Source organism: Cajanus cajan, chromosome 11 (genome assembly GCF_000230855.2).
Source record: "Cajanus cajan strain Asha chromosome 11, NIPB_CcT2T_4, whole genome shotgun sequence".
Lineage (NCBI taxonomy): Eukaryota > Viridiplantae > Streptophyta > Magnoliopsida > Fabales > Fabaceae > Cajanus > Cajanus cajan.
In genome coordinates, this window is record NC_138527.1 from 6,437,197 (window position 1) to 6,509,285 (window position 72,089).

At 34.6% G+C, this 72,089-nt stretch overlaps 4 protein-coding genes across 8 annotated transcripts; 1 reads left to right on the forward strand and 3 right to left on the reverse strand.

Moving 5' to 3' along the window:
• Positions 1–12,903: 12,903 nt before the first annotated feature.
• LOC109791693 (putative UDP-3-O-acyl-N-acetylglucosamine deacetylase 1, mitochondrial) lies at positions 12,904–42,161 on the reverse strand. Of its 4 annotated transcripts, none has more exons than XM_083066081.1 (7): positions 41,994–42,161; positions 41,574–41,882; positions 40,309–40,515; positions 39,044–39,145; positions 28,926–28,990; positions 18,437–18,560; positions 12,904–13,198 (listed from the first exon to the last, which is right to left on the reverse strand). In XM_083066081.1, the coding sequence occupies exons 1-6, from the start codon at positions 42,042–42,044 to the stop codon at positions 18,449–18,451; spliced, it is 846 nt and encodes a 281-aa protein (XP_082922207.1). In that variant the 5' UTR covers positions 42,045–42,161; the 3' UTR covers positions 12,904–13,198; positions 18,437–18,448. The 4 variants fall into 4 exon arrangements, with proteins under 4 accessions (XP_082922207.1, XP_020206606.1, XP_020206609.1 ...); XM_020351017.3 differs by lacking the exon at positions 18,437–18,560 and adding an exon at positions 13,447–13,591 and having other exon boundaries at positions 41,994–42,160; XM_020351018.3 differs by lacking the exon at positions 12,904–13,198 and adding an exon at positions 13,452–13,591.
• On the reverse strand, positions 18,567–28,918 carry LOC145952972 (uncharacterized). The gene is made up of 2 exons (XM_083066080.1): positions 21,069–28,918; positions 18,567–20,955 (listed from the first exon to the last, which is right to left on the reverse strand). The coding sequence occupies exon 1, from the start codon at positions 23,027–23,029 to the stop codon at positions 21,899–21,901; it is 1,131 nt and encodes a 376-aa protein (XP_082922206.1). The 5' UTR covers positions 23,030–28,918; the 3' UTR covers positions 18,567–20,955; positions 21,069–21,898.
• On the reverse strand, positions 29,005–39,037 carry LOC114915335 (uncharacterized). The gene is made up of 3 exons (XM_029269946.2): positions 32,815–39,037; positions 32,606–32,724; positions 29,005–32,518 (listed from the first exon to the last, which is right to left on the reverse strand). Exons 2-3 carry the CDS (start codon positions 32,708–32,710, stop codon positions 32,051–32,053), a joined length of 573 nt encoding a protein of 190 aa, XP_029125779.2. The 5' UTR covers positions 32,711–32,724; positions 32,815–39,037; the 3' UTR covers positions 29,005–32,050.
• An 11,333-nt stretch (positions 42,162–53,494) lies between the features above and the next one.
• LOC109791691 (methyltransferase) lies at positions 53,495–57,839 on the forward strand. 2 transcript variants are annotated; one of them, XM_083066839.1, is made up of 10 exons: positions 53,495–53,652; positions 54,204–54,420; positions 54,493–54,558; positions 54,670–55,005; positions 55,333–55,585; positions 55,752–55,809; positions 56,768–56,854; positions 56,994–57,122; positions 57,236–57,377; positions 57,449–57,714. In XM_083066839.1, the coding sequence occupies exons 2-10, from the start codon at positions 54,344–54,346 to the stop codon at positions 57,492–57,494; spliced, it is 1,194 nt and encodes a 397-aa protein (XP_082922965.1). In that variant the 5' UTR covers positions 53,495–53,652; positions 54,204–54,343; the 3' UTR covers positions 57,495–57,714. The 2 variants fall into 2 exon arrangements, with proteins under 2 accessions (XP_082922965.1, XP_020206604.1); XM_020351015.3 differs by having other exon boundaries at positions 53,496–53,652; positions 57,469–57,839.
• Positions 57,840–72,089: the final 14,250 nt, after the last annotated feature.

The window sequence follows — 72,089 nt, forward strand, 5'->3', positions numbered from 1 at the left end:
AATCGTGGTTGACCCAATGGTACGATACTTTGCCTCTATGGAGGATTTGGCCACAATTTTCTGCTTTTAACAAGACCAAGAGATAGCATTAGGTCCTAGGTAAATGATGTATGCAACAGTAGATTTCGTGTCAGCAAAATCTCCACCCTAGTCAGAGTCATAAAAGGCCTGTAGACGAAGATCAGAGGAATGTCGAAGATGGAGGCCATGATCCAAGGTAGATTTGAGGTAGCGAAGGAGTCGTTTGGCTGCCTGCATATGAATGGTAGTTGGAGCATGCATATACTGAGACAACTTGGTGACACAATAGGCAACATTAGGCCGTGTTAAGGATAGATACTGAAGAGACCCAATAAGTTGATGAAACTCATGCACATCACAAGATGGGGTGTCACCATAGTTTGAAAGATTTATCGAATTAAACATTGGTGTAGTAACTGGCTTGGCGTCATGCATGTTGTGTTTGTGCAGCAGATCACGAATGTAGTGATGCTAGGTGAGAAAAAGACCATCCAGTGTAGGGATCAATTCAATACCAAGAAAGTGACTTGGTGATCCAAGATCCTTAAGAGAAAATTGGTGGCTAAGTGATAACTTGAATGAATTGAGAAATGTGGGATCATTACCTGTGAGCAAGAGGTCATCAACATATATAAGAAAGTAAGCCAATACAGGCCCTCGACGTTACATAAACAAGGATGTGTTAGATTTTGAGTTGGTGAATCCAACACTGACCAGAAATTATTTTAGAGCAAGGAACCACGCCCGAGGGGCTTGTTTAAGGCCATATAATGCTTTGTGAAGCTTTCACACATGATCAGGAAACTAGGAATGAATGAAGCCAGGTGGTTGAGACATGTAAATATCCTCCTTAATAGTTCCATGAAGAAATGCATTGTTGACGTCCATTTGAGACAAGGGCCAATGTTTCGAGAGACCACACATAAAGCCAACTTGATTGTTTGGGGCTTGATGACAGGGCTAAATGTATCAGTGTAGTCAACACCAAGTCGCTAATGAAATCCTTTAGCCACTAAATGGGCTTTGTAACGAGCAATGGAACCATTTGTGTTGCACTTGAGACAATAAACCCATTTATTATCAATGATGTTAAAGTGTTGTTGCTTGGGCACTAGAGTCCATGTGCCATTTTCCATTAGTGCACTAAATTTGTCAGACATGGCGGCTTTCCATTCAGGGACTTTAAGAGCCTAAGTGAGGCAAGAAGGTTCAACAGGTTCTGGCATTGGATATTTGGTGGCTATATTAATTTGTTTGGGTTTAAAAATCCCATTTTTAAAACGTGTAATCATGGGATGGGTTAAATGGGGATGCAATTCATTTGCAAGAAAATGATTATTAGGGAAGGATTGTTGGTGACGATCATCCCACTGCATGAATATTTCAAAATCTATCAGTTTGTCAAATAATTCATCAAACATTAAAGGAATGTCTCTAGTAAGAATCGCAATTGTTAATTCACAAAACGATGACCCTGAACTGTTAAGGGCAATAATAACAAGATCGAGGTCATCAACAGGATGACCGATGAGAACCAATTCATTGGCTATGACATGGAGTGAACGCAGATACTCAATGACATTAGAGGTGCCTTTGGTAATAGATGAAAGGCACTCCTTCAAGGACATGATACGAGTGCGAGATCGATTTGCATAATGCTTATTGAGTTGTATCCAAGCATCAACAGAGGACCTTGTAGAGGTCATGAAAATTGAGCATCAAGACCACATGAGCCAAGGGGAGCAAGAAATACATAATGATCTTGACGTTTCCAATGAGTGTGAGCAGGATTGATAGTGGTGTCAATTTCTGTACTAACCATGAGAAGGGCAAACGACATCTCCAATAACATATCCAAAAAGATCATGGGCTTGGAGGAGATGAGTGATTTGGGTGTGCCATATGTGATGATTATTGGAGTTTAATTTGATGGGAAGGGTGGTTTTAGAAGAAATTCCCACAAGGGGATGGCGTTTGCGGAAGCCATCAAAAGAAATTTGGGATTAGAACAAGTTGTTAAGCTATTGGCAAATTTGATACCACGTACAAATATGCACACATATGCAGAATAATAGTTTTATGAATTGATTATCAATACTTGTGATACATATCATATATAATAGTGAGAAAGTTTTTTTTTAACAACCATATCAAAAAAGTATTGGAATATAAATTTGATGTTACAATAAAAAATAAGATTTGGTTAACAGAATAAATAATCAATAAGATTTGATTAGCTGATTAACTAATCACGCCAACAATAAGCAATGTCGCAACCCGAAAATTTTCGATCTCGCGACCTATGGTTTAGACATCCTTTTCAAAGTCTCATCAATTAAAGAATGTCCGGACACCAAACTAATCCTTAATCAATGGTTTTGAAAATAGGTTCTTGGGAGTTGACACCAATGTTTTACTCAAAACATTGGAAAAGGAAAAGGTTTTTTTAAGTCCAATAATGGCCTTGATAACCAGAATTGGGTTCGGTCGGTTACATGTAGGAAAGGTATTAAGCACCCCTATAACGCCCTTAATCAATACCCTATGACGAAGTTAACATTATAAATAATAATAATATAAATATTAAATCCCCTTTTATTGGTGACTATTTACATGCTTGAAATTTAAATTAAACAATTGACTCTAAAATATCTACATGATTGCTTTTATTATAACAATACTTATCAAACATAAGAAATAAAAGAGACAGAAGAAGATTGATTGAAATACCTCATAGCAAGCTTTGTTAGATCTTCCAATATGGAAATTCTAGGTGCTTTGTGGAAATCTTTCACACTACACAAATGCCTCACAAATCTCAAGAAATACAATAGGAGGGAGAGAGAGAGAGAAATTTTAAGTTCTAAGGAGTCTTGGAAGAAATTTTGAGGCCTTGAGAATTGTGCCCGATTCATCTATTTATAGGCATCAAAAAGTTTCTAGAACGGCCCGTTCCAAAATCGGAACGGCCCGTTCTGGATCTGACCGTTTTGTGTTAATTTTGTAACTGGAACGACATGTTCTGAAACTAGAATGGCCCATTCCAGAGATGAGATTAACACATGATTGACTAGGTTGGAACAACCGTTCCAAACAAGGGTTTTTAGGCCATTTTAATAACTTGGAACGGGTGGTTCCAATTACGGGAACGACCCGTTTCAATTAAGATTTTAGCCTTTTTTTAGGAGGTTGGAACGGCTCGTTCCAGTTTAGGAACGATCCGTTCCAAACTAGGGTTTTAGGCCCTTTTAGGAACTTGGAATGGCCCGTTCCAGTTTTGCAACAGCCCGTTCCAATTTTGCAACAGCCCATTCCTGGCTACTAAAACCAGCTTGTTTGGGCTTTTAGGCCTTCTGATGTCATGTCCTGTTATTTCCATGCTTGAGAGCTCCATTTCTTTGATGATAGACGTCCATTTCATTGCTTCAGTTGGTCTGGACGAAATTGAATGTCTACAGCTACCCCTCTTTACTTATCCTTTGGAATAGCTATGTGTTGCTTTTCCAAAGGCAAGTAAAGACATAGACATTTCGTCCGGATCTTCTCTTTGTCTCTTTGGTGCTGGCGCTTCTGCGTTGTTTCCCTTAGGTAGGTGTATTTGCTCGTATCCTCACCCTTTAGAGCAGTTGAGTGTTGGTTGCGTACTCTATTGGGTAACTAGGCTGACAAACTGTAGACCTGATCTTCAGTCTTCGAGTAGAAGCCCTATAGTTTTTCTTGTGATAATGAGGTGAAAATTCGGATCTTCACTTTTGTATTGACAATAGATACCTTCACATTATTTCCTTCGGGTAGACAATGTTCCCTATATCTTTGCCCCTTGGAGCAACTAAGTGTTGGGTTATATGTTCTGTTGGGTGTCAAGGATGGTAAACCGAAACATCTAGGCTTCAAGATCCATGTGAATGCCCCATGTCGCTTGTTGTGTCCGAATCTTCTCCTTTACTTCGACAGTGTAGATGCCTCCATACCATTTCCTTCGTGTAGATGGTGTTTTCCTGTATCCTTGTCCCTAAGAGCAGCTGAGTGTTGATTTATATGCTCTGTTGGGTGATAAGGATGGTAAACTTGTACCATCTAGGCTTTTGGCTTTGATGTCGATGCATCCTTCTGCTTCTGCTTGTTTCATGGTAGTGTGTTCCTTTATTTGTAGCTTGTTAAAGAGGAAGTATATTCTAAGCTTAGCCTCTCCAGGCTGGATTGATATTTAGGGCTTCAGTCGGCCTACTCTAAGGTCAGATAACCCTCTTTGTTGTTGTAGTATTTTCGTAGCTCAGCCTCTCTAGGCTGGACTGATATTTTAAGGCTTCAGCTGGCCCACTGCTAAGGTCAGGTAACCCTCTTTAAACTTGTACTAGTTTTGGGGATCTAGCAACCCTTTTACTCTAAGGTCAGGTAACCCTCTTTGTACTAGTTTTGGAGATCTAGCAACCCTTTCACTCTAAGGTCAGGTAACCCTCTTTATACTAGTTTTGGCTATCTAGCAACCCTTTCACTCTAAGGTCAGGTAACCGTCTTCAATCTTGTACTAGTTTTGGGGATCTAGCAACCCTTTTACTATAAGGTCAGGTAACCCTTTTTATACTAGTTTTGGGGATCTAGCAACCCTTTCACTCTAAGGTCAAGTAACCCTCTTCAATCTTGTACTAGTTTTAGGGATCTAGCAACCCTTTTACTCTAAGGTCGGGTAACCCTCTTTGTACTAGTTTTGGGGATCTAGCAACCCTTTGGGGATCTAGCAACCCTTTCACTCGAAGGTCAGGTAACCCTCTTTGTACTAGTTTTGGGGATCTAGCAACCCTTTCACTCTAAGGTCAAGTAACCCTCTTCAATCTTGTACTTGATGTCTTCTCATTGGCGTTGTGGGATGAGAGACTGCCCCTAGGTGGATGGGCAGGAGATGTTTGATGTGCCCCTGTGTTGGTGGGCAGAGAAGTGGATGGCTGATAGGGATTCCAGTGTTGCCCCTACCACGTGAGTATTGTGATGCCTCTTCAAGCGCCTTCTTGTGGTAGGTTTTTTTTTTTTTTAATTTCATTTCTTTGTCTAGCTTCGGATTTTTCGTATTTGAAGTTTTCCTTTTTCTGTTATTTTTCTAAATGCTTCGGCTTTTTCAACATTTATGAAACTCGCCTTTTTCTCATGTTGTTGCTTTTGCTCTTTATTGTCATCATTGGTGAAGGGATCTATTCCCATGATGTTATTCGCTGAATCTTTATTAATGAGTATTATTTTGGAAGCCACTCTTGGCTTTGGTGAGGAAATCATCCCTGGTCTTAGCAATCTCTTGGTTTATCCTTCATTTGGTGAAGAAGTAAGGCGTGATGGCCTTTTCATGCTTATAGGCTTGATTATTCTTCATCGTCCGGTTCTATCCCGTCTTGCTGTTGATGTGTCTTTCTTTTCTTGGTGGCTATATGAAGCCACTTGTATGGAATGTCCTTGTTGGGGCTAGGCTCTTTGACATGATCTTGGCTCTTAAGGCACTGTCTAGCTGTTGATCTTTTTTACGAGTGCTTCGACCTTTTGGTTCCTCCAACAAGTGATGGATAGACACACACAAAGAATGCAAGAATGCAAAAGAAAATACAAAGCAGGAATGGATTGGATTTTTTTTAAGTGCACTTATCCCCTTTTGTGCACACTTGTGCCATATGCATGTTATGCAATGATGCTTCTATGCTAATGCTTAAAATGCAAATTTATTCTACTTTCAAGAAATTAATCTATGCGCATTGATCAATGACATAGATTGTTAGCCTTTAGCCTTGTCGAATTCAGTGTTGCTTCTTGAACCTAAGGTTTGTGTAGTTCGGCCCTTTCGCTTGTACCGGATATGATATGTTAGCCCTTAGATCAGGTGTACCTAGACTTTGTTCTAGGACACCTTCATCTTTTCCTTGTGAGTATTCACTGTGCATATTCCGTGTATCACTCAAATTTGTCTTAATGCCATACAGGTCAAGAGGAAAGAGAGGAAGGTGATATATACATATATTTTTTTGTAAAAGTTTTGTTAGAAAGGACTTTTTTTTCAAAAATGGTTTATAGAAGAATGGCTAACCGAGGTAAGCTAATGGTTTAGGTTGATGAACAAGCACATTCAAAGTGAGGAAATCATTTTCCACGTTAGCTTATTATTTCCTTCAAAGTTAAGCGATAACTTGGGATTGCATATTTGATTAAATGATCTTCCCGAGTCGCCTTTCGGTTTTTTAGCTCAGGATTCTGCTTTGTCCTAACTTTTGCCTAGGCTACCCTTTTTGTTTGTGGGTCTCCTAGCGGACCTTGTCTTTTTTGATCCTCACTTTTGCCTAGGCTACCCTTTTTATTTGTGGGTCTCCTAGCGGACCTTGCCCTAATTTTTGTGTTGTCCTCTTAGTGGATTTCTTGTCAGGCTTTTTTCTTTGCAGCATTTGTGATCATCTTTCATTCCTTCATTAAAGGGGGATACCCCTTGCACTGATTTCATTTGGACTTTTATCCACAAGTCATGCCAAATGTGATTGATCTTTATGTGTTTTTTTATTGCGTATTAAGCTATTGTTTCTAATGCCGTCCTTATTTCAAATGTACTTGTTCATTTAAAGTTTATTGACGAGGCTTACAGTAGATAAAAGGGAGAAGAGAAATGATGTAGAAAAGTGTATGGCATTAAAATATAATTTTCAATTTAAACGTGCTCATTTAATGTAGCTCGAGGGCCCGGGCATGCCCCGAGTTCGTGATTCATACACAGAGAAGTAGAGGGAGGTTGCCCCTTAGAGAGGCCTAGGTTGTCTGACTGTGGGCTAGTCCTACACTTGCTTGGATGTGGCATTTCAAAAGATCTCGCGTAGAGGGAGGTCCTTTGGTTTCTTCTCTCATGAAGGTGTTGTCAACCCATATCTTGAGACTTTCCTAAGAAGTAGGAATGGGTAGAAGCAATGATTGAGCTTTCTAGGAGTCTACTTCTCAAGAGGAACATTCAAGTTGTCTCTCAATTTTCAGTTTGAACAAACATTATTTTTTGTTTTTTATTTTTATTTTTTGCCTAGAACGCCCTTTGCGGGTTTTCATTCTAGCATCTTTTTAACAAGCAATGCTTCTCTCTCGTTGACATGATCCTTTCGAGAAAGCTCTATTCACTTTGTCTTAGTGTTTGAGGGATTCGCCCTCCTCAGGTTCTCTTCATTAGCTTGCAACTCGCTAGAAGTGTGGATCCATCCATTCCTAGTCGTTTCTCCTATTCCGCTTGGATTTCACGGTTGCACGACACGACTTTATCCTCTTGAGGCAAGAGTTGGCGTCTCAATGATTGTGGAGTTCTTTACCTAAACTCTTTATGCATGACTTACTTTCCATTACGACTAACGCACATAGGTTAATTTTCCTTTTCATTCTCATTTATTCTTTTACTAGGAGGGATATGTTCTAAATGAATGTAATGCAAAATGTAGAGAAAGTTGAGAATAATAAATATCAGTCTCATTGATTTGTTTATCTGTGAATGCTCAAATAGATTTTGACAGTATTAAACGAGAATCTATATTAGATTCTAAGAAGACTTACTTTAACAAACATATCAAAGCAAGGGCCCAACCATAGTAATTTTTTTTTATTGATTTGGGCTTCTTTTTTTTAGAGTGCAGATACTGCGTATATTAGAGTATTCACTTTTCTTAACTTTCTATATGTACTGCAACCTAATCCTCCTTAGCTAATAAAATAAAATGAAAGAAATTAATGAGCTAATCTAGAATGCATGTCATTTTTTTTGCCTAATCTATATCATGTTTCTATTATCTAAAGGGTAATGATGCATAGAGATGAGATTTCTTTTATTCATTCTTTTTTTTTTAAAAAGGAAACTACCTATATGATGTTAATGGAATGATGACCTAAGAATGTACAAAAGAGTATAAAATTTTTATTTATTATTTTTTATTTCTTTATTATCTGTTTGCTTATTTTTAAAAATTCTAATGCATCTTATTAGAACAAAATAATACAAACAAATGCACATACACATGCTCAATCAATGTACACCCACGAACGATCATGTTCAAAATCTTTGGTCTGTGATCCCTGTCAAGAAAAGTGCGTTGTATATGACGATTCTAATCTAACTGGTCTTAAGGTCCCCAAGGTGCCCCCATTAAAGGGACCCAGTATCTCTGTCACCGTCACCTGGCAAACTCTAAGGTCTGACACAGTATTTCGGGCTAGAGTAACCAGTTATCACCTTGAGTGTGATTTTCAACAAGGCTCGCAGGCTCCAAGGCCAAACTTGCGCCGGTCGTACGTCAATCACTCCCTATGTTTAATACCCTCATGCCCCCAGGTGTAGGGAGAACTGTTGTGTGCAAAGATTTGAGTACAATTTTTATCCAATTATTCAAACAGGTGCAGAATTTAAATAGGAAAACAAATATTAAAGCCAAACAAATAAAACAAACATAGTAAAGGGGAAAAATATCTAAATTATTATTCTTATTTTATTAACTTCATCATTTATTTGGGCCTGACCCTCTTAAAACGTTCCCAGCAGAGTCGCCAATTGTCAGAACCCGAAAATTTTCAATCTCGCGACCTATGGTTTAGACATCCTTTTGAAAGTCATCAATTAAAGAATGTCCGGACACCAGACTAATCCTTAATCAATGGTTTTGAAAATAGGTTCTTAGGAGTCGTCACCAATGTTTTACTCAAAACATTAGAAAAAGAAAAGGTTTTTTTAAGTCCAATAATGACCTTGATAACCAGAATTGGGTTCGGGGGTCGGTTACATGTAGGAAAGGTATTAAGCACCCATACAACGCCCTTAATGGGTACCTTATGACGAAGTTAACATTATAAACAATAATAATATAAATATTAAATCCCCTTTTATTGGTGACTATTTACATGCTTGAAATTTAAATTAAATAATTGACTCTAAAATATCTACATGATTGCTTTTATTATAACAATACTTATCAAACATAAGAAATAAAAGAGACAGAAGAAGATTGATTGAAATACCTCGTAGCAAGCTTTGTTAGATCTTCCAATATGGAAATTCAAGGTACTTTGTGGCAACCTTTCACACTACACAAATGTCTCACAAATTTCAAGAAATACAATAGGAGGGAGAGAGAGGAATTTCGAACTCTAAGGAGTCTTGGACCTTGAGAACTGTGCCCGAGTCGTCTATTTATAGGCATCAAACAGTTGCCAGAACGGCCCGTTCCAAAATCGGAACGGGTCGTTCTGGATTTGACTATTCTGTGTTAATTTTGTAAATGGAACGACCTGTTTTGAAACTAGAACGACCCATTCCAAAGATGAGATTAACACATGATTGACTAGGCTAGAACGGTCGTTCCAAACAAGGGTTTTTAGGGCATTTTAATAACTTGGAACGGCCCGTTCCAGTTTAGGAACGACCTGTTCCAGTTTAGGAACGACCCATTCCAATAACGGGAACGACCCGTTTCAATTAAGGTTTTAGCCCTTTTTTAGGAGTTTGGAACGGCCCGTTCCAAACTAGGATTTTAGGCCCTTTTAGGAACTTGGAACAGCTCGTTCCAGTTTTGCAACAACCTGTTCCGGTTTTGCAACAGGCCGTTCCTGGCTACTAAAACCATCTTGTTTGGGCTTTTAGGCCTTCTAATGTCATGTCCTGTTATTTCCATGCTTGGGAGCTCCATTTCTTTGATGATAGACGTCCATTTCATTGCTTTAGTTGGTCCGGACGAAGTTGGGTGTCTACAAGCAATTCATTCTACATTTTTACAATTTTTGCTCCCATGAGAATTGCTTATAAGCACCTCCACTTTTTGACAACTCATACTACACTTTTTGACAACTCACACTACACTTTTTGAAGGCCTATAAAACATATTGGGATTGGTTGGTGGTGATGGTGGATACATAAAAAAGTGGGAATTCAAAGAATTGTCATTGGTAGAGTATGGTGGGGGAGGGTATATAAAAAAATGAGGATTTTGAGAATTTTCACTGATTGGTTGGGGTCCATGTAAAATTTTTGCCTTGAACAGAACACAGAAAAATTAGAGATGAAAAAGAGAAAAGGGAATAATGCATAGTATTATGTGAATAGTGCATCAATTTATAGGCCACCCAACGTTCACTTTTTAACACAAAGTTCACTTTCCAATATTCAAATTTTTTTCCAACGTTTGGATTCCCCTTCCCCTTTCATGCTAGCTTTCATCCCAAATGTTCAATTTTTTCCAACGTTCACTTTCCCCTTTTTTTTTTATTACCGCACCTTTTTCCATTTTTTATTCCAGCATTTACTTTCCATTTTTCTTCCTTTCCAGAATTTGTGATATAAAGGTAGATTTGCCTTATATTATTATTTTATTATAAACAATTCAACTTGTATGCAATGTCAACATCCTTTTTCAATTTTATTGGTGTGGCAATTCATTAGCTTTTTCTAGAGAAGCTCATCCACACATCATGACCAAGGCTTTCTCCAAGGTCTCCGTGCAACTGTGGCGCTGGTCAACGCTTGCGATGGGGTTCGTCACCACCACCGACCACAGGGACGTCGCACTGCTTTGTCCTGAACCGCACCCCTTTGCACAGTTCAAAGGCTATTTGAGACGTGGCTGTCTAAGGCGTGGCTACCTGAGGTGTGTTGTTGAAGCTTCCAGCTTAGAGGATGAACCATGGAGAACTTTCCATTTGGCATTTTAGAGCTCCAAGCATCATTCCTTCTTGAAGCAACAAATATAAAATTTCCAACTTTCCTTGCCACGTCAAATCACTCTAATGGCAAATTGTTGGAAGCATCATTCCTTATCTTTAAGATACATCTTAAACAACCTTAGTTGAAAGTGCTCTAATATTATTATGTAACTTTTTATGTTTTTAATAGTCAAGATAATGTAAAAGTTTAAAACTAGTTTCCCTCGCGCAAAATAAATAAATAATATTATTTACATATATCTTAATAATCTTACTCAAATTTTTAAAGTGACATTACTTTTTTAAATACACATATGTGAATGAATATCATAGTATCTAAGAGGTGTCAAAGTGAATCTAATTCACATGGGTTGACTCACTACGGGTTGGTACATTAAACAAAAGATTCTAATTTGGCTCACTTTCTGATGAGCCAGAAAAATTCCAATCCAACTAAACCCACCACAGATTGGTGGAGTTAAGTGGGCTAACTCACCAATTCTTTTTAAAATAAAAAAATAGAAATAAAAATAATTACATGTTTTTATTTTTAATAAATAAAATAAAGAGTAATAATTTTTTATATTGAAAAATCAAGTATATCGTTGATTCAAATGCAAATACATAAGAAAATATTAATCAAAATTTCAAATAAAAATTACATAAAACACGCACACATATATATATACAATGACTGATCCATAAAATTTAGATAGTGAGGGCAATACTTATTCATATATTTGTAATATTAAAAATTTTACATATAAATTTTAAATATATAAATATATATCATAATTATTTTTTAAAATTTTTTATATCTACGATTATGATTAAGGATGAAAATAAATTAGGTCAAACTAGGTTATATTATAATTTAATAGGTTTGAATCTAACTTTTTTTTAAAAAAATATATATGTCCTAAATATGACTTATTTATCTGTCATAGACATTTTTTTTAAAAATATTTGGTTAGAACTACTATCCTAAAAACCTATTTGTAATAATTTAACACTAATAAAAATATAAAAAAAATAAATGTTAAATTGTATAAAAATCAAGTTTAATTTATTTATGATATAAACATGTTTTTAATATCTAATATAATTTTTTAGATGATAATTTATTTTAGAACATATTTTATAATAAAAATTTTAAATAAAACATAAATCATCCAATTTTTTCTATTTTGTAATCAACATATACAATCATACAATCTTTGCTATTTTGATTTTTTTAATCAATGTATACAATAAATAGAAAGCACAAAAGGTAAACATGCATACGCAAATTTTATTCTATCATTAATTTTTTTAATATATTACATTATATATGTGAGTATTAATATATATATATATATATATAATTAAAACTTTTTAAAAAAATTAATTCGTTATTAGAATATAAATTTTATTTTTAAAATATATTATTTTTTATATAAAAAAATGTGTGTAAAATGATAGTGGGTGCAAGTACCTCCACTATTGTGCCTCCACTATCCTCAATGTACATTTGTCCCTATATATATATATATTGGTTATCATGTTTTTTATTAGAAGATTAAACGAATCAATCTGACTTACTTAAATTTAAATCCTTTTGACTTATAAGTTAAGTTTGTCGAGTTAAAATTTAATTAAGATTGAATAATTTTTTTTCCTAACCCAATCTTATTCAAACCTATGATGAATCAAATTGATCCACCATATTTAACTAATTTTAATTAAGTCCTAAATCTTAAATCCTAAACACCTTTAAATCTGCTCTAATATTGTAATTCCACTCACGCAAAAAAAGAATATTGCTGATAAAGTAATAATCTTACTCAATTTTTTTTATAAATACCCCCTAATAACCTTATTCAGTTTTTTAAAGAGGCATTTCTTTTTTAAATACAAGTACGAGGACAAATATTGTAGCATTCTATCCACCGTCTCCCCCCATCAAGATAAAAATAATAAAACAGAATTTATTCATGCACAATGCTTTATCATGCGACTGGTTATTCGCGGCCTTTTCTCTAAACGCGTGGATGGATTCATCAACACTGCATTTATTGATCCAATTATATTTTTATAAAGCCATAGATTAGCGTTAAAGACATTTGAATTATAATCCCTATTATCAGTGAAATAATTGAATTAAATCATAATTATATCTAATGGTATCGAAGCATCTTTGAGCATGATTATGGCTATATTCGGTTTCCCGTGTAAATTTTGAAATGATTGGAAATTGAATGGCTTTCTCATACAAAGTTGTTTGCTTGGATGGTTTCATTACAAAGTTGACGACAGAAATAATGAGACAGAATAATGATACAAAACATTTACGCATTTCGGCATTTCTTTGTCTACCTTGGTTGCACCAACTACTTCAAGTCTTCAACGAAGTCACCCACAACTCCAAAAGCATTTTATCAATCAGTGGCAACATGTTAGCTTTTCAAATCATTCCCATCAGCCGGCGCGCCAAATCAGCATGCAATGCATGGCCACCCTGCATCATGCACACATCTGTCGTATTATAAATCATGCTCATCATCGCAGATCTCGAGCATAATTCAAATATGGAAATAGGATTGTAGAACATGCATAGCATGTTTTGCTTCATGTTCAACGAAAAGCCACTTACAATTATGTCAAAAGGTCGCACAAAATACAACATCAGCAATTGTGTCACAATGAAAATCAAATTGACAAATGAGAATGTTTAATATAGGGAAGAACAGAATCAAAGGTACTTGCCTTGTATGCTACGATATGTGCCACTGGGAGTCCTTGATTCCCAAACTGAGCAAACAGCGAGAGATCACCAATAAGGTCTAAGATCTTGTGGCGACATGGTTCATCACTGAAATGCAAAGGTGGATTCAACCAACCTTTACTGGCACTGCGGAAAAATAAAGTACTAATGAATATCGTAGAAGCACAATTGGCAACATGTGCATCATCAGTGCATAACTTCCTCGTGTATTTATCTACACAGTTTTCACCTTTGTACTTCACATAATTTTGCCTGGACAGCATATTAATCGATGTTTCATGCGTACTCCAGCCTAATCTACAGATACAATGAGATTAATTTCATCTTAAAGTAATGATACAGTGCTAGAGCAAGCGTTGACCTCGGAGGTCCTGGCCGTCCCGAAACGAGCTTCGACCCCTCCTAGGGTCGATACAACGAAGTCTTGCAGGTATCACCGCAATCGAGGGCATTCAACAGAAGAATGTGCGGCCTTGAAGGATAAGATTGAAGATCTGATCAAACAAGGACATTTGCAAGGTTTCGTCGATCGCTCGAACTCATCCCGAAACACCCACCGGTCGCGACGGGACGATCGGGCTGAACAAAGAATAGAAAGTCGTTCGTATCGAGAACGCAGTCGGTCTAGAGAAAGGCGAGAAGAGCCTTCAACGCAGCCTCGCCGGGTCATCAACACCATTGCCGGCGGCTTCGCTGGCGGCGGTTCGTCTTCGTTGGCCCAGCGTAGACACTTACGGGCCGTTCGACATGTGCATGCCGTCGAAACTGTTCGTCACCGCCTACCCACCATAACTTTCACCGAGGCCGACTTCAAAGGTATCGACCCATACCAGGATGATCCTATGGTAATTAGCGTTGAAATTCACAATTCCATTGTGCGCAAGACATTGGTAGATCAGGGGAGCTCCGCCGATATCCTTTATTGGAACACGTTCAAACAATTGGGTATCCCAGAAGCCGAATTGATTCCCTACGATGAACCTTTGGTAGGATTTTCAGGGGAAAGAGTCAAAACAAAGGGTTATATCAAGTTGTCAACCCGGTTTGGGTTTGAAGGAACCGAATACAGAGACGTTTCGGTCAAATATGTGGTGGTTCATGCCAACACGTCCTATAACATTTTGCTCGGTCGACCGTCCTTAAATCGGCTCGGTGCAATCGTCTCCACTCCGCACCTGGCTATGAAGTTCCCAGCCGACTCAGGACGGGTAATCACGGTTCACGCTAATCAAAAAACCGCGCGAGAGTGCTACTTTACTAGTTTGCGATTACCGGAAATGAAGCCCGAAGCAACAAAACCAGCAGGGGTACATTCGGTATCACAGCAGTCGGCCTTAGACCTCGACCCCCGGATTGATCAAGATGAGAGGGTCAAGCCTATTGAAGACAAGCAACCCATCCAGGTGGGGGTGTCCGGAGCTCAAGTCACCTACCTCGGGACCAATTTATCCGAACAAGAGCGCCTGGCCCTTAAGCAAGTGGTCCTTGAAAACAGTGACTTATTTTCCTGGTACCCGTCTGATATGCCCGGCATTGACCCCAACTTTCTTTGCCACAAGCTATCAGTGAGCAAGCAGACAAGGCCGATCGCTCAACGGCGCCGGAAGGCCGGAGAGGAAAGGAAGGCGGCGATCGAAGCTGAGGTGGGAAAGCTATTAGATGCTCGGTTCATCCGAGAAGTACATTATACAACATGGTTGGCCAATGTAGTCATGGTCAAGAAACCGAACGGGAAGTGGCGCATGTGCACCGACTACACCAACTTGAACAAGGCATGCCCTAAGGACGCATATCCCTTGCCCAACATTGACCGACTTGTTGATGGGGCATCCGACCACAGATTTTTATCCTTCCTTGATGCATACTCAGGATATAATCAGATCCGTATGCACCCTCAAGACGAAGAGAAGACAGCGTTCATTACTGAAACGGCAAACTACTGCTACCGAGTAATGTCATTCGGCTTAAAAAACGCCGGAGCCACATATCAGCAATTAATGAATAAAATTTTTCATGATCAAATTGGCCGAAGCATGGAGGTGTACGTTGATGACATGGTGGTGAAGTCAAGTACAGTGTCGGCACATGCACAAGATTTGATCGAGGTGTTTCAGGCGTTTCGGCACCACCAAATGAGACTCAACCCCGAGAAGTGTGTGTTCGGAGTCTCGGGCAGTAAATTTTTAGGATTCATGCTATCCAGCCGAGGCATTAAGGCAAATCCCGACAAGTGTCAGGCCATCCTAGACATGAAAAGTCCAAGTACTCTGAAGGAGGTTCAAAAGTTAGCAGGCCGACTCACCTCCCTCTCTCGGTTCCTTCCTTGCCTGGCCGAGATAGCTAGACCTATCCTTCTTTTACTGAAGAAAGCTGAACGGTTCAAATGGACCCCGGAGTGTGAGGCATCGTTCTAACAGTTCAAGGAACGCCTGGGCGCACCTCCAATCCTTTCCAAACCAGTCGCCGACCTCGACATGATTGTGTATTTATCCGTTTCTAGTACATCAATCAGTGTCGTCCTGATTCAGGAAAAACAAGACGAACAACAGCTGGTGTACTTCATCAGTCGGACATTGCAGGATGCCGAACGACGCTACCAGTTGATAGAAAAAGTAGCCTTAGGGCTCATCTACACCGCCCGCCGGCTCAGGCAGTACTTCCAAAGCCACAAGATAATTGTCCGAACCGATTGTCCAATTGCCAAAGTCCTGAGGAAACCTGAGATTGTCGGCCGGATGATGGCATGGTTAGTTGAGCTCTCAGAGTTTGACGTAACTTTTGAGCCGAAAGGCCCCATCAAGTCACAACATTTAGCCGACTTCATCAACGAGCTCAGTCCTCCGGGCCGTTTCAAAGACGAGTCGTGGACCATGCATGTTGATGGGTCCTCTAACGCTCAAGGAAATGGGGCAGGTATAATTCTGGCTAGTCCCTCGGGCATCACTGTAGAGCAATCTCTGCGTTTCGGCTTCCGAGCCTCTAATAATCAAGCGGAGTATGAAGCCTTGCTAGCGGGAATGCGGTTGGCAACCGAGATGGGTGTGAAAAAAGTCATATGTTGGACTGACTCGAAGATTGTGACCGAATAGGTCAATGACAACTTCCAGGTCAAGGATCCCAACTTGTTGCAATACTACCACCTCTTCCAAAAGCACAGGGACGATTTCATTGAGGTTCAGGTGTGGCACGTCCCACGATGCAACAATGAATGAGCTGATCAGTTAGCCCGGCTCGCCAGCAGCCGGAAGCCCGGACAGTTGCGCACAACCATTCACCTAGAGATTCCCTCCCCGAATGTGACGGCCGAGTGCATGTCAACCGAAGTCGAAGCGCCGACCTGGATGACCGCCATTCGAAACTTTATTGTTCGAGACGAATTACCAACCGATCCGATGGAAGCCAAGAAATTACGAACTCAAGCGGCTCGGTACTCCATGGTAGCCGAAGTGCTCTATCGGCGGGGATTCTCCACCCCACTGCTCAAGTGCATTGACAACCTACAAGCCGATTATGTGATGCGGGAAATTCACGAAGGCATTTGCGGATCTCACTCGGGGGGGCGAACCCTGGCGGCTAAAGTCTTGCGAGCCGGTTATTATTGGCCAACTCTGAAGGGAGACTGCGCCGAGTTCGTCAAAAAGTGCGTTCAATGTCAAGACTTTTGGGCATAATTCACTTCACGTGGGTGTCTGATGGGACGGCACGTGTTGGTCCACGTGACCGATAGGGTCCTCCCGGTACATTAATCATTATTGAAATAAGACTCAGGAGAAAAATAGGTTATCATTGTTAGAAAAATTATATTACCACTTATAGCAGTATGACTGTGTGTATGTATTTGGTTGGGCTTGTACGAGTTAAAGATTTTTAAACATCATGTTTAAAATATTTATCAATTTCATCCTGCACAAAAAATCATCGATCTCATCTCATACTGTATTCATCTTTGCCACCAATGCAAACCTCTCCTCATAATCTATCCCATAAGTCTAGGTGTACCCCTTTGCTACCAATCATGCTTTGTGATGGGTTATGTTATGGTATTTGCTTGAGCGGATATTTTATGATAGTTATTTTTTATAAGGTTATTACACAAACATACTCCACAATAATGAAATATTGTCCGCTTAGGGCCTTAGCCCTCACGGTTTTGTTTTTGGTCATCACCCAAAAAGGCCTCTCAATCATTGAAGTATGTTTGTGCTATATAAGTTGTTATTTTTTATCTTATTTTATCGATGTGGGACTTGTTTATATACCGACAATCCTCCTCTCAAACAAGAGACCTAACCTTTCATGCAGTGGAATCTATCTTTATATAGCACATTATATGTTATGAGTTATGAGGGGGGTTATTGGTTGTCACCGAATCCAACCTGCGGCTCTGATACCACTGATGGGGGTTATTATATGGTATTTGCTTGAGAAGATATTTTATGAGGGTTATTTTATAGGGTTATTACACAAACATACTTCATAATGATGAGATATTGTCCGCTTTGGGCCTAAGCCCTCACGATTTTGCTTTTGGTCATCACCCAAAAGGCCTCTCAATTATTGAAGTATGTTTGTACTATATAAGTTGTTATTTCTTATCGTATTTTATCGATATAGGACTTGTTTGTATTCCAACACTTTGTATATGCCTACTATTCCATAACCTTTGGGATTTACCGTGAATATCCATCTACACCTGACAACTTTCCTATCTTTGGGTTTGTCTACAATCTCCCATGTTAAGTTCTTTTTCAATGCCTTTATTTTTTCTTTTATGGCTAGAATCCAGTGCTCTTCTCTCATAGCCTCCTGGGTTGAAGTTGGGTTATCTATTGAATCAATGGCAATAATGAAACTTAGATGTTGAAAAGACAAATGGTCAATATATACATATTGTGAAATAATATATTTAACATGATTTTTTTCCTTTTTCTCAAAGCAATAGGAATATCATCAACACTTTCTCCAAATTACCTTCAGGATCAATCACCTCCGAGTCAAACGATTCCTCTTGCTATGAAACCAAGGTGGGTTTTTTCTTCCTTTGATATATGCCAAAGAATTTATCTTCCTCCTTTTCTTCTTCATTTTAGACATCCTATAGAGACAAGGTAATAACTCTAAGTAAGACTCATCTTCGGGACTATGGACAGACAAAGAAGGACTCATTTTCATGGAAGGTAACATCAATGGAAATAAAGAATTTACGACTTTGTGGATCATAACATTTGTACACCTTTTTATTTGACTAGTAACCAACAAAGACACATTTGATAGCCCTCGAATTTAATTTACCTTGATGAGGACAATGTGAAAGGACAAAAGCAACACAACCAAAAACATGACACGATAAACTTGACATCAAAGGGGAAGAAAGAACCAAACACTAATAATTCAATAGGGCTTACACCATTAAGGACTCGAGTAGGTAACCTGTTTATAAGATAGGTGGAAGTAAAGACAATTTCTCCCTAAGAAGTGTTGGGAATAAACATTTGGAAGAGTAAAGCTTTAGCAACTTCGAGGAGATGATGATTTTTCCTTTCTGCAACCCCATTTTGTTAAGGGGTATTAACATGGATAATTTCATGTACAATACCATTATCAGTAATAAATTCAGACAAATCACGATTCACATATTCAGTACCATTATTAGATCTTATTTTTATTATGGACTTACCAAACTGATTTTTAACAGGATGGAAGAAATTGACAAATAGTTGACCAACCTCGGATTTACTTTTCATGATATATATCCATGTTATTTGTGTATAATCATCAATAAAAGTCACAAACCATTTATCACCAGCAATAGATTCTACAATGGGTCCCCACACATCATAGAGTATTAAATCAAAAAGGAAAGAACTCCTATTACCACAAATTGGAAAAGAAGAATGATGGTGTTTAGACAACTGACAAACATCATAATTAAATGAATCAATAGAAACTTTTGCAAACAAATGCAGAAACAAAGATTTAATAAGACCAAATGGAAGATGTCCAAGTCTCTTATGTTGAAGCCATATTTGAGAGGTGACCCAAGTTTCAGTCTTCACATGGTGGCTTGAGGTTGACTCCATGTTCTTGTCACCATTCCTTTTTTACTTTATGAAATACAACACACCTTGTTCTTTACTCCTTCCGTTTTTTATTCATAGTCGTTTAAGGTTTTGTACGGAACTTAAGAAAATGATTGATATTTTAGTTTTCAAAAATATTTATTACTTACTTTCCTATTCTACCCTCTATTTTTTTATAATATTTCGTTGGAAACATATTGCCCTTTTAAATGTAACATTAACTTTACATAGGTAGTTAGAGTAAAAATAGGTAGACATTAAAAATAAATAGGCACATTGTTCAGTAAACATACATTAATTATCAAAGGTAAAAATGAGAAAAAAAATTAATAAATCATTGATTTTAGTATAATGACAATGAAAAAAAAACGACAAATTCTGATAAAACAACTATGAATAAAAAACGAAGGGAATAGCAATTAAAATTGCTTTCCCCGTGGCCAGGTCTCAAAAGGAACAATGAGAATGAAAAAATGTTACTTAACAATTCAAGTATGTAGTGAGCTTTTGTATTAAAACAAGACTATTAGCCAATTTCAAGCAAGGTTATATGGCGGATGGCGGCAAGGACCTTTAAGTGCCATATTTCCATGGCGATCTATGGCGGACAAAATTTTTTTTAAAAATAAAATAATATATATATATATATATATATATAATGATGCAAAAACAGAAAAATAACAAACACATATTAAAACCAACAACATAACAATCTAAAATTCATGACATTCATAATCTATTGATAGTCATCATAAAAAAAACATAAATTCCTAACCAACAAAAGGATTAAATAGTCATCATAACAAAGAAACAATGTTACAAAATAGCAAAACACAATGACAATTCCTAAAACTATTTTGTTTAATCCTCTTCATCCTCATCGATGTCTGCATAATTAATTTCCACATGATGATGTTGCTCATTTAAAAATCCATCAGCTTCTTCTCCATCACGATGTATGAAATTAGCATTTGGCACTAATTCTGCCTCCTCACTGCTTGTGCTAGAATCTTCTGATGCCTCAACTTCTTCAACCCTTTTCCCCTTGTTCTTTGAAGCTAATCCTTTGGCTCTTTTAGAAGGATTAGTAGATGTTCCTACTTGCCCCTCTCCACTTGCTCCTCTCCTTTTGTGACGCCTAGTGTATTGTCTAGGCTCATGAAGTCCCAAAGCTTGATAAACTTGTCTTCAAGTAAGGTCATCATCTTCTTCATGAACCCTCTCATCTTCACCTTCTTCCCCATCCATCTCTCCAATTAGCCACTCATTGCAATTATCAATCCCATTGAGACTAATGGGATCGATTTCATCCTTAAGGTTATACCTTTGATGGAGTGTTTGATTATACTTGACAAATACCAAGTCATGTAGTCTTTTATGCTCGAGTCTATTCCTTCTCTTAGTAAGAACCTAAAACAATTAAATAAAAACTTATTACTTAAGGAATAATAAGCTAGACATTGATTGTTGACTTTAAATAGGAATTAAGAAATTAATTATTTGCTCAAAGACGCTCCAATTACATTCACAACCCGAAGCACTACATGTAAAGCTAAGGATCCTTATTGCAAGTTGTTGCAAATATGGAGTATCTGAACCATACATCCGCCACCATTGAGCTATAAATGCAAACAAAATATGTTAAACAAAGACACTTGAGCAAATGACTTAAAGAATAAAAATTCAGAAGTAGCAACGTTTTGTCTCTTACCCGGTGCAACTTCACCCCTCATTGCTATAGCAGTTGTGGACCCAAACATACCACTCGCAACTTTATATTGAGCCAACTCCTTATGAACAATCTTCTCCATCTCCAAATCTCCCAGCAATTTATTGATACAATCATACAAACCCCTAATAATCTCACCATTAAACTCCATTTGCAGTTTGGCATAAAAGAACTATGGGTTCAAAAAGTGACTAACAGCATGTAACAGGCGATGAAGCTGAATATCCCATCTTTTATCAATGATTGCAAACACATCCTTGTATTTGCTTTCATTTTTAAAATATTTCATAATGGTTTCCTTTGCCTTGTCCATTGCCTCATATATGTAGCCCATGGCTGGTTTTTCAAACTATCCACAAGTCTAAGCACTTTTACAAGAGGAGCCATCACTTTCAGAATGAAAACTACATTCTTCCAGAAACCAGGCATCAAGACAATTTTAGTGGCTTCCTTTCCCTTGGCCTCCTTTACGATCTTGTTTTCATTCCACTCTTCTGACAAAAACATCTTTCGAAGATTAGTTTTTTCTTGATGAATCCTCTCCAAGGAAAGACAAGATGTTGCAAATCGAGTGATTGCATGCCTCACTAACTCCCTCCCACTAGTAAAGAACCTCAACATGCTCTAAGTGCTTGAATGGCTATAAATGAAGCCAACAAGAGAGATAGCTCGCTGAATGGTCCTCTTTATATTGGGCAGCTTACCAATGTCCTCTAACATCAAATCTATACAATGTGCAGCACAAGGAGTCCAACAAAAAAAATTTCTTTTCTCCTCTAGCAACCTACAAGCAAGAACATAATTACTTCTGTTGTCCGTTATAACTTGGACAACCTTTTCCTCTCCAATCTCCTCCACAATAGAATCCAGCAACTCAAATATCTTTTCATCGGTCTTTACATAGTCAGATGCATCAACTGACCTTAAGAACATTGTCCCAGAAGAAGAGTTCACCAAAAAGTTGATTATGCTTCTTGTTTTCCTATTAGTCCAAGCATCTGACATTAAGGAACACCTAAAACTTGCCCATTGATCCTTTAGTGGCTTCATTAATTCATTAGTGTACTCCACCTCTTTTTGAAAGAATGGTACTCTAATGTCATTATAGGAAGGAGCTTTCAAATGCTTCCCAAAATGCCCAATTTCACGAAGCATATCTTTAAAACTTTCCAACTTTATCAAGTTGAAAGATATGCCAGCTTGGTACCAAAAGCATGCTATATATTGGTACACCCTTTCTGTATCTTTTTTTTTATCACAAAGCTCTCTTATGCCCGCTTGCACCACCTTGTCTTTCCTATTTTTTGCAGCTGTAGACTGAGATTGATTGTAAAGGTCCATAGGTCCCTTCCTAATATCCTTCAATCTAAAATCACCAATTGGAGGTAGTCGAGAATCAGAACCTCCAAATTCCATAAATCCTTCTTCACATTGTGCTATAATCTCTTGCATTGCCTTCTTAAATGTTTCATTTTGCCTCTGCTTCTTACCATCCATAGTTGCCCTTATCTCAACCTTGACAGCTTCAGGAGCCATCAAACAAGTTGTAACATTGCCTGCCTTTCCAATCAAATGTTTCACCCTTGTGATACCTCCTGTCATAACCTTCCGGCAATAGTTACAGAGAATCTCATTTGTATCATTCTCTCTCACTGGTGTACAATGCTTCCAAGCAACCTCACTCCTCTTAGAACTAATGGAACTAGAAGATGACACTGGTTGTGGCCGGGAGTTTGGTTCTGCCTCCCCTGACATTGTCGTATGCGGTAGCAGAACTCAAAGGAGGAGGCGTGCGAAGGGAGAATCTGTCACGGGCGGAGGAAGAACCAGGAGGAAGAAAGTCACACCAAAGGTGATAGTGGCGCGCGCGGAGCTTAGGGTGGCGCGACAATGGTGCATGCGGAGGTGGAGATGAAAGTCACACCGTAGGTGACGGTGGCAGCCACGTCGGGCGTCGAAGGCGACGGTGGCAGTGGGTTTTGTCAGAGCAGTCGCGTGTTGCACAGAGGAGAGGCCAACATGCATTAGGGTTTTTGCAACCCTATTTTACAAAGTAAAGGTGTTGGGTCGCCCAAACTGGAAAAAAAAATGGCCCAAAACAACGTCATGTCCACCATGCACGCCTTGGACCGCCATGCCTAAACCGCTGTAACGGCCGCCATTCTCAAAATAGTGGATCCCCGCCATACACAGCCCAAATGACCATAATGGATTGCGGCCGCCACCGCCATAACGACCATTTAACAACACTGATTTTGAGACATGTAAGACATTATGTAAGAAAATAGAGAACTCAAGTTGAATGCTGCCACAACCAATAATGGGCGCATTATCTCCATTAGCAACCATAATGAATTGTTTTGCATTTGTTTTGGAATATGATACAATGAGTGAAGGAAAGAGGATCATGTGATCTATTGCTCCAGAATCAAGAATCCAAACTTCTTGGGAAACGAAGCCAGAAGTATTGAAAGTACACTTATTGTTCATGGATAGTGTACATGAGTCAAAAAGCTTACTCATAGATTCAACCATCATTCTTAGACGATCAATTTCTTCTTTACATGTTGTAATATCTCGTTTCAATTGAAAGGAAGGGAAATTTTCACCACCCATGACTGAACTAAAAAATAAATAAACAAGAGAGACAAAGAACTTAGGTCTACATTAAAAATAAAGAATCTAGACAACACCACCCCTTGGAATGGATTGGGATTTCGCTAACAAGTGGGTCTCGCTAGATATGGGCGTGTGTCCTACACGTATTGGAAAATGAGGTAAATTGTAGTGCAATGTTGTCAGGGGAGGCAGAATCAAACTCCCGGCCACAAACAATGTCATCTTCCAGTTCCATTAATTCTAAGAGGAGTGACGTTGCTTGAAAGCATTGTACACCAGTGAGAGAGAATGATACAAATGAGATTCTTTGTAACTATTGCCAGAAGGTTATGATAGGAGGTATCACAAGGGTGAAACATTTGATTGGAAAGGCAGGCAATGTTACAACTTGTTTGATGGCTCCTGAAGCTGTCAAGGTTGAGATAAGGGCAACTATGGATGGTAAGAAGCAGAGGCAAAATGAAACATTTAAGAAGGCAATGCAAGAGATTATAGCACAATGTGAAGAAGGATTTATGGAATTTGGAGGTTCTGATTCTCGACTACCTCCAATTGGTGATTTTAGATTGAAGGATATTAGGAAGGGACCTATGGACCTTTACAATCAATCTCAGTCTACAGATGCAAAAAATAGGAAAGACAAGGTGGTGCAAGCAGGCATAAGAGAGCTTTGTGATAAAAAAGCTACAAAAAGGGTGTACCAATATATAGCACGCTTTTGGTACCAAGCTGGCATATCTTTCAGCTTGATAAAGTTGGAAAGTTTTAAAGATATGCTTCGTGAAATTGGGCATTTTAGGAAGCATTTGAAAGCTCCTTCCTATCATGACATTAAAGTACCACTCCTTCAAAAAGAGATGGAGTACACTAATGAATTAATGAAGCCACTAAAGGATCAATGGGCAAGTTTTAGGTGTTCTTTAATGTCAGATGCTTGGACTAATAGGAAACAAATAAGCATAATCAACTTTTTGGTGAGCTCCTCTTCTAGGACAACGTTCTTAAGGTCGGTTGATGCATCTGACTATGTAAAGACCGATGAAAAGATATTTGAGTTGCTGGATTCTATTGTGGAGGAAATTGGAGAGGAAAAGGTTGTCCAAGTTATAACGGACAATGAAAGTAATTATGTTCTTGCAGGTAAGTTGCCAGAGGAGAAAAGAAAAAAAATTTACTGGACTCCTTGTGCTGCACATTGTATAGATTTGATGTTAAAGGACATTAGTAAGCTTTCCAATATAAAGAAGACCATTCAGCAAGCTATCTCTCTTTTTGGCTTCATTTATAGTCATTCAAGCACTTTGAGCATGTTGAGGTTCTTTACTGGTGGGAGGGAGTTAGTGAGGCATGCAATCACTCGATTTGCAACATCTTATCTTTCCTTGGAGAGGATTCATCAAGAAAAAACTAATCTTCGAAAGATGTTTGTGTCAGAAGAGTGGAATGAAAACAAGATAGCTAAGGAGGCCAAGGGAAAGGAAGCCACTAAAACTGTCTTGATGCTTAGTTTCTGGAAGAATGTAGTTTTCATTATGAAAGTGATGGCGGCTCCTCTTGTAAAAGTGCTTAGACTTGTGGATAGTTTGAAAAACCAGCCATGGGCTACATATATGAGGCAATGGACAAGGCAAAGGAAACCATTATGAAATATTTTAAAAATGAAAGCAAATACAAGGATGTGTTTGCAATCATTGATAAAAGATGAGATATTCAGCTTCATCGCCTGTTACATGTTGGTCACTTTTTGAACCCAGAGTTCTTTTATGCCAACCCACAGATGGAATTTAATTGTGAGATTATTAGGGGTTTATATGATTGTATCAATAAATTGCTAGGAGATTTGGAGATGGAGAAGATTGTTCATAAGGAGTTGGCTCAATATAAAGTTGTGAGTGGTATGTTTGGGTCCACAACGGCTATAACAATGAGGGGTGAAGTTGCACCGGGTAAGAGACAAAACATTGCAACTTCTAAACGTTTATTCTTTAAGTCATTTGCTCAAGTGTGTGTGTGTTAAACATATTTTGTTTACATTTGTAGCTCAATGGTGGCAGATGTATGGTTCAGATACTCCATATTTGCAACAACATGCAATAAGGATCCTTAGCTTGACATGTAGTGCTTCGAGTTGTGAACGTAATTGGAGCGTCTTTGAGCAAGTAATTAATTTCTTAATTCCTATTTAATGTCAACAATCAATGTCTAGCTTATTATTCCTTAAGTAGTAAGTTTTTATTTAATTGTTTTAGGTTCTTACTAAGAGAAGGAATAGACTCGAGCATAAAAGACTACATGACTTGGTATTTGTCAAGTATAATCAAACACTCCATCAAAGGTATAACCTTAAGGATGAAATTGATCCCATTAGTCTCAATGGGATTGATGATTGCAATGAGTGGCTAATTGGAGAGATGGATGGGGAAGAAGGTGAAGATGAGAGGGTTCATGAAGAAGATGATGACCTTACTTGGAGACAAGTTTATCAAGCTTCGAGACTTCATGAGCCTAGACAATACACTAGGCGTCACAAAAGGAGAGGAGCAAGTGGAGAGGGGCAAGTAGGAACATCTACTAATCCATCTAAAAGAGCCAAAGGATTAGCTTCAAAGAACAAGGGGAAAAGTGTTGAAGAAGTTGAGGCATCAGAAGATTTTAGCACTAGCAATGAGGAGGAGGAATTAGTGCCAAATGCTAATTTCATACATTCTGATGGAGAAGAAGCTGAAAGATTTTTAAATGAGCAACATCATCATGTGAAAATTATTTATGCAGACATTGATGAGGATGAAGAGGATTAAACAAAATAGTTTTAGGAATTGTCATTGTCCTTTGCTATTTTGTAACATTGTTTCTTTGTTTTGATGGCTATTTAATCCTTTTATTGGTTAGGAATTTATGTTTTTTTATGATGACTATCACTAGATTATGAATGCCATGAATTTTAGATTGTTATATTGTTGGTTTTAATATATGTGTTTGTTATTTTTCTGTTTTGGCATCATATTATATATATATATATATATATATATATTATTTTATTTTATTTTTGTCCGCCATAGACCGCCATGGCAATATGGCACTTAAAGGTCCTTGCTACCATCTGTCGTATAACCTTATTGATAACCTTGTTGTAGTGGCAATTGACAGCGTGTGGGGAGGTTTCCAGTTACAAGACTTACATGTAGAGATCGCCAATGATGGACATTCCTTTTTGGCTCATTGTTGACTCCAACAGTGGTGGTTGGGGTGGAGAGGGTGGCAACAACTCTGATTTTAAAGCAATAGAAACAGAGCTCCCAAGATTGGGAGCTTTGATACCAAGTTGAAAGAGAGGATTCTATTTTGTTTTCTTACTAATTACACTCTTCTCTTACCCTATTATAGAGATACATTTATCCTTACAATAGGTAAATATGAAAATAAACAAAAATAAAGGAAATAAGGAGAGATTATAAAATAATATCAAATCTCCTAAGATACTCCTATTTACAACAAAGAGCAACATGAACTCTGGCAAGATATATTGACATCAAACCTTTGTGATGCAATCAGAGTCATCAAGTCATGGCAAGCACCAAAGAGATGTTGGGTGTGATGTTGGGGTGAAAGGTAAACTTGATGACACTACATAATTGCACATCAATCTTTAACCACTTTGCACAATTAGCAGCTACCATGGAATTTATAATAATGGTAAGGTGGTCTTTGTATCCCTAGCCACTAACCCATAGCGAGATGTCAAAAGCCCATGTAGAGTAGTTTGAACCATCCATTTTCCAATTGATAGTGGAAAGTTCAAAAAAATAGCAACTTGTGGCTTAGGAAGATTTGGATTAGAGGATGACATGGTCATAAGAAAGCAAAATACCCGTGGTGACAAAGGGAAATTGGGAAAAGTGCCATATATCAAAACTGTCCAAATCGTGTCAAGAGTCTCGGGTTAGGTTCCCCAAGGAATGGCAACCGAAATGACAAATGTTATTTGGTTGGACAACTTGGCACGTGTGAAGGTGCATCTAAACTTTGATCGCGACATTGTCAGTAGAATCGTGTAGATCGACAGTAGGCAAGTCTAGCAATGGTGTTGGGTGTTGAAAAAGTCACTAGGATGTCATAGTCGTTAACTATAGAAAAAGACGTTGAAAAAATTGTGTAGACACACGAGTATCGACAAGGAATGTAGTGCACCTAAAAAAAAACTTCATCTAAGATAGTGAAAGATTGACTCTGGATATAATGTTAAAAGAGAGAAAAATAGAGACATGAAAGATTGAACTCATGTTCTCTTAACTGCACAATGGAGGTTTAAATAAATTGGAAGAATACAATTAATATGTATGATTAGGGTATAGTTTGTAACATATTTCCCCATTTAGTGCTATACAATAAATGGTATATTTTATTTTGATTTTCAACAAGGCTAAAACAATGTATTTTCTAAGGGAATATCAAATGACATTGATAAAAAAATTCAAATCTTTAGAAAGACCATTTAGTTGTAGGTCTTTTATTATTTTGTATGGTTTCACTTAGAGCTTAGGTTACTATACCTCTAAATATTGGGCTATCCTCCATCTTATCAACTCTTCAAACAACAACTTCTATTGGCCTTCTTCTGACATGTCCAAATCATCTTGGATGTGATTCTACTATCTTTTCCTCAATAGACATCACTTCTAATACATTAACTATTGGCTTTATCTCTTTTTTTTTTAAAGACCACTCATCAAAGCATCATTCTCATCTTTATTGTTAAAATATATGAAAATATCCAATCATGTGTTAGAATACCTTAGATTATCCTCTAAAGATTAGTTTCCCTATTTCCTCATCATCTCTTAGGATTGGTTACCATATTTCCTTATCTTCTCATGATTTATTTTATGTAAAAGATTTCGAGCATGAAAGTTCTAACATGTCATTTTCAAAACTCTTTTGTTCTAGTACCATAGGCTATCAAATTTCTTCACTAGCTATCATATACCTAAGCATCAATCACAGTTATAATACATTATTGAAGCAAAGTATATACCTACACACAATGGCATTTTCTAGAGAACCTCCTTTGATAAGTCCAGCATTGCGCATTTGCTCAACCTGCAAGAAATTTTTAAGAAGTTGTTAGTTGCATACTATCCAACATATAACTATGCTCATAAAAGAAGAGAACTATTCACATGTGAAAAGTGATCCTAATAGAAACCTGGTATCTTATTAAAAAGAAATAAGAAATTACCCCATTAAAGATAGAAACACAACAAAATTTTGAGAGTCTGCACCTCCCAATGTCCAAAACCCCCAGTTCACTCAAAAGTATTGGCAACGTGCTTAATAGAAACCTGGTATCTTATTAAAAAGAAATAAGAAATTACCCCATTAAAGATAGAAACACAACAAAATTTTGAGAGTCTGCACCTCCCAATGTCCAAAACCCCCAGTTCACTCAAAAGTATTGGCAACGTGCTTTATTTCTTCAAGCAACAAACTTAACTAACTACTAATTGGTATCTATTAATACTCACCAACAATTTTTGTGCCATCCTCAAGGTTAAGGATACCACCCTCTAAACTAGTACAGTGTGTCCCCAAAATGAATGCAATTCCTCCTAGGTCAAACACAAACCACTACAGTAGGGTATTGATGCTTCTTAAATTGTTAGATTACATTGTTCTATGTGAACTGAACTATCGTGATTGTTGTTGACGCTTATCATAGTCATCCAATTCATTTTGTTGGGCTCAACTTGCTAATACCTGAAAATTTAGTTTTTCTTTCATGGAGTATGTTGGTGTCATTTTGATGTAGTTGACCCCATTTGAGCACATAAAGCATGGTTGTCCAATATCTAGTTAAACTTTGTGAATGTATTGTAAAGAGCAGTTATTAAACTAACTCTGGGTTGTTAACTCTAGTTTACTAAACTAACTAAAGTTTAGTTAGTTAGTGAGTACTCAACTTGTATTATATACACACAATACAAATTCAGTTACAGAATCTGTTACTTTCTTCCCTCTTTTCGCTTCTCTCTCTTCTCTTACATGGTATCAAGAGCTTGACGATCAACAATGGCTGAAGCGTCTTCACTGCAACCTTCGTTTGCACTAATTACGTTTGCGCACACGATTTCGTCGAAGTTAGATGAGACAAACTTCCTCATATAGCGTCAACAAGTCGAACCAGTCATCAAAGCTCATCGACTCCAACACTTTGTTGTTTGTCCAAAAATTCCACTCAGATTCTTGAACGAAACAGATCGAGATGCAGGAAAACTCAATCCAGAATACATTGCCTGGGAGCAGCAAGATCAAATGCTCATGTCGTGGCTTCAATCTTCAAGTTTGGGACAAGATTCATGATTATTTTCATAAACAAACTCGAGCAAGAGCTCGACAGTTACGAACCGAACTCTGATCAACTTCTCTTGAAGAAAAACCTATGGAAGAATTTCTTCTTCGCATCAAAGCTCTTGTTGATGCGCTAGCGTCTGTTGGAGAATCAGTTTCCTTACAAGAACATGTTGATGTAATTCTTGAAGGTCTCTCACAAGACTACAACTCTGTGATTTCTGTCGTTGAAAGTAAATTTGAAACTCCTTCAATTGAAGAAGTTGAAGCCCTTTTGCTGGCACACGAGATGCGACTTCAAAAATACAAGAAGAAACTTCTATCAGAATCAGCGTCAATAAATTTAACACAGGCTCCAATAACAAACCCTAACTCTGGTTTGCAACTGAAAACTGAGTCTACAAATCAACCTAATCAGTTTTCACAAGATGTTGATATGGAAATGAATGCTGGAAGAAACACCTATCGTGGCCACGGAGGTCGACGTGGACGTGGTCGCGGTGGAAGATTTTCATGTGTTTAGTGTCAAGTTTGTCATAAAATTGGTCACATTGCTGCATATTGTTATCATCGATTTGATCAAAACTATCAACCTTTGATGGCTTATAATTTTCAAGGAAGCTACTCGCAGAATCCTAGTTTTCAGAACTCTGGTTTTTCATTCAACAATAATACCAGTGGATTTCAAAATCAATTTAATCAGCAACAACATAACTCTATGGTTCCCAGTTTCAACAATCAAGTGAATCGAAACATGAAGCCTGCTACTTCTCAATAGCCTAGTGTTATGGTGACCAACACAAGCTCAACTAGCAATCCTACAAATTGGTTTCCTGATTCCAGTGCTTCGTTTCATGTAACAGGAGAACAATAGAATATTCAACAAATGAGTCCTTTTGAAGGACCAGATCAGATATTCATTGGAAATGGTCAAGGTTTTCCTATTCATTCTTCTGGTTCATTCTATTTTACCTCTCAAAATAATCCTAAAATGTCTCTAGCTCTACATAATCTTTTACATGTCCCTCATATTACAAAAAATCTTATCAGTGTTAGTAAGTTTGCTAAAGATAATTCTGTATATTTTGAATTTCATCCCACTTATTGCTTGGTTAAATCTCAGGTCACCAATGAAGTGTTAGTGCAAGGAAATGTGGGATATGATATGATGGTTTATACTGCTTTCCTAATCTTCAGCTTCAAGCTGCTCCAAGCAACTCCTCAGCATTCATAGTCTAATAATTCCAATACTGTAATTTCTGATGTTGATGTATTGAATAATGTCAAGTCTAGCTCACATACCTTATGGCATGCTAGATTAGGTCATCCAAACTTTCATGTTCAAAAGCTTGTTTCTCAACAATGTAATATTCCTGTTGTGAATAAAATTGATGGTTTCTTTTGTAATGCTTGTTGTATGGGCAAAGCACATCGTTTGCCTTCCAATTTTTCTGATTCTATATATAAAAATCCTTTAGAGTTAGTGTACAATGACTTGTGGGGACCAGCCCCCATACAATCCTCGAATAATTACAAATCATAGTAGTCAATCCCGGATAGCGGAGCGGAGCGGTCGACCCTAAAAACGGGATAGGGGAATGACGCGGAGAGGGATAACCGCTATTTTAATATTAATTTATATATATTAAATAATTAATAATATATATATATAAAAGCTAAAAAAACTCTAACTTCATACATTAAACATTTTTAATAATTAAAAGTTCATAGTACTCAAACAATACATAATATAAAATGTCTTAAAAACAAAGTGCTAAAGTTCTAAGTAATTAAAAAATTAAACATTATAGTTTAATCTTCTTCCTCATCAAGATTAAAGTCTTCCTCTCCCTCAAATTCATTACCCTCACTAGCATTAGAATTATATTTTTCTTCTTCCTCTACTTCATCATCATCCTCATCTTCTAGAACTTCCATCACTTTTTTTCCTTTATCTTTCTTGGATGTAGATGCAATTGTTGATGTCTTGTTCACTTGTGTTTGTCTCCTAGTGTATTTCAAAGGTTCACCAGCACCACTTGCCTGGGCAACATCTCTCCAAGTCAAAACATCATCATCAAACACTAAGTCATCTTCAAAATCATCCTCATCATTCTCTTCTCCCAACATCCATTCATTGTTATCATCAACTTCATTTAAAGCAATTGAATCAATTGCATCTTGACACTCAAAGCGTTCTTGAAGAGTTTGATTATATTTAATAAAAACCAAGTCTTGAAGCTTTTGGTGCTCAAGCTTACTTCTCTTCCTTGAGTGAATCTATAATAATTTAAGAACATGACGGTTAGTTAATTTTCCATTTTCAATAGTAAACTCAAATTTAAATCCATTAATTCATTAACTTACATGCTCAAAGGTACTCCAATTACGCTCGCAACCAGATGAGCTACAAGTCAAGCTTAGTACCTTAGTGGCAATAATTTGCAAATGTGGTGTATGTCCTCCATACATCTTTCACCACTCAGCTATAAATGCAAATATTATTATATAAATAAATTATCAAATAACTATAAAATTTGTAAGTGAAGTTAAGGCTTAAGAAAAGTCTCACTTACCAGGAGCCATTTTAACCCTTGCTCTAACTGTTGCAGGAATGCCAAATCTTCGTCCTGCCCTTTTATATATTGCCAACTGATGGTGAACATTGTCTACAATGTCATTATTTTCACTAAGCCTATCAATACATTTGAAAAGGCCATCCACCACTTCATAGCATCCATTCTTGTTGAATTTTTATAATAGAATTCAGGATTTAGATAATATCCTGCTGCATGCAACGGATGATGGAGTTGACAATCCCATCTTCTATCAACAATTGCAAATATATCCTTGTATTTTTCTTCATTATGATTAAAAGAAATTTGAATTGCCTCTTTAGCCCTCTCCATTGCTTCATAAATGTAACCCATTGCCGGTTTTTTTTTCATTATCTACCAACCTCAACACACGTACAATAGGTCATATAGCCTTTAAAGCATAAACAACATCACTCCAAAATGTAGGCATAAGAACAATATCCGTTGCTTTCTTCCCCTTAGCTTCTTTGGCTCCTTTTGATTGCAACCATTCGTCAGAAGTAAACATCCTTCTAAGATTTGCCTTTAACTTATGCAATCGTTGCAAAGTAAGGAAGGTGGTAGCAAATCTTGTAACTCCATGCCTCACCAATTCGACCTTATTTGTATACTTCCTCATGGTGTTTAGGGTCAATGTATGATTATAAATGTAACCCACAAGCTTGATGGCTCTTTGTATTACCCTTTTAACTTTAGGGGTCTTTCCAATATCTTCTAGCATCAAATCAAGACAATGAGCAGCACATGGAATCCAAAATAAATGTGGTCTCACAGTTTGTAAAATTTTGCCTAAAAACACAATAACAAAATAATTAAAATTAGAAGGTATAACTTATAATCCTATGAGTATAAAATTAGAATATAAATTGATTCTTACCCGCCATAACAAGAATATAATTTGATTCTTACCCGCCATAACATAATTGCTTCCATTATCTGTTACTACTTGAACAACATTTTTCTCTCCAATTTCCTCAACAAAACTATTCAAAAGTTCAAACACCTTCTCACCAGTCTTGGTATATTCAGAAGCATCCACACTTTTCACAAACATTGTTCCCATTGAACTATTTACCAAAAAGTTAATCAAAGTTCTATTTTTTCTATCTGTCCAACTATCAGACATAATTGAGCACCCATATTTTACTCTCTCCTCTTCATGGCCCTTCAATAAGCCTTTGGTGTATTCCAACTCTTTTTTAAGGAGTGGCACTCTTAATTCATGGTAGCTTGGTGGCTTTAAATGGGGACCATAGGCGCCAATAGCTTCAACCATCAATTTGAAGCTCTTTGATCTAGCAACATTGAATGCAATTCCATTCCAATAAAAAAAACGAGCAATGTACTGAATTACCTTGGCTCTTGCTTCCTTAGTACAAGCATCATTTAAACTTGTTTGCCACAACCCCTTATTCAATTTGATACTTTCTTCTGCCTTTCTAGTAAAGTGCAAATCAAGGGGACCTTTGACATTTATACCCCTCCTCTTGGTAACAGAAGTGGCTTCACTTGATATGGATGAAGGTCTCTTAATTCTAGAGATGGCTTGGATGTCATCCTCCTCTTCATTTTCATCTACACACTCCATATATACTTTTGAGGCAATTTTTTTACTCTCATAGGCAGCCTTCATTTCCAATTTTAGATCCTCAGGAATTTTTCTACAAGCACCTACATCGCCTTTTATTCCAAGTTGATGTTTTTTTGCTCTAGTAATCCCTCCGATAGAAGTTTTTAGACAAAAATCACACGTGACACTCTTCCTATTAATTTTGTCTTTTAAGCTGTTCCACTTCCAAAAGACATCAATATTGTCACCAATGGGCTTAAACATTTCTGGTCTGGGAGTGGGACCAGAATTGGGATTAGTTTCAGTTCCTGTAGCGGTTGGTTGGCTCATGATTACACTGATTATCAAAGACAAAAACAGCCTAATAAAAGGATAATAGAATCAAAAATTTAAAAAAAAAAAAAAAAAAAAAAAAAGCTGCTGAATTAGAAATAGAGAAATAGCTGAATTAATCAGAAATTTAAAAAAAATCTGTTGAATTAAATTTAATCAGAAATTAAAAAAAAAACTACTTAAATAAATTTAATCAAAAATTAAAAACGAATTTTGCTGAATTAAATTTAATCAAAAATTAAAAAAAAAAATCTGCTGAATTAAATTTATTTAAAAATTAAAAAAAATCTGCTAAATTAAATTTAATTAGAAATTAAAAAAAATTGCTGAATTAAATTTAATCAGAAATTAAAAATAAAATCTGCTGAATTAAATTTAATTAGAAATTAAAAAAATTGCTGAATTAAATTTAATCAGAAATTAAAAATAAAATCTGCTAAATTAAATTTATTCAGAAATTAAAAAAAATTCTGCTTAATTAAATCTAATGAGAAATAAAAAAAAAATCTGTTGAAATATAAAATAGGAACATAGAAGAGAAAGAAGACAGACGGGGCACATCGGAGCGTCAGAGTCGAAGTTGGAGGCGCGTCGGAGTTGGACGAGCGTTGGAGTTGGACGAGCGTCGGAGTTGGACGAGCGTCGGAGCTGGACGAATGCGTCGGAACTGGAGGACCGTCAGAACCGTAGTGCGTCGGAGCTGAACGACTGCCTCAACAGAGAAGAAACGATAGTCGTCCGAGAGAGAGAGAGAGGAGAGGGAGTGCGAGACATGAGAAGGAAGACTTCCGCGAGAGGGAGGGGAAAAATTAGGGCAAATAAAGCCCAACGAAAAGACAAACTTACCCTTAATGAAGGGTAGGTCAAAAAGGTGCCGCGATTCTCACGTTTCTGGCCGCTCCATTTCGCCACCGATACGGCCGCTCCGGCCACGACAACATCCAAATGGCGGGGTCGGGCCGCTCCGCTCCAGAGCGCCGCGATAGCGGCCGCTCCACCCGCTATTGACTACTATGTTACAAATATTACTTAAGCTTTGTTGATGCTTATTCACGTTTTACATGGATCTATCTACTGCAAAATAAATCTGATACACTAACTGTGTTTAAACAATTCAAAATGATGGTTGAGTTACAATGTAATACTTCTCTTAAAAGTCTTCAAACTGATTGGGGTGGTGAATTCAGACCTTTGTCTAAATACTTAAAAGACTTGGGTGTTAATCATAGAGTCATATGTCCTCACACTCATCATCAAAATGGAGTAATTGAGAGAAAGCATAGACATATAATAGAACTTGGCTTAACTCTTCTTAGTCATGCGTCTCTTCCTTTGAAATTTTGGGATTCAGCATTTTGTACAGCTGTTTATCTTATTAGTAGATTACCAACTGCTTCACTCAAATATGTTGTTCCATATACTGTTTTATTTAAACAGTCTCTAGACTACACTTGTCTTAAAACCTTTGGATGTGCATGTTTTCCTCTTCTAAGACCATACAGTAAACACAAGTTAGATTTCAGATCTCATGAGTGTGTATTTTTAGGGTACTCTACTTCTCATAAAGGATATAAATGTCTTTCTCCTACAGGCAAAATCTTTATCTCCAAAGATGTTGTCTTCAATGAGTATCGGTTTCCTTATCATGAGTTGTTTCCTTCATCCATAACTCAATCATCACACACATTATCTAGCTCTCAAACTGAGGTATCCACTTCCATTCCAATCATTCAACCTCTATCTCCACAACTCACTGTACACAATTCTACTTGCTCCACTGATCCTATTTGTTCTACACCTAGCTCTTTGTCTACCAACTCAACTTCATCTCTGTCCACCACTAATACACAGTCTCCTTCTCCTGTCCAGTCACAGAATGTTCACCCTATGCAAACTAGATCTAAATCTGGCATTCATAAATCCAAATTGTATCCCTCTGTTCTTCTTGCTCAGTTTGAACCAAAGAATGTTAAGCAAGCCTTAAAGGATCATAAATGGCTTGAGCCATGAAACAGGAATATTCTGCTCTTCTTAAAAAAAAATACGTGGACTCTTGTACAGTTACCTCCTAACAGAAATGCCATTTGCTGCAAGTGGGTTTTCAAAATTAAAGAAAATTTTGATGGGTCTGTAAACAGATATAAAGCCAGATTAGTAGCCAAGGGTTTTCTTCAGCAACCAGGTTTTGATTTTAATGAGACTTTTTCACCAGTCATCAAACCTGTTACTATCAGATTGATCCTCACTCTAGCTATCTCAAATCATTGGGACATTCATCAATTAGATGTAAACAATGCTTTTTTAAATGGCTCACTAAATGAAACTGTTTATATGCAACAACCCCCTAGATTTGAAGTTCATGATTCTACTCTTGTTTGCAAACTATACAAGGCACTATATGGTCTAAAACAGGCTCCACGTCAATGGTTTGAGCGACTACAATATACTTTACTACAGTTTGGATTTAAGGCCAGCAAGTGTGATCCTTCTTTGTTTACCTATCACATGCAATCTAATATTGTCTATCTTCTTGTATATGTTGATGACATTATAATTACAGGGAATTCATTTCAGTTTACTCAGCAACTTATAAATCAGCTTAATTCTATTTTTTCTCTCAAACAACTTGGCAAGCTAGACTACTTCTTGGGAATAGAAGTCAGACACTTACAGAATGGATCTGTTCTCCTCACACAAAGTAAATACATCAGAGATCTGCTTCAAAGAACTAATATGCTTGAAGCGGTGAAGCCAATGCTATTTCATCTCCTATGGTGTCATCTTGCAAGTTATCTAAACATGGTTCAGACACTCTAGCCGATTCTACATTCTACAGATCAGTTGTTGGAGCACTTCAATATGCAACCATAACCAGACCTGAACTTAGTTTTGTTGTCAACAAAGTTTGTCAATTTATGGCTCATCCTCTTGAAAGCCATTGGAATGCAGTCAAGAGAATTTTAAGGTATCTTAAGGGTACAATGTTTTATGGTCTACATCTTCAACAAGCTCGTGTTCATCAACCCCTTTCCCTTTATGCATAATTGTGATGCTAATTGGGCAGCTGACCCTAATGATAGAAGATCAACATCTAGTGCAACTATTTTTCTTGGTCCAGATCTAATTTCATGGTGGTCCAAGAAACAACCTGTCGTGGCTAGATCAAGTACAGAGGCTGAGTACAGAACTTTGCTCAAGCTACTTCTGAAGTTCTATGGATTCAAACTCTACTTCATGAATTAAGGGTTCCTTTTTCCACTCCTACAATTTACTGTGATAACCAAAGCACAGTTTCACTTGCTCACAATCATGTTCTACATTCAAGAACAAAGCATATGGAAATTAATCTTTTCTTTGTTAGAGAAAAAGTTCTTGCCAAACAACTCACTGTTCAACACATCCCTGCTCAAGATCAATGGGCTGATGCTCTCACCAAGCCTCTCTCTTCTACCAGATTTTTATTTTTGAGAGATAAACTTAAAGTTGTTGAGCTTCCTTTTGCTTCTTATTGGGAAAAACCTGAGTCCCACATCGACTAGAGATTAGGCAATTGAATAGTATATAAGTGGAAAGCAACCTTCACCTTACAAACCGGTTTTGTAGGGTTGAGTTAGGCTTAATCCACTATTCTAACATGGTATCAGAGCCATTTAGATCCACTTTAAAAATGGGTCACCCACCATTGATGCATGCCTCATAGGTATGAGGGGGTGTATTGGGAAAAACCCAAGTCCCGCTTATCCTAGATCATTAAAAAAGGGTCACTCACCATTTATCCACGTACCAAGCCCAATAGTGCTAGACGTGAGGGGGTGTATTGGGAAAAACCCGAGTCCCACATCGACTAGAGATTAGGCAATTGAATAGTATATAAGTGGAAAGCAACCCTCACCTTACAAGCCGGTTTTGTAGGGTTGAGTTAGGCTTAATCCACTATTCTAACACTTCTCAACCAACTTAAGTTTGTGGGCGGTGGGGGGTGTGAATGTATTGTAAAGAGCAGTTATTAAACTGACTCTGGGTTGCTAACTCTAGTTTACTAAACTGACTAAAGTTTAGTTAGTTAGTGAGTACTCAGCTTGTATTATATATATAGTGTTCTACATACTGTTAAAATACAATACACATAATACAAATTCAGTTACAGAATCTGTTACTTTCTTCCCTCTTTTCGCTTCTCTCTCTTCTCTTACAAACTTACCACCAAATATTCAAGTTCCTCATACAAGTGGCATCTTACATCTGAATTGATTTTCCACTAGATGAAATCAACTAGAATACGAATGGAGGAACATTAGAACTTACCTCCTCATAAATGCAGAAGGTTCTTGACAAAGCTATATGCATGGAATATACCAAATTATCCAAGGGGGGTGTAGAAAACCACTGACAGCCAATAACAGGTGCCTGCAAAAGGAAAGTGTATTTGTTCATTATGCAATGCCCAACCTATAAAGGGAAATCTTAGCAGATGTGACCTAATTGTACCAAAATCACTTTGATGTAAATTAAAATATTTGTACCCTAGTATTCTTTGGAAAAATTACAAATATCAACAGTGTAAAAGACAAAGGCATCAAGATATTTGCACTTTCTTTAATTTTTTGTTGATAATTTCCCTACATTATTATTAGATAATTGTAAATAATTAGAACAGTTCATTGTGCTTTTGCACTAGGAAAAAACTAAAGGACTATTCTGATAAAATACCATGCTTTTCAGAAAAATCACAAAAATGCCACTGGTGAGACAATTGTCAAATACCCTTACCGTGGAAGAAAACTACAGAAATGCCAAGTGGGAAAAAGTTCTACAGCAGTTTGACTTGTGACTGGTATCACCAAAAAGCAAAAGAAAAGATGAAGATTTTCTCTACTAAAAATAGACAGACTCACATAATTAGTCTATTTCTCAAGAAGAATAAATGTGTAATCCCTTTGAAAGAGAGGTAAATTAGATTCTTTCATCTTTAAAAAAGTAGGAAGTCATGATGATCTAGAGAGTAAAACAGAAAAGCAAGCAAAGCATTTCATTTTCAAATGCCTACTTCAACCAAATGCATCAACCACCAACTGAGTTCTTTAATCTGTACAACTAAATGGTATATAATCTTGACTTTTTATACAAATCTATAGATAATGAGAAACTGATTAACAGGGGCATTGGTTAAATCCATGAAACACATAAGGGCAAAATCAAAATAATATTAGGTGTCTCGTAAGCATGGCATATTATAAAAATTCAGAAAGCACATAGGACCAATATTTGGATAAACTTATTGAAAAGTATTTATAGGAGGTAAAAATGAGGTAAAATGAACCATAAAGCTAAAATCAACGCATGAACCTCTACCTTTGGAAATGTTAGATGAGAAAGCTTGTTAAAAATTGAGATTGATACATTGATTTTAACTTGTACAAAAATATTATTCATTTTACCTCCTTTTCTTCTCCTACGAGGGCTTTTTAAAATGTTTATCCAAACTAACTCAGAAATTTCTAAATGACATGCCAAGAAAAAATGTCGATGATTGATATTCTCAATCCAATGTATCATCAACCTATCTTTACCTGTGGAAAGTTGATGCCATAAGTTATTCGAACCACTTCTGAAGGAAATGCAGCGAGAAAAGAATCATTTCTATAAGCATACACTGGTTCATTCACATGTGGTGCCATTTTCTCAACGTTTTTGCCCTCAGGATCAGTTGCCACCTTTAAACCAACTTCTTCCACTGCTGCCACCCATTCCCTTGCTGACCCATCAAATATAGGAATCTGTATGAGAAATGAAAGAAACAAATAATATTTTTCTAATACAAAACTATTTATTACAAAAGCTGAAAGGGGGAGGGGGGAAAGAAAAATAATTCATCAAAGTTTTCCACAAAATACTATATCTTTATTTTGACGAAGCAGAGCAAAGGAGAATATGCAAGACACCTAAAATGAATTACTGTACTATTCTTATACAGGGGATTCGTCTCACAACCAGTATCTGCAAACTGGGACAGTTAGCAAGCTTACGACTAAATAAAATTCTTGACCAAATATTTTTCTGATCAGCTGGTTAATATTGTGATAGCTTATTTTGTTTGCCAACTATTCGTACAGTATACAATTGTTGATATAAGTCTATCAAAACTAGATTAAGAAGTTCTAGTCAAATCAAAATATTCCTCCCTTGTTTGATTAGATAGAAATGAACTGGAAAAAATAGATAAAAATAATAAATTTTCACTATTTGTTTGAGAGGAGAAATAGAAAGAAAGGAAATTACTTCAGTAAGACTCACCATAAAAACACTTTTTTCCTCAATTTGAAAAGAAATGAGAAGGAAATGATTTTTCTTTTTTCATTTTTTTGTCTTAATTTTGAATTTTTCAAAAGATAATAAAAATTATGTTAAGATAAATACTAGATTAAAAAATTAGATTTTTAATTAACATAAAAATATTTTTCATATAATTTATTTATTTATTCTCGCTCTTCTTTCCACTCATCCAAACAAACGCAACAAGCTGAGACAATTTTTTCTAATTCTTTCCTTCCTATTTCTATCTATCCAAACAACTCATCCTTCTCATTCTATTTCTCCTAGATAAAGCACATATGATCAAAATTTCACAGTTCACTTGTTCGTTGGTAGTCATGTTTTTGCATTGCCCATTTTACGAACAGTAGATAGACATACCATCAATCAACACCTTCAAATTAAAATCCTCTAAAGCGATATCAGAATTAAAGTACCAACCAAATTCCATTACTAAAAGCGAATTCAAAACTCTACACATATTTCCACCAACAGAAAGGAATCAATCCGCATTTAACGTTACCTCGACATCGTGTTCTTGAGCATCAAAATCCTCAATCTCAATCCTGCAATTATCAACACCCGCAGCCTCCAAGGCCGAAAGCAAGTGCTCCACGGTTCGAACTCGGAACCCGTCTTTGCAGAGAGTGGTGCAGAGAGGCGAGACCTGCGCGAACTCAACGGAGGCGGGAATGGAGTTGGAGCGAAAATCGAAGTACCTGCCTCGGGAAGCGCGTTCGGGGCACAGCCTCACCGTCGAAACCTTCCCCGAGTGCAGAGCCTTGCCGCGCCGCTCAACGGAACCAGCTAGGGTTTTTTGAAGCGTCCCGGTCTGCACAAACGCGTTAATGAGCTTAGTGTAACCGAACGTTTGAAGGAGTTGGGTTTGTGGATTGTTGAATTGTTTTGGGAACTAAAGAAGAATAAGAGAGAGAGTACGAACGGGTTTCCATGAGACCAGTTTGGATGATCTGAGAGCGTTGGAAGCAGACATTGTTAGTGTCAGTTAACAGTCAACAGAGGTTGAAGCAGGGTGTGGCAAAAATTTTGTTGCTCTGGATGTTGCATCAGACATTTCCTTTTCGTCTCCCGGTAAGAACAATGATTTAAAAATCGGACCTCTGTGAGTCATTAATTCTACTAATATGGTTCGATTTTTATTATAAAAAATAAAAAAATAAAAAAATAAAAATAAAATAAAAAGTAAAGTATTTCATACTTATAAATTTTAGTAATAAATTATATGTCTTAAAGAAACTCTAAAAAATTATACAATATTTTTAATATAATTTGACAATGTTGTGTTTGGATACAGAATTTTATTTTAAGAAATTTTAAATTTTTTAATTAAAAATTCTTTATTTTTTTACAAAGATATTAAATTTCTTCATTTTTTAAACATTATGTTTGGATAAAGTAATTAAATTTTTCATTTTAAAATTTTTCTTTCCAATAAATAACCAAATTCATTATTTATGAAATTCTATATTTGAAAAAATAATAAAAAATATAATTTAAAATTATTGATATACTATAAAATTTATGTAAGTCATAAATTATTATATCATATCTTTTTTATTTGGTTCGGTGATCATTCAAGCTTCTATCATTTATAGGTGTAAATGTTCGATCCCTTCTTGTTCAAAGTTACTTTCATTCTTATTGAAAGAGAAAGAAGAGTCAAAGAGATGATGCAACCATAGATTTCAAGAATCACCAATTTTTCTTCCAAAACACCTTTAATACACAACACTCAAACAAAAAGCTTTTCCTTCTTGAATTCAATTAATTTCACCCATCAAACAATGAATCCAAACAAAAATAATTTGATGGAAATATAATCCCCAAAGATCCCTTTGGAAGAGGTAAGACCAAGAAGGGTGAAGGTTGATCCAAGGAGGCTCACACTTGAAGACCATTGGGCCTTTAACTAGGTCCATGGTTAGGAGGCTAGAGGAGGCTTCTACAGAAGAGGTGCTTATTAGACCTATGCTCAATATGAGTATTGAGTATGATTCCTCTTTTTAGTCTCAGTCTCTATTGTACATATATTGTATAGTTTGATTTCTTATACCTTGTATATAGTAGATACTTGTATAGGTATATTTTACCTTTGTATTTGTGAGACACTTTCTTTCTTTTATTTTAGGTTACCCTTTAGGAATTTAGGGTATGTTACTTGGAGACTTTTGCTCCATTTGACCTTGTATTAAAGGTCATTCATTTTGTATTTTTCAGTAGGAAAAGTGGGGTGACAAATAGCAAGGTGTGTAGGTGCAAGTAGTAATTGGGCCAGAACTGGGCCTAGGCCAAATTTTACATATTGGGCTTGTTTTGTTCCATATTTTTCAAGGAATTGATTTAGCTAGGTCTCACCATCATATGGTGAACCTAACTAAACCAACTCCAAGTTTTTGGATTGGATTAAATATGGAAAAAGAAAAGTGGGCCACCTAGCTTGGATTCCTTGGCCGAATTGCTTAGCTTCTCTTGCACACTTGGGAAGCTTGTGCTACAAGCTTCTAACTTAGCTTACTTCCCAAGCTTCTAAGTTAGAAGCTTGCTCCACAAGCCTTCTAAGCTAACTAGATCGGTTAAGTTAAGCTAACCATGGTTCTCTTGAACCATAGTTAGCCTAGCTTGCACCATAAGTTTCCCTCACCCTGTATAAACATTTTCCTTACCTTTGTAATCACTTTTGGAATATTTGAGAGTGAAATCCGAAAATTGTTCAACAATTTTTCTCTCTTCTAAAAATCCTAACCTCTTTGATATTCATCCAGTTCTCTTATCCCTTCCATAGAAGAGTGTGGTGAGAATTGAAGAGACTTGTCTCTTCTCCAAGAGTGACGTCTCTTGAGAGAGTTTCTGCCAAACCGTGGTGCTTCCAAGGTCTCTTCCTCCATTGGAGACCTTGGAGAAGCTTAAGAAGAATCAAGGAACCAAAGGTCTAGGGAGGAACTTGAAGAGGAATCAACATCAATCCGGTTTCTCAACAAGATTTCCATCATAATCGCTATAATTCAACATACATTAATCAACAAAATTTTCTTACCTCGAATCACTCTGAAATTAGAATAGGAAAGGACGAAAAGGGGAGCATCCGAAACTTCCTACATGGGGACTCAACCTTGATTCTCAACCAACAACTAACTTTGAATACACCAATCTATTACTACTACTCAATTAAGGGAAGGATTTAGAAGGTTCTTGCAGAATCAAAAAGAGAAAATTATCCCTATAGCTCCATAGCCTATCTCTCTACCTATTTTTAGGATATGAACTTATGAAGTTCTTGACTTAAGAAAAACCTTAGATACATTTTTCCTAAATTTTGTCAACTTGACCTTAACTAAAATAATCTCAAAAATAACATAACTCTCGAGGATCCCTTGACCCTTATAGTTCTAAGACAACTAAAAACACAAACATATCGACAATTAAACAATGTATATCATAAAATTAAATAAAGCTTATAGTGTTACTTCGATGAAGTTAACTCAATCCGATTTATCTTGTATTTTATTTTTAAACATTTAAAATTTGAATTTTTTTTACCATTTGTGCAAGCATACTAATTTCACTTTTTCTTAAGTTTGTCACATAAAAGCACATTGCACACACTCATCATCACTTGTATTCCTCTTCCTCGTAGGTGTTTTAGAATTTTAGTAAAAATGAATGGAACTTTGAACATAATGGGACTCAAACATTCACACCTATGAATGATGTGTAGTGGTAATACGCTTGTTCCAGAAGCAGAGACTATTTCTATAAGACCACATTGTTAAGCCAAAGCCTTTAATGTTTTAATTATGACAAAACTTATGAACAAATGTCATAAGCCTTTTGAGTATTTATGCTACTAATGAGTTTACTTAGTGTATTTAGAAAATCAATTAAAGTAAACTCAATATTTATTCATAATGATTCTTAAAAGATGGCTCAAAATCAATATGGCATAAATATCATAATGAGGCTTTAGAAGCAAGGACTCATAATGGCTTAGAAGGAAAGATTATCTATATAATATCCTGAGTTTTGGGAATTCATTTAAGAAGATCTTGATGGTTATGAAAAGGCTAACGAAGTGTCTACATTCTTCATGAAGAAGCTAAGAGCTTATATGGAGTAGATAATATGCAAAATTGCATGAGAAGTTGCAGATATTGTTGGTCTTGATTAAAACAAAGCTACTGTATATTGCACATAACTTGAGTTGTAGCCATGAATTTTAGCCAAACTTCATGGCTATTGAAAGATAAAAGAATTATCTACAACTTTGATGAAGAAATCATGGGCAAATAAGACCTCTATCATGGACAAATTATCTCTACAACATGGAAATGTTGATTTGCCCGTAATAACATGATGTTGTTATAATGTTTTTGGAATAACTTGTACTATAGAGGTCCAAACAACATGAAACCAATTCCTAATAATAAATGATATATTTATATATAAGTTTCATGAAGACATCATTGTGACAACTTAAAAGAAGATTCAATACTAGTTAAGGATTGTTATTAGCCTAGGAGACAATGTTTATCCTAAGCTAGAAGATGAGCATCTTGTGTTGAAGATTGGAGAGAGTTCAAGTTAGACACCTTCTCTTAGGGAAGATGCCTTGAAGACCTTGTATAGAAGTATCTTTAATTAAACCTTTACATTAGAAAGCTTCAATTCAAACTCAATTTCTCAGAAGGAATCACAAAAGTAAGTTCAAAAGCAACATCAAAAAGCTTTAGTTAGCTTATTAGAAAACTAGCGCTAAAGACCTTACTCAGAAGGTTGCTCAAAAGAATGCTCAGAAGAAAGTTTCAAAAGCATATTACTTTTGAAAGATGTGCAGACAACACTAAAGTGAAAGTACAAGTTGATGTCAACATTGCTTAAAATTTAAGCTAGCTCCAACAAACATATTTTAAGAGGCTATAAAAGGAAGACATTGAGTCCATTTTTAACTGAGCAAAACTAAAGAGAAATGCTAGCTATCAAAGTTGTAAACCTTGCCCCATATTCATGTCGAGTCAGACGAAACAATTCCCAGCAAGGTTTTGAATGAGACAAATATAATACATGTTATTTCTAACAAGTGTATTAGTGTTTCAGAAGAACATAAGTACAGGAAAAATGAAGAATAGAGCATGTACAACTTCCCACACTAGAACTAAGACAAAGGGTAAAAGCTACAAGGCATCAGATGAAGAGATTAAACGAAGCCAAGCCCAGCACAAGAATAAAAATAATGAAGCCTCAGATGATACAAGACCACAAACAATGGATATACACAAGACGAAAGAATGTTCCAGACGGAACTAAAGTATTCCATCTTCACAAATTGACCAGATGAAAAGAAAAGTCAAAGTCTAGTCAAAGTCTACCTCTCAGACGGAGACTTAAATTCTAGACGCAGACAAAGAATATTGAAAAACCTCTAAAGTCCACTATGTCACAACGAGAAATATTGCTTATCATCCTCACTCTCAGAAGAACAAATGAAGTCATAAAAAACATGAGAAGAGAGAAGAAAAATGGACTAGCACGTATTCACAAGTCAAAGTTGCATGTGTTAGAGCAAGTATACCTACCTTTCAGAAAAAGACAACACCTTTGCAGCTACAATGCCAGAAAAAGTACAAATATACCTAGGTTATGATTGAATTTTGACATAGAAGTAAACAAACGACACAAAAGTAACACAGGTTCGACAAGCAAACGTTTAATGCAAGATCAAATGCATTACACAAGATCTACAAAGCCTGGACGAACTAAACAAGAACATCAGTCGATGGTTGATCAAGCAACAAGACTAGGTCTGATCAAAAGATAGAAGAACATTCAACAAATACTAGATGAGGCCTACTATAAGCCGAAACCTTGAAGTATCAGACGAAAGGCCAAAACAAGACTAAAATCTAGAACAAGACAAAAGTGGGTTTAACATCAGATGAAGCCCAATGATCAACTTAGATGAAGAATAGTCAAGGCAAGGCACATCATGAGAATCAGACAAACCAAGCCAAATGAATAGATAAAGTATGATATGTGCGTCAGACGACTATGAGTCTAATATCAAATGAAGGTGTGTCAAGGACAACCTAGAGCGCAACAAGAAAACTCAAACTAAGGCTGGTCAAAGAACAGAAGAAAGTCAACTACGCATAAGATGAAGGACAACACAGACTGAAAGATATTCTAGACGAAAACAAATTTTGTCTTCAATGTTGACCAGACCATAGAAAGTCAAAGCGTTAATGACTAATGCTTAAACGAAGATCAAGACATGAGATGCAAATGGACTACTAGACGCAGACGAAGACTGTCACTCAAGCATTTAAAGAATCAAGTCTCAAAGGACTACTCAGACATCGTCTATGATCATATAAAAGCTCTCAATATGGTTGCGTGAGTAAATCATGAAAAGAAGAAAGAGAAAATCAAGTGAAGAAGCAAAAGTATGCATGTGTTAGAAAAAGTGCATCACTTTTTCAGAAAAGGATAACGCTCTGAAGCTACAATGATTAGAAAAAGACAAAAGGTTCCTAGGTCTTTGCTAAACTCAGACGCAGTTGTTAACAAAACGTAGAAGACTTCACGTAATGTCTACAAACAGAAAGCAACATTTAATGCAAGATCTTAAGCATTAAACGAGAAGATCGAACTAGTCATGAACGACTATATTCTGCTTCAACAGACATTTGCAACGGGCAAATTTTACAAGACTATATATATGTCACTACTTCAAACCTTGAAATGTTGGCTTTGGCGAAGATGAGCGAAGAGTGATATCAAGCCCATGAAGAAAAGAAACTAGAGATAGAATGTGTAGAGTCAAATGTACCATAGTGTATTTATCTCTTTAGACTAAAGAGTTCCAAGTGTAACTTAGGAACATGAACCTTAGTGAGTGTAGAAACATATGTATCATCTCTGTGAGAGTAAACCAAACACTCAAATCGAATCATATATTCATCATTTGTAAAGCTTGAAGAGGCTAGGGAAAGAATACTTGTAAAGCCTGGAGAGGCTTGTCAAAGAATACTCACTGAGAGCAGAAGTGGATGAATAAAGAATACTAGCGCTAATTGTGAATTTAGCGGGCTAGGAGTTGGTCGATAATACTCATTAAGAACCAAAAGTAGCTGAGCAAAAAATACTAGCGTCGATGAGTGAAGTTGACGAACCAGGAGTAGTTGAGAATACTTGAGACCAGGAGTGGTCGTGATCTGGGTGGTCTATAATACTCACTACTAGCTTGAAGAGGCCGATTAAAGAATACTAGCGCCAATGAGTGAAGTTTGCTGACCAGGAGTGGTTGTGACCTGGGTGGTCTATAATAGTCACTACTAGCCTGAAGAGCCTGATTAAAGAATACTAGAGCCAATGAGTGAAGTTGGCCGACCAGGAGTGATCGTGACCTAGGTGGGTCTATAATACTCACTACAAGCCTGAAAAGGCTGATTAAATAATACTAGCGTTGATGAGTGAAGTTGGTGGGCCAGAAGTGGTCGTTAATACTATATGTACTTCATTGAATATCTAGTGGAACCCTTCTATTGAAGGAGACTGGACGTAGCTCAATCTATGCGAACCAGTATAAAATACTTTGCATTTCCCATCTATTTATTAGACGCAGATGCAAATTTTGTTTAGCTAATTTATTATATTGAAAGTTTCGTCTACTGCTTATTTCTTAATGCAACTATCTTCAGACGAAAATCATACATATTTAATTTATTATCTTAAAGAATGGTTTTCGTTTAAGAAGCTTTTTCCTAGTGCAAACGATAAACTCCTAGACGCAAAAATCTTTTGTTAAACCAATCCTGCACAGTTACTTCTAAGCATTCAAAATAATATTCTTAATTGGACAAAGAATAAGTCCCTTGCTAAAAAGTTTTAAAATTCCTTTATTCACACAAACACATATTCAACCCCCCCTTCTATGTGTTTTTTCGCGTACTTCAATTCAGAAATGTCCACTTCAACATTTGTATCAATTTTGTAATAGAAAAAAAAATGAGATGTGAAACTCCCTTAGTGGAAGCTTCTAATTTAGGAGAAATTGTTGTAACCTTAGCAATTGCTAGGATACACAAACCCATTACTTGTAAAAGCCTTCCCTACATCTAGCATGCAGAGGTGTAGGAAGGAGAGAAAACACACCAAACAGTTGGTTGAGAGTGCTCATAGTAGGTGGCTATAAGGATTGAAATCTCAGCAAGTTATTGAGTAAGAAAACTTAGTAGATGGCTAAGTGTAGAACATAAATGGCAGGTGGTTATGTTATGGGGAGGAAATCCAGCATGTGGCTGATGGTGCAATCTCAACTAGTGTTGAGGAATAACTTAGCAAGTGGCTAAGAGTAATACACAAACAAGTGGTTGCATTATGTAGGGGAAATCTAGTAGGTGGCTACTGGTGTAATCATAATAGTTGTTGCTGATTTAGTGAAAAATCTCACAATGTGTGTGAGGATCATATATATGTAACCCAGGTTGGGGTGAATCAATATAAAAACTCGGCGTGCAATCTCTCTAATTCTATCACTTTACTTGTTGTAGTTACTTTAACGCTTTATATGTATTTGTTGCATAATCTGTTGTTGCTTTAAGCTTTAACACTTAGAAGCATTAGCTTCCAAAGTTGTCTTTAGACGATATAATCAGCACCAACACTCAAAAATAACAACTTTTGAGCTACAAATTTTTTAAAAGGACTAATCTTTAAAAAGCATATCAATTCAACCCTTTTTCTTGTATGCTAACACTCACTTCACACACTACCCAGATAACATGCACCAAAGCAGCAAAAGAAATATCCTTCACCTACCTGCTCCATTATTTATAGAGGATCACTAGAAGATTCTTAGGAGAGGTTTTATCAATAGGAGTGTTGATCATATCTTGAAGCTAAGACCATATAACTTGAACAAAAGAACATTGAAGAAATAGGTGTTATGAAGATTCTGCAATAACACCACAGAGGCTACATAAAGAGATCATCATGTAGAAAGTGAGAACTTCCAACCAACAATAGTAATTTATTTATTTATTATTGTACCTAGGGATGACAAAAATACCAGTACTCGCAGGTATCTGCAAATAAAATTCGCTGCGGATAATAAATGGGTGGTTTAAATGGATAACTACGGGTAACAGGTGTGAGTAATTTTCTACTCGTTTATAAATGGGATGAGATAGGTATGATAGTATCCATACCCGCAGATGCCCGTTTAATAAAATTTCTTAAATTATGAGATTAATATATTTTAAGTTATTGATTATCTTGTATTTTTTTATATTAATTTTAATATCAACATAATTAACGTTGAATGCAAGTTTAAAAGTTAACATCATTTTTTTATTTTTAAAATTTTAATGACATCAAATACAAATTTAGAATTATTTATAATATTATTTTTTTTATTTTTTTATTTTGTAAAAAAAATCATAATTATCCATGGATATTCATGGATACTCGCAAATATTTAAAAAGTTCATGAATACCTGCGTAACGAGTACCCGCATGGATATGGGATGATTACGTGACAAATTTTTATCTTGCGGGACAGGGACGGGTATACTACTACTCACCCCCACAGACCCATTGCCATCCCTAATTGTAGAGCTGTCAAAATGGGTAACCCGGCCTGGCCCACTACAGGTTGAGCATTTGGTGGACTAACTCAACCTGGCTCATTTATTGAGTTTTTTTACTCAAATAATACTATTTTAAATTTTTTTTTTACCTAAATAGCATCTGTGCAAATTTATTTCCCCAACTAGCACTATTTACTATTCACATTCGGAACGGGTCGTTTTGAAATCATAATGGGTCGTTTCGGATTAAAAAATAACACATGGAAAACGGATCAGAACGGGCCGTTCCAAAATCAAAATTAGCACATAAAAAGTGGAAGCAAAATGGACTGTTCTGACCTACAAATAATTTTTTTTTTCAATTTTCACTTATCAAATATCAAAACTCAGAAACTAACCTCAAATAATTAAATTTATTAAATATTAACATTATAAATATATCTAAATAAATTTATTAAAATTCAATACAACAATAAAGATCAATGGTGGCAGAAACTGATTATGTTGTTCTCTAATGTCCATCTCTGTTTTAATCCTGCTGGACTTTGGCAAAGTTCGCTTGAGTTTTGGATTTGGCTACAAAGTTGGACCAGTGTAAGTAGGCCAATAATTTTCATGTCGGAGCTCTCCAAACTGTCCTTCGTATACCTTTCTGGAACTTGCCGCAATCATATCACATTTCATTTAGCCTTACTGTAAATCTCTCAGCGGGTCAAACTTTTCTCGGATGTTGCGTTTCTTTCAACTTTGTAGCCAAATCCAGAACTCGAGAGAGCTTTCAAGGGTCGGCCAAAGTCTAGCAGGATTAGAACAGAGATGGACATTAGAGAAGAACATAATCGTGTAAAAAATTGTTCCTATTGTCACACCCCTGGTCACACTAGGAAGACATATCCAAATATTGGTCATGAATTCAGTTTCCGCCACCATTGATCTTTATTGTTAAAATGAATTTTGATAAATTTATTTAGTTATATTTATAATGTTAATATTCAATAAATTTAATCACTTAATGGTAGTCTCTGAGTTTTGGTATTTGATAAGTGAAAATCAAACAAAAAAAAATTTATTTATAGGCCAGAACGGCCCGTTCTAGATGCATAATGGTCCGTTCTGGTTTTACTTTTTATGTGCTAATTTTGATTTTGGAACGACCCGTTCTGATCCATTTTCCATGTGTTATTTTTTAATCCGGAACGGCCAGTTCTGATTTCAGAACAGTCTGTTCTGAACGTGAATAATAAATGATGCTAGTTGGGGAAATAAATTTGTACAGTTGCTATTTGGGTAAAAAAAAATTTAAAATAGTATTATTTGTGTAAAAAATTCCTCATTTATTAGTGAGTTCAAAAAAATTGAACCCGGCCCGGCCCACCACGGGTTGATGGGTTAAACGGGTTGGTTCACCTAATTTTAAAAAAAAAATATAATTTTTTTGAATGTATCATAATGATGCAGACCGACTGAAAACAAACCAAATTGGCAAACTTCTCGCAGTGGGCTCACAATGCGTGCGATGGCTCGCGGTGTGCACGGTGGCTTGCGGTGGCTCATGGATCGCGGTGCGCGCGGTGTGCACGGTGGCTTGCGGTGGCTCATGGATCGCGGTGTGCGCGGTTGCTCATGGATCTCAGTGCGCGCAGTGGCTCATGATGCGTGCGGTGGCTCACAGTGCGCGGTGATTACGATGCCTCGCGACTCGCGGTACGCGGTGGGCGCGGTGGCTCGCGGTGCGCGTGGTGGCTCATGATGTGTGCGACGGCTCGCAGTGCGCAATGAGCGTGATGGTTCGCGACTCGCGGTGCGTAGTGGGCGCGATGGCTTGCGGCTCGTAGTGCACGCGGTGCCTTGCTGTGCGGTGCAGTGGCAGCTATGCGGTGCAATGGGTCCAGTGTGGTGGAAGCTATGGTGGCTAGTGCGGTATGGTGGCAGCAGCTATGGTGGCTGTGCGGTGCGGATCGAGGGTGTGAGAGTGCAGCTATAGATTTCTAAAGTTCATATTGAAAAATGAAACCCTAATAGGCTGCATAGGCCTAATAAGTACACGTTTTTTTTATTACGAGTTGGTGGGTCAGCCCGGCTCACTACGAGTTAAACCCGGGTGAGCTGGGTTCTTAGTGAGCAGGGTTCAAAATTGGTCCGTACTGAAATTTTTAATTTTTTTGGCCCAACTTGGCTCGAACCCGTGGTGGTCCGGGTTGGCTCACTGGACTGAGCTCACTTTGACAGCTTTACCTAATTGTACCTTTCATTTTGTTCTTGTTATTTGGATTTAAAATTAGTTTTAACACTTTCATATGTTAATTGAAATCTTATTTTTATTGACTATAATATATTAAAAATATTTATGAAATTCATAGATTTAATTTCTTCTAATAAATTATCAAACACACATATTACAAAATTTATTAATAATTATTAGAAATACTATATTTATAATTGAAACAAATATTCTATTAAAATAAAAAATTAAAATTATTTATATATTAACTATTTTTTCAAGTTAATAATTTAAAATAAAAATATATATTATAAAAATAATAATATTAAAAAATAAAATTATATAAAAAAAACTACAAGATTAACAAATTTTCAATGCATAAATAAATTGATAAATTTATTTAAGAAATTTTTTAATAGAAAATCAAATTCTCAACATGAATAATTAAAGTAACTTTAGTAAATATATTTTAAAGTATGATATTTTGATAAATTTATTTATTTTTTGTAATATTTAAATAAAAAAGTCAAGTAATTACCTATATTTAGTTTCTTAAAAAAAATTAAAAGTAAATAGTTTTGGAAGAAAAAAAAATTCTCATAAGTTTATTTGTCGTTATAACTTAATTTTTCTCGCAAAACGACCTCGTCACGGTAGCAGCAAATTTGCCCGCCGCCTCCTCTGTCGGGTTGGAGGCAGAAAGTGAAGAAAGGAACTGTGTTTTGGAATCGAAGCCATCGCCGATGTCTGTTTCATCGAATTCCTCAGCATTTGCGGTGCGCGTTCTAAGCTTCAACTCACTTGTCTTATGATCCTTCTTTTTATATTGAAAATTTTTAAATGAATGGGTGCAATGGTTATGTATGAGTAATTAGTTTATGTCCCAGTGTGAATATAGTGTCTCTTTAAACTTCATAGTTTCATTTTGAACGTTTTTGTTGCGAAAGAATTGGCTAGTTATGGAGATTTTGAAAGATGAAGAAATGAAGATTGAATATCAGAGGCCTCTTAAGTGGCAAAAGTGGCCAATTGTTCAAATATGTCCAATTTTTTCCCCCAAAGAAAACATCTTGGGTAGGCTATCACTAAATTGAATATGAAGTTTGGAAACTTGTAATTTAATAGGAACAGTTTGAGCAGCAAAGATGGATTTCATCTTATGCGGATAGAATCATTTATGTGCTGTTGTTGAATTTCTGTAGTTTAGAGAAGAAAATAGTTTGAACCAGCATGATATTTAGAAGCTCATTTGGAATCTTATATACAAGTGAAGGTGGCATTGGATATATGTACTGAATGCATAGTCTTGTTTTCTTTTTCAATCCAGGTGTCCTGATTCAATCACTTTAGTGGTGGTTGGACCAGTAATCCCTCCTGACCTGACCAGGTTGAGCAGTACCCCTTAAAACCATACTTTAAGTCTTTAAGCCTTTAGGTTTTTGAATGAATTAAACTACACAAGGTACTATGGAGAACAAGCGCTGCAAATTCTGGCTTCCAAACAAAAACAGATTTTGTGCTCTCTGCCCTCTCAATGGTTCCTTGTAAGTGTCAGTCTCTTTCTTTCTTTCCAATATTTGATTCATTTCACTCACCTTTCAATTCTATGGGCCCAGATTCTGTGGAAATCACAACTCAAGGTCCCAAGGCGAGTGGATCCCATGCCCCATAGATCCATCCCAGTACTTCTCTCCCTCATATGCTTTCTTCTGTGTATCATCTTATGTAGTTATGTTCATCAATTTTTTTATAGCTCTTCTTTGTTTGATTATTGTTATTTCATCATTTGATAGCTCGGTGCTAGAGCAAAATCTCAAAGGGCATGTTAAGCGGTGTCCATTGCTGAAACATGCTCAATCCTTGTCTCTCCAACCTTTCTATCGTAAAGGTATCAATGCTGGTTCTGATGGAGAGGAGGAAACATCTGGGGTTGATGATTCAGGAGTGCCCACTATGACAGTTTCTTCAGAAATGAAGAGGAATGCACTTCATGAGATGAGTGTACCTGAATTTTTCAATTTGATTGAAAAGATAGAATTTCTTCACGAGTCATTGTGTAAGGATATTCAGGACTCAATTCAGATGCCAGAGGTTTGCAGCCTCTGGATTAAAAGAGGAGTTGAAGATAGGTAGCTATTTATTGGTCAAACCTTTGAATTTATTTAAGTTTTAAATTCTGGTTGCTTTGTGTAGTTGTATCAAAATCATTTTGTCAGCAACCCTGATTTGTTACTGTGCCCCTGTGGTTGTTTCTTCACCACAAAGTCCCTTATGTGTACTTCCTTTATTATGAAGCTCAATTCCATCAGTCCTCATAGAACTAAACGTATGGGGTAATCTGACAAAGTCAAATCACCAGTTGGGACATGTATTTCAACCCAAACTAAAAGGGGACAAACTGAATTTAACTTTGTTTAATGGGTTTGATTTCTATTTACAACTTGAGTTGTATGCAGGAAATTGCCATTTCAAGAGAAACATATAATGCAGCAGGCATCTATTCTGGGAAATTTGGAAAACATTGGTGTACTGAAGAATTCTCTTGGAAGGAAACCATTTGAGTGTACAGAACCAGTTGAGAAGGAGGAGGAGGATGTCCCTTCAGTGATTGAGTTTGGAGCTGGTAGAGGGTATTTGACAAAAATGCTTGCAGATTGTTATGGAATCAAAAGAGTCTTTCTAGTTGAGAGAAAGGCATATAAGTTGAAGGTAGGACATAAGCTACTTGGAAAAGTAATAATCATTAAATGCTCCTACTTCCAACAAGTTCTAAATCATGATAATATTTGGACATGTTCTTGAGATGTTTGAACTTATAGTGATCTTTAATTTATTTATTCCTTGCTTATTTACATCATGCCAATGCTATTGCCAGGCTGATCGATCATTGCGACAAAATGAGAGCTTGATGTTAGAGCGTTTGAGAATTGACAGTAAGAGTCTTCAAAATTATTGTCGTAGAAGATATTTTCTGAAGTTGTAATTGTTGTAGTTTAGTTATGCTGCCTGCTTAGATATCTTTACTGAGGAAATCATTTTGTGTGTTTCAATTAGATATGAGAAATTAGTGAATCACAAGATCTGGATTTATAAATGTAATCTTGTTGAAATGTATACACGTTTAAGAAAGAGATTTTGGGAGACTTGTCTCTACATGTTTAAAAAATCTTGAAGAAAAATAATACAAAGATGCATTTATTGTAGGATGTCGACTAAACATATTCACTTTTCTTAGTCATTTGTATCTAAAGCCTTGTCCACTGTGTTGAGGGTTTTTAAGAATGGTCAGGCGTATAAACAACTGAAGTTTTTTCTTGGTTCCCCTTTTCATGCAAGTTATAAGGAACCCCTTTTCATAATACAAATACCCAGAAGCTGCTTCAATTGAAAAGTATGTTCGATTTCCTCATACTAATATAATTTTGGGCCAAGGGAATATCAGACCACAGTATGAGCGTGCATGTTTAGCACCTTTCATATTTTTCTGGCATAGCTTTGCAGCTAAATTTCTTCTGAAAGCTTGTGTGGTCCGGCTGCTTATGCTATTATAATCTTCTTAGTTTTGTTTCATCTCAGGCTCATCATCGGATCAAGAAACAGTATATATATTTTAATGTATTTTGTCATGTTGTATAGTGAATCCCCATGCATTACATATTTTATTAAAGACATGGATGTGCACATCGTTGAATTATTTAGATTTTGTTTGTTATGCTATCCAAAGTTTAGTCAGCTTGAAGCTTCTGATAGAATTTTCTGTATTCATATTTCTTGCAATTTTATTTCTTCTTCAGCTTCTTCATAGTTCTGTATTGCAGTTTCTTTTTTTTTTTTTTTTTTTATTTCTATAATTCTGTGCCCACATAAAATTGTAAAATCCAACTTTTACAGTTGAAGATTTAGATTTGAATGCTGTTGAGTCTTTGCAAGGAGTTCCATTTCTGGCGACTGGTAAACATCTATGTGGAGCTGCAACAGGTGAGTTTGGCAATGTAGTTAGATAATAAATTTAACTTAAATTTAGTCTTTGCATGAATGCGTTTTTAGATTTATGATATTTGCGGTAATTGTTTTATTGATGAAAACATAAATGTTCATGCAATTTTTCTTTTTTCAGATTTAACTTTGAGATGCTGCTTTCCTGAATATAGAAAAGATAGTAGTCAACAGAACACTGCTAATAAGTTTGGAGGTTTAGCTATAGCAACATGTTGTCACCACCTTTGCCAGTGGAAACACTATACAAGTAATCACTTTCTTCTGCCTTGCTAGTAAAAGCTGTAGTTTTTGTATTTAAACCTCTTTATGGATGTCTTGATAACTTTTGGTCATTAGCTGATTGAACTTGTAACCTTGCAGATAAAAGGTTTTTTCTGGATTTGGGGTTAACAAAGGAAGAATTTCATGCCATTACATGGTTTACCAGCTGGGCAGTAGATGCTAATCATGATGATTCAGATCTTCCAGATACTACCAATTGTAGATCACATTTACAATCAATGTAATCCCTTCTAATTCTTTAGTCATTAAATTGAGCATCAAAGTTCTCGTTACCAATTGGTATTTTATCAGAAGTTGTGTTTTGTCTGCAGAAAGGAGCAAGGTGATGGATTTGTGATCGGAGTTGAAAAAATTCTCTCAGACATGCAAGCAGATAGACGAGCAGCACTGGGATTTAAGTGCAAGTGGATTATTGATATGGGGAGGTTGATGTGGTTAAGAAAACATGGATTAGATGCAAAGCTTGTCAGATTTGTTCCACCTAGTATTTCTCCTGAAAATCATTTGCTATTGGCTAGACCTTCAAATCAATTATGAAATGTTTATTTCATTCTCTCTTTTTTTTTTCTTCCTGATTTTATCCCTGGTGACAATATGTTAGATTTCTTGTTAGGTGATACATTCTATGTTCTTTTCGTAATACTAAAGTAAAATGAGGAGCACATAACCGCTTATTGCCTTAGGGATTAGGACTGAATTTGTCATTTTATTTCTTTAGTTCTACTCTGGTTGGATTGTTAGTGCCATGAGCCCACAAGATTATTTTTCATGTTTTTGGCTTGACTGAAAAGTAAATTAAGTTTGACTAAGGATTGTTTCTGTCAATAATTGAACTCAATTATTGTTTGAATAATTCAAGCTTAGATTTAACATATTAACCACTTATATCTGAATGTGTTTTACAATAGGTATATTATTTGAGATGTTATAATTAAAGATAAATTAAACTTAATGTAGAATTGTTGATTACATGTGAGAGATATAAATGAGGCTTAAAAATCAGGGATTCTCCACTTAATTTAAGGCAATCTAACAATGGAAGAATTATAGAAGATCCTAAAATAATGAAAAGACTAATCTAGTTGCATAAATCTTAAACGAGAAGGTGATTTTGTTTGATTTGGGAAATCTAAATGAATCTCCAAAAAATAAAACTAAGGCCCAATCTTGACTTTCTCCCACAAGTTGGGTGATAGATGTTTGTCATACCCAAACTGGATCCAATGTTTTCATTAGTAGGATTTGGAAGAGCACTAGTTAAAATGTCTACATTTTGGATGCATGAGGGTTCATGATCAAGATTGATGACTCATGGTCCTTCTTTTCCTTTATAAGATGTCAGTAAATCTTCGCGTGCTAGTTCTGTCACGATCAAGGATCCCTTTTAGTTAAATTTCTTCACAAATACCACGTGTCATTGCCCTAAATTTAGGTAACACCTTTTTTGGGTTTTTTTCTTCAATAATTATCAAATGATTTATTTTTGTTTAAATTTTATGGAACACTAATTCATACTTATAATTAATTATTATGAATTAAAAAAAAATAAAATAATTTTATAGTTTTATTAATTAATTATATATATATATAGATAGATACATTAAGTCATAAATTCATATTGAATTTGTTTTGATCCAATAAATTTTCCAATTTTTCAAAAAATCTACATTAAGTATTTTATTTTATTATTCATTAATATTATAATTTTTAGTATTTTAGAAAGTCAAACCAATACTAGCTTGGCCTTACAGACAACCCCGTGTATTTTTTTTTTCCTAGTATTTCGCTGAATTCTAAAAAAAGCCCAAAGTTATATTGCAACAAATATGATGATTTTAGGCTCTCACCAACACTTCTTTGTCTCCTAAATCACTTTTACAATGCCAACTCTTTATACTGAGAATGAGAAGTAAGGGCAAATGATCATTTTTACAATTTTTCGAGTTTTATTATTAATTATTAAAAATGATGATTAAATAGAAAGTAAAACTTTGAATTATTTTATATAAATCTAAATTTTATTATTCTTTTTCTAAGCTTTCAAACATATTTTTCTCATTAAAGTTAGGGGTTTCAAAACTTGCAACTACACTATATTTGGATTCTTTGAGAATGAATACATAAGGTAAATAATTTTAAGAGTGTCAAAATAATGTGATACATCTTGACCCTTACCTATGAGAGGTCCATAGAGGTAAAACTAATAAACTTAATAAATCAACTCTTCTCCTAGGAGGACTTATGATTTTTTTTTTCCTGTGGCTCCAGAAATTTTTTTTTTTCCTTTTCAAATTATTTATAGGGTCCGCTTTAAACCTGTTGTTTTGAGTTCTTAATTGATGATATTGATTTGATTGAGATGGTAAATTTTGAACTACTACACAAATATATATATATATATATATATATATATATGTACTTTTACCTATTTATAATAATAATTAAATATATTTAGTTTAATATTATTGTTATTTAAATTAGGGTCACATTGAAATGGAGGTAAACTCTAGAAAATTTGATTGTGTCTTCCAATAAACTTAAAGAGGTTGTTTATACTAATGTTGTTGCTGAATGTAGTTGTGATAGACAAATATCTTCTAGTAAGCTTCATATCAAACAAGAAAATAATTAGTATTTAATAGAGATATTTTTTAATTTATTTATAAATGTAAACTGTTAATTTAATTATGTAATTTTTTTACACTGTTGCAGTTTTTAATTTCAATTTATTTTTTTACTTTTCATTTTAATATAAATTCTCCTATCCAATAATTTTTAATAATATTATTGTTTTATTGTTACAGTTTTTCTTAGGGTTATTATTACAATTAAAATAAGATTTTTTTAATAACTTAAAATCATGTTAATTTTAACTATTTACAATGATATTGAATTATTAGCATAAATGTTTTAAATTTTAAAAGGAAATATTTATTTTTATAAAATATGTTATAGATTTTGAATCCTAGTATATACATATTTCTTTTTACTAATTTCATGCTGCAAAAACAAAGAAAAAATAATGATATTAATATTAAGGGTGAGTAAGATGTGCCCAACCCGTGTCACTAACTTTAGTGACTTTTATTTCAAGTTATCAATTTTCATATTTGAGAATATTATTTTTGAAAATGTAATGATGGAAATTAGAGATGGCAATGGGGCTCCATGGGGCGGGTAATAGTAAACCCGTTCCTGCTTCGCTGGATGAAAATTAGCCTCATACCTACCTTATATCCGTGCGAGTATCCATGAATTTCTTGAATACCCACATATATTCATGGATATTTATAAATTTTTTAAGAAATTAAAAAAATTATATTACAAATAATTTTAAGTTTATATTTAATGTCATTGAAATATTAAAAATAAAAATTCAATGTTGATTTTGAACTTGTATTTAACGTTAATTTTGTTGAAATAATAATAAAAATGCAAGATAATCAATAACTTAAAATACATCAATCTCACAAGTAAGTGAAAGTCTCATATCATAAAACTACAATAATTCAATCTCATAATTCCAAACGAAAGTAAACAATTTAAAATACATAAATCTTATTGGTCCAATCAAAGCAAGAAAATTAATCAAATTACATCCAATATAATTCTATAACATGCTTAACACATATTGATAACTTCGTCAACCTTACTTTTATAAGAAAATAAGATGAGAGAGTGTAGTTTTAGGGTTATGTGGTACAAAGATAATTATAATATTTAAAAAATATTATTAAACGGATACCCGTGAGTATGGACTTCACCATACTACCCCGTCCCGTTTATAAACGGGTAAAAAATTATCTATCCCCATTATCCGTGGTACCCAATTAGTTTATCTATTTATTATCTGTAGCGGATTTTACCCGCAGATATCCGCAGGTGCGGGTATTTTTGCCATCCCTAATGGAAATGATATTTTTGAATATATTAAAAAATATGTTTTTGCTAATTATGAGTTTTTTTCTATAAATTTTATACATATTATAAAGGAGATATTGAGACATATAATCAATTTTGATTTTCACTTTTTAATAGATTATTATATCTTATAGATATAATTTTTTTTCATATATCTTTTCTAAATAATTACTTAAAGTGTCTGGACCACTCTAATTGATATAAAAAAATTAAATGTAAAATAAAAAATTTAATTAACACATGAAATCAATTTGTTCATCTCATCTTTTGAAAATATGAAAGTTATCTTCATTCTTGAAAATGTTTTGTATCCAAAAATAAAATATGTAACAAACATTGGAAAGCACATTTATTATTTATGTATTTCTAAAAATATAACAATATAAGTTGAAACAAACGTACTTTTATTAGAAATATAATTATTTTGAATAATTACATATTAATAATAAAATTATCATGTTTAATAAATAATGTATTATATAATTTTTTTTTCTAGATGAAAGATATCCTACATCATTCTTTGTCAAATATTTAACGTAAATTATGCAATTCTAAGATTAAATAATGTAAATTATTTAAGATTAAAATTTGAGATTACAAGTAAATTAAAACAATTCTTTATCACATGCTTATCCGTATATTATTTTATATAATATAATATATACTATTAAAACAGAGAATTACTCTAATTAGTATATATGCTATTTTTTCTTCTTACAACTTTAAAACATATTTTATCTGTTTATTTTTTTTATATAATATACATAGACAAAAAATATATTTTTAATGCTAATATTATATTATATTTATACCAATAATAATAATTATTTAAAAATATATATCAACAATATACCTTTCAGGAATTCTTACAATTCTCTTGTTTTATAAGATTTTTTTTTCCTGGAGTATCACCGCCACCGCCGATAACAGACTTATTTTATAAGATTTTAAATTTCTTAATACTTTTTTCAATGATTTTTTTTATTAATGAAAATCAAATTATATCAGTTTTGCAGTAGCTCATTGTTATTTCAATTTGTCAAAGAAAACTGAAATTTTGAAGAAAAGTATTCACGCATAATGCCACCTCATGTTTTTTTTTTTTTATAGTAAAACCCAATGCCACCTCGTTTTCCTATTTCATATTTCATTTTTACTTAAAAACACGCAAAGTGATATATATATATATATATATATATATATATATATATATAGATATATATATATATATATATTAGTTCTTTTCTTCTTTTAAGTAGCAATTACTAATATATTAGATGTTTTATCTTCTTTAGGCTCCGAATCTGATGAAGAAGAAGAAGTTGAAGATTGCTATGCTATTCAAATGGCTCAGGCGCCTGAAAATGATAATATTGATTTCAATAATTTGTAGCAATCAACGGAAAAGGTTGCTCAAATTAAGAAGAAAATTCAAGAATACCTTCTTAAAGTCGAAGATCAAATTCAAATTCGTATCATGAAAAAATTAATAAAGACAACAGAGAGATCAACTCTGGAGTACCTTTGAAGATTTGAAGAATTTTGAAGATTGTAGAGCATCTGAGTAAGAAGTCGTGGGTCCCTTGTCTCCCACGTCGCCCAAAAGATGCTTTAATATTTTGTTAGTTTGTGTCGGCGGTCTAAAGTAAAGGCCTGCCATTTGTATTTTGTCGTTTGTGTCGGCAGCCAAAAGTAAGGCTTGCGAGTTGTAAGCATTTTCTTTTAGATTGCAACACGTGTATGTATAGGATGTGTTGCCTTGAGTCTCGAAGTCACTTTCTCATCTATAAAAGGACATTCATTTGGAGTAGTAAGCACAGCTCAGTTAGAGCCTTAAACTTCTACCTCCCTTTGAGTCTCCTGCATAGATAAGAAGCCTGACCCTCGCAAAAGACTGTAAAATATGATTATTTTATTGATGGATTTGCCCATGTACACATGTATGAAAACTATAATTTCTTTGAATCGTTTATGATTATTGAATTTTATTTTTATGAAATTTCATTCTTAATACCTGTATACATTTATAATCAAGAAATTAATTGTGATGAAGAATTTAATACTTTTATTAGTTCTTTTCTTCTTTTAAGTAGCAATTACGAATATTTAGAAGATTTTTTATGCTTGTTTTGTTAAAATTCATCTCTGCATCATACTCTGAATAGATACTTTACTTTAATACTTTACTCTGATATTTATGATCTGGTACCGAAAAGAATATTCTTTGTGAGAGGCTTTTCTATTTTCAGAGTAGCTTGGGCCTTGGTTGAGGTCTGAAGGCCCAAAGTTTTCCATTTTTGAAATCTTTCTTCAACATATTTTACTTCAAATTTGTTCCACCAAAAAACCTTTGTCTTACGACAAATAGTTTTTGGGTAGGTTTCTTCTTTATGCTGATGTATTTCCAAGAGATGGGCTAAAAGCCAACTTATACCCATTGTAGAGCAAAATTTTATAAGGCGAAGGTGAGGAGGTTGGTTTGAGGTAAGCAGTTTATATTTTCGGTAGATATTTAAAACATTTTCAGGAATAATGGATTGGACTGGGCTTATTTGAAAGAACCAATCTACAAACCAATTTGGAATAGGAAGGGATAATTCATTTTTAAAGCTAATATACCAAGAGTGTTTGGGATTTTCTTCTAGTAATATGTAGGTCCAGGCCTTTTGGTAGTCAAAATATGAATATGAAGGAGGGTCAAAAGGTCTAGAGAAGTTTTTCTCGGTGAAAGGGTGTTGTTTCCAATCAAGATAGGACAACACTTTGATAATTTTCAATTTGGAATAATTTATAATAGAAGGGTTTTTCAGGTCTGCTACAGGAGTTATTTCTACTGAACCGGTATCTATTAAAACAAACTGATAAAATTTTTTAGTTTTCTTCAAATTTTCATTTTTTGGAATCCAACTCCAGTGAGGAGGAGCTAGATTTTTTACAATCTTCCATGGATCTTCATCTTGCCAATGTTCTTCTAAAGTAACCACATGCTGACAATTTTCAAGAATATGAAATTCTTTTGGGATATTCTTTGTATTAGAAGGAGAGGCTTTTTCTGGTGTTTCAGGAGCATGAGCTAAAACAGTGAATTTATTTTCAAGGGGTTTTTTCAGAGTATTGGGTAATTTTCTAGTTTGGGATGCTTTTGAATATGAAGGAGAAAAGTCATCTAGTGAGAGACTAGATGGCCCAGTTTTTTAAGGAGGTTTGGGCTGGGAACCCATTTGTTTGGTTTGGGTGGCTATAAGGGAATCCCTGCAAGAATTCTCGTGTTAAAAAATCTGGTATTGAATTATTCTTTCCTTTAATAAATTCTATTTGAAAATCAAAGCAAGATATTAAACTTTGCCATCTAGCGAAAATTTGTTTTGAAACTAAATTTTTTACATCTTTTTCCAAAACTTCTTTCGCAGATTTACAATCTATTCTTAAAAGAAATGGTTTATTAATTAGTTCATGTTGAAACTTTTGAAGACATAAAACTATGCTCAAAATTTCTTTTTTAATTGTACTATACTTGGATTGGGCTGGGTTCCAAATACCCGAATGATATTTTACTATTTGTTCAGGATGGTTTTCTATTTTTTGTTTAAGAATCCCACCATACCCTTGTTCTGAGGCATCAGTTTCTACTATTAATTGGGCTTCAGGGTTTGGTATTCCTAAACAAGGTAAAGTTTTAACTTGGGCCTTTACTTCTTGAACTATTTTGGTTAGCTCAGGGGTCCATGGTTTAGGATTTTTTCTAAGCCTATTATAAAGAGGTTTACATATTATTCTAATCTTAGGAATAAAATCTGCTACATAATTCACACATCCTAAAAATCTTTGTAGTTGATTTTTATCTCTTATTTCATTCGGAAATTTTTCAGAAAATTCAATACTTCTTTTTATTGGAGTTATTGTTCCTTGATATATATCATGACCCAAAAATCTTATTTTGGTTTGAGCCATTTTTATTTTCTTTTGAGATACTACCATCCCATTTTTCTTGATTAGATGTTTAAATATTCTTAAATGTTTTAAATGTTGTTCAATAGATTCTGAAAATATTAATACATCATCTATATAAACTAATGCAAATTTTGAATAAGGGTTTAAAATAGTATTCATGATATTCTGAAATTCTGAGGGAGCATTTTTAAGTCCCATAGGCATTACATTCCACTCGTATTGCCCAAAGGGTACTATAAATGCAGTTTTATATTTATCTTCTTCTTTTACTTTTATTTGATAATAACCACTTTTCATATCAAATTTAGAAAATATTACTGCATTATATATTCTGCTAATTAATTCTGATTTATTAGGTAAGGGATATCTTATCCATTTTAAGGCTTTATTCAAAGGTTTATAATTAATAACCATTCTAGGTTCTCCCCTTTCTATTTCTGAAGCATTTTGAACATAAAATGCCGCACAGCTCCAGGGAGATTTACTAGGTCTAATTAGTTTTTTATCCAAAAATTGTTTTATTTCTTTTCTACAATATTCGAGAGTTTCTTTATTCAATTGTACAGGTTTAGCTTTTGTAGGTATATCCTTTTCTGAGAAACCTTCTTCATATGGTAATTCTATTTCGAAAGAATTCCTATCCCAAAAAGCGTTGGGAACCTCTGAACAAATTTCTTTTATTATTTCTTGTTCTATTTCTTTAAATTTTTCTATTACTTTGGGTTCTTGTATCTTTTCTTCAATGTGTTTGTGTTTTATTTCATTTTTTAAAAATTTTATTTGATCAGATTTAGCTTTTATTCTAGTTATAAAATTGTCTTCATTTATATCTTTTACATTATTAATTTCTTTAATTTTCTTTGGATTTATGAATTCAAATAATATTTCTTTAAATTGTATTCCTTCTGTGATTACAGTAAAATGATATATTTGAGTTAGAAAAGGAGTTCCTAAAATCATTTCTTCACTTATATATGGGGTTAATATAAAGGTATTTTTGAAACATTGACCTTGATTACAAATATAGGCTTTAGAAAGTTTATATTTTACTTTTAATTTATTCGAATTCGCTGCTCTTAATGTTTGTACAGTTTTTTCATAATATTGAGTAGGTATTAATCCTTCTCTTATACAATTTAAATCTGCACCAGAATCTACTAATGCAGTAAAAGTTTTATGAAAATTTTTACCAATTTTTAAAGTAGCTTTTATTAACCATTTTTGTTGTATTATTTTTATTTGACTTATTACAATGTTTTCATTATTAGAGGTAGAGGGTTGTTCTTTTTCTAATATTTCTTTTATTAAATCATTTTTTTGAGAATTTTCAGCTTTTATTTCAGTCAATTGAATTTTAATTATATTTATTTCTCTTTTTAATTCATTTATTTCTCGTTGTAAATCTAGTATATTTACAGGTTTTTCTCTAATTGATGCTTTCTTTATAATTTGAGAAAAATCATATCCACTAAATTCAGGAGTAGAAGTTGATTCTTCAATGTGATTATTTTGTAATATTAAATTTTTTAATTTCATCAAATAATCTAGTTTTTCATCTTCATTATGTAATTTATCTACCATTTCTAACATTAATTTTTTACTAGCAGATATTACATTAATATTAAAAGAACATGAACAAGGATTTTCTTCACATTCACAATCACTAGTTTCTTCACTAGAGGTTTCTATATTTTCTAGATAATTTTCGTCTTCACTAAAATCTTCTTCACTTTCGGATTCGTATAATAATATTTTAGCAATTTGATCTTTTAATTGTTCAGACATATCTAGATTATTAATTTTTTCTTTAACTTTGCAATCTTTTTTCATATGGCCATATCTTCCACACTTAAAGCAAACTATTCCTTTGTTCTGATTTGTTTTAAATTTATTTTTATTAAGAGGTGTAAATTTTCTTTTCTTATAACGAAAACTTTTAAAAGGTTTATTTCTTTTAAAGGATTTTTGAATTTTTTGTTTATTTTTTCTAGAAGGAGGAGTTAATCCTTCATATCCGTATTGTGCACAAAAGTTTCCTAATTCTTTTATTCCACTTTCTTTTTGTTTTTTAATTTGTCTTTCTAATTTCATATTATTACAAATTTCTAAAGCAGTATTTTTTATTACCGATATTATTCTTCCATAAGTTAATTCTTGCAGATTTTCATTGTATAATGTTGTTAACTTTTCTCTAACTTTAGTGGCAAAGACTGGAGGTAATCCTGCAATAAATCTTTCTTTCCAAAAATTTTCTTTACAGTCTGCTCTAGTCATTACCATCATTATAAAATTGTCTACATACCATCTAAAGTCTCCTAAGGTTGGACACCTTATGTTATGTAGAAGGATATTGGTTTTAGTATCAAAAATATTCGAATCTCCCATAAAACTTTGAATTATAGTTATTATTAAAGTTTCTACCATTAATGGTGTTCCATCTTCAGGTTTTACTATGGTTAATACTCTGAATAGATACTTTACTTTAATACTTTACTCTGATATTTATGATCTGGTACCGAATTGGTATCAGAGCCTAACTCTTGAAAAATTTTGTCCGATATAGTATTAATATTTGAAGAAGTTATATGAACCTAACTTGGAGGCTCTGCCACCATTACTGGGAATTATAAGTTCTGAGAATATTAATATTGTTGTAACATTGAATATTATTATTTTCTAAACCATTTGAATATCGTTTTCTAACATAGAATTTCCTAAGAATAAATTTATTATCTCAGCCTTGCCTAGTTCATTGTGGGTAGTGGTAGCGTTGGTAAGCCGGAGATAGGTAGTAAGTCCTAGTGAAAGGCAGTAAAACCCGAGGTGTTCCCGTTAGACTACTTGTGTGATAGGATGGAAAGAGTAATAAAAATATTCAAAGGAAAAGATAAGTTAGAAGACGATATGAAAAATGATGAAGAAAATAATATGAATCAATTATTACAACACGAATTAATAATCCCAGAAATAGAAAACCAGTTGAATAAGTGGACTCTTCCAAAGTTAAAAATATCTACTATATATGAAAAAGAATGGACTTCAAAATTTACCTCTGAATATGTAATAAAAACAGTAGATAAAGAAATTGAACTTAAAACGAGCCATGAACAAATCCCATTAATAACCAAATCATTAATAGCCGAACACATAAAAAATTATAAATACATGCATATAGGTTCCATTCAAATTGCAATTAAACCTTTGTTTAGGCTAGGAATGGATACCCCGATGTTCGTAGCTTTAAGAGATAATAGGCCAACTGAACTTGAAAATCAGATTTTGGCTATGTTTGAAACTAATCTACATCAAGGACCAGTGTATATTAATAATTATCCAAATTATTCAGTAGCTCTTAAAAGTTTTCATAATACTGAAAATAATTTAATATTAGATGTTAAAATACTTGAAAATAAATGGAATAAAAACTCATATCCAGTAGCAGTTATATATAGAATATATTATAAAGTCATGAAAACACATTTAGCTCCTAGAGCTTTATTAATGTCTCCTAAAGATGAAACTACTATGCTTCTAATAAATCCTGAAAAAATAAGTGCAGTAGTTCCTAAAACTTTAAAGCATAATGAGATAACCACTGGATTAAAATGGAGAATAGAAGATATATTAAAACCAGATCCTCCCGATCCTGTAGAAATAGAAGAAATAATTGAATATAAATCAGGAGCAGTAGAAGTTTCTTTCACTCCATTAAGAAGAATAAATTCTTTAAAGATAGGGGAAAGTTCAAGAGCATCCCCGCAAACTTTTCATACAGCAAGAAGATCATTAGATAGGCCTAGTTTTACTTATCATAAAACTATGAATCTAAAAGGAATAAGACCAAATCCTACAATACCATTTCCAGAATATGAATGGGAAAAACCTAAAACTCATAATTCTCCTTCAAATACAGAATTAGCTGAAGAAGAACAAATAGATTCCTCTATAAATGTAATTAAAAAATTTGAAATAAATAAAGAGTTATTAAAACAAAAATTTTTAGCAGAAGAAAATAAAGAGAAAAGACAATGGTTTTTTGATACTTTTACCCAAGAAGAATTAAAAAATTTTAGAGAAAAATATTATGATTATTTAGAAGAAACTCAAGAAAATATTCCTTATTTTTCTTGGTTTGAAGAATTTTTTTTTAAAAATTTATCTATAAATGTTTTAAAAAATGCTGAAAAATATATGGAAAACTAAATCAGGAGAAAAAATAAGTGAAATACCTCCTTTAGAAGAAGTTAGATTTCCAAATATAGAAAATAAAGAAGTAGTAGCATCACCATTTAAAATGATAGGAAAAAGAAAATTAGAAGAAAACATAACAGTTATGGATATACAAAATGTTCATAGTCAATTAAATTATACAAATCAAATATTACACCAAGTAGCAATAAAAATTTACGAAGATCAAATTGCTAAAATATTATTATACGAATCCGAAAGTGAAGAAGATTTTAGTGAAGACGAAAATTATCTAGAAAATATAGAAACCTCTAGTGAAGAAACTAGTGATTGTGAATGTGAAGAAAATCCTTGTTCATGTTCTTTTAATATTAATGTAATATCTGCTAGTGAAAAATTAATGTTAGAAATGGTAGATAAATTACATAATGAAGATGAAAAACTAGATTATTTGATGAAATTAAAAAATTTAATATTACAAAATAATCACATTGAAGAATCAACTTCTACTCCTGAATTTAGTGGATATGATTTTTCTCAAATTACAAAGAAAGCATCAATTAGAGAAAAACCTGTAAATATACTAGATTTACAACGAGAAATAAATGAATTAAAAAGAGAAATAAATATAATTAAAATTCAATTGACTGAAATAAAAGCTGAAAATTCTCAAAAAAATGATTTAATAAAAGAAATATTAGAAAAAGAACAACCCTCTACCTCTAACAATGAAAACATTGTAATAAGTCAAATAAAAATAATACAACAAAAATGGTTAATAAAAGCTACTTTAAAAATTGGTAAAAATTTTCATAAAACTTTTACTGCATTAGTAGATTCTGGTGCAGATTTAAATTGTATAAGAGAAGGATTAATACCTACTCAATATTATGAAAAAACTGTACAAACATTAAGAGCAGCGAATTCGAATAAATTAAAAGTAAAATATAAACTTTCTAAAGCCTATATTTGTAATCAAGGTCAATGTTTCAAAAATACCTTTATATTAACCCCAGATATAAGTGAAGAAATGATTTTAGGAACTCCTTTTCTAACTCAAATATATCCTTTTACTGTAACCACAGAAGGAATACAATTTAAAGAAATATTATTTGAATTCATAAATCCAAAGAAAATTAAAGAAATTAATAATGTAAAAGATATAAATGAAGACAATTTTATAACTAGAATAAAAGCTAAATCTGATCAAATAAAATTTTTAAAAAATGAAATAAAACACAAACACATTGAAGAAAAGATACAAGAACCCAAAGTAATAGAAAAATTTAAAGAAATAGAACAAGAAATAATAAAAGAAATTTGTTCAGAGGTTCCCAACGCCTTTTGGGATAGGAATTCTTTCGAAATAGAATTACCATATGAAGAAGGTTTCTCAGAAAAGGATATACCTACAAAAGCTAAACCTGTACAATTGAATAAAGAAACTCTCGAATATTGTAGAAAAGAAATAAAACAATTTTTGGATAAAAAACTAATTAGACCTAGTAAATCTCCCTGGAGCTGTGCGGCATTTTATGTTCAAAATGCTTCAGAAATAGAAAGGGGAGAACCTAGAATGGTTATTAATTATAAACCTTTGAATAAAGCCTTAAAATGGATAAGATATCCCTTACCTAATAAATCAGAATTAATTAGCAGAATATATAATGCAGTAATATTTTCTAAATTTGATATGAAAAGTGGTTATTATCAAATAAAAGTAAAAGAAGAAGATAAATATAAAACTGCATTTATAGTACCCTTTGGGCAATACGAGTGGAATGTAATGCCTATGGGACTTAAAAATGCTCCCTCAGAATTTCAGAATATCATGAATACTATTTTAAACCCTTATTCAAAATTTGCATTAGTTTATATAGATGATGTATTAATATTTTCAGAATCTATTGAACAACATTTAAAACATTTAAGAATATTTAAACATCTAATCAAGAAAAATGGGATGGTAGTATCTCAAAAGAAAATAAAAATGGCTCAAACCAAAATAAGATTTTTGGGTCATGATATATATCAAGGAACAATAACTCCAATAAAAAGAAGTATTGAATTTTCTGAAAAATTTCCGAATGAAATAAGAGATAAAAATCAACTACAAAGATTTTTAGGATGTGTGAATTATGTAGCAGATTTTATTCCTAAGATTAGAATAATATGTAAACCTCTTTATAATAGGCTTAGAAAAAATCCTAAACCATGGACCCCTGAGCTAACCAAAATAGTTCAAGAAGTAAAGGCCCAAGTTAAAACTTTACCTTGTTTAGGAATACCAAACCCTGAAGCCCAATTAATAGTAGAAACTGATGCCTCAGAACAAGGGTATGGTGGGATTCTTAAACAAAAAATAGAAAACCATCCTGAACAAATAGTAAAATATCATTCGGGTATTTGGAACCCAGCCCAATCCAAGTATAGTACAATTAAAAATAAATTTTGAGCATAGTTTTATGTCTTCAAAAGTTTCAACATGAACTAATTAATAAACCATTTCTTTTAAGAATAGATTGTAAATCTGCGAAAGAAGTTTTGGAAAAAGATGTAAAAAATTTAGTTTCAAAACAAATTTTCGCTAGATGGCAAAGTTTAATATCTTGCTTTGATTTTCAAATAGAATTTATTAAAGGAAAGAATAATTCAATACCAGATTTTTTAACACGAGAATTCTTGCAGGGATTCCCTTATAGCCACCCAAACCAAACAAATGGGTTCCCAGCCCAAACCTCCTTAAAAAACTGGGCCATCTAGTCTCTCACTAGATGACTTTTCTCCTTCATATTCAAAAGCATCCCAAACTAGAAAATTACCCAATACTCTGAAAAACCCCCTTGAAAATAAATTCACTGTTTTAGCTCAT

Coding starts and splice junctions, on each gene's coding strand:
- LOC114915335 (XM_029269946.2), bottom strand. CDS start 32,710: ATGTATGGAGGACATACACCACATTTGCAAATTATTGCCACTAAGGTA. Junction 32,519..32,605: donor ATTGGAGTACCTTTGAGCAT/GTAAGTTAATGA, acceptor AAATTATTATAG/ATTCACTCAAGGAAGAGAAG.
- LOC145952972 (XM_083066080.1), bottom strand. CDS start 23,029: ATGTCAGGGGAGGCAGAACCAAACTCCCGGCCACAACCAGTGTCATCT.
- LOC109791693 (XM_020351017.3), bottom strand. CDS start 42,044: ATGTCTGCTTCCAACGCTCTCAGATCATCCAAACTGGTCTCATGGAAA. Junction 40,516..41,573: donor CTCAAGAACACGATGTCGAG/GTAACGTTAAAT, acceptor TTTCTCATACAG/ATTCCTATATTTGATGGGTC. Junction 13,199..13,446: donor CACATATCGTAGCATACAAG/GCAAGTACCTTT, acceptor TGCATGATGCAG/GGTGGCCATGCATTGCATGC.
- LOC109791691 (XM_020351015.3), top strand. CDS start 54,344: ATGGAGAACAAGCGCTGCAAATTCTGGCTTCCAAACAAAAACAGATTT. Junction 57,123..57,235: donor CCAGTGGAAACACTATACAA/GTAATCACTTTC, acceptor GTAACCTTGCAG/ATAAAAGGTTTTTTCTGGAT. Junction 57,378..57,468: donor AGATCACATTTACAATCAAT/GTAATCCCTTCT, acceptor TTTTGTCTGCAG/AAAGGAGCAAGGTGATGGAT.